The sequence below is a fragment of the Polyodon spathula genome, chromosome 12 (assembly GCF_017654505.1).
Source record: "Polyodon spathula isolate WHYD16114869_AA chromosome 12, ASM1765450v1, whole genome shotgun sequence".
NCBI classification, from domain to species: domain Eukaryota; kingdom Metazoa; phylum Chordata; class Actinopteri; order Acipenseriformes; family Polyodontidae; genus Polyodon; species Polyodon spathula.
The window spans coordinates 11906841-11966480 of NC_054545.1; the positions used below are offsets into that span (position 1 = coordinate 11906841).

Sequence of the window (59640 nt, forward strand, 5' to 3'; positions counted from 1 at the left end):
TTCTTACTGTATAGAAACGACATATCTGAAAGCTCTTTTCGTGCTACAGAGCTGCTTTAAACCTGAGTTTTAAAAAGTCACCAGCTTGTAATGATTGAAACAGAGTGAATTTAAACAAGAAGGAGAATAATACATTGGTAACTCTAATATTTTATGCTCATATGATATACATAATGAACGTAGACAGGTTAAGAGGAACTGTTATATACTGTATCAGACTGATACTAAGTAATTATGTTCATGTTCTATGTTTTCTCCAAGTTGTGTTCCACAGTTGGCCTGTTCCCTTGAGTTACTTGGGTACCAAATGTGCTCACTTTCCTGTTGCCTGGTAAGAAATGGAAAGAAATGAAGACATCCTGTCTTCCCCCACAGAAACTCAATACCAGCACTAAATGAACCATTTCTTCAGCAGATGCATTAGCTTTAAAGTCAATTTGAAAGTTTCCATTTCACTGGACCAGACTGCATTTAGGAATTACAAAGAGACATAACAACAAAGTATCTATGATCCTGTTTAATAAGTGAGATAGCTCTTTCAAAGGCTGACACGGCTTTCAATGTAGGGTTTTTTTAATTTTTTTTTTTCTGTTTTTGCATCCTTAGCTTTGATCACCTGCTGCAAATAATTATTCTAAAAATGTGCACTTCCATGGTCTGGATGGTGAACTCATCCCCACCCCTTCAATGGCTTCTTTTCATTCATTGACCAATCAATGAATCAGTTTCCCCTACTTCCCCTACTGACTGACATGCTTTCAACAAGTAATATGCTTTGACCCAGAATACACTGCGGAGGTCAAATGAAATAGGAAGTGCAAGTGTTACAGATTTCCTGAGATTAAGGCATTGAAATTGAGAAATTTCATAGTACCAGATATCATGTTGTGTTTCTTGTTTTTCAAAATTCTGCTTTTACATGTTTTGAATAAAGTGAATACTTTTAATCTCGTTTACTGATGTACTACTCCTTAAATACAGTATCAACAATGGGTGTAAGCTTTTCGTTCAATATATTAGCCTTTTACAAACTGAAATACACAGTGGTTTTAGTAGTACAATTTTATTTAAAACTAAAAAAAAAGTCAGCATGGTGCAATTAAAATAGTTAAATGCACAATGTATATGTTTAACATATTGATATGCAATGCATATATTGTGCAACAACCTTTAATCACCAAATATACATTAATGGCTTGTTCCAGAAACATGACAACATGTATTTAATTGTGATTGGTAGCACATCAACAACTTGAGTTGTTAAATTTATTTTTATTTATTTTCCTATAAACATATTAATTTTATTCTGTACATGTGATACACAGTCAAGAAGGTAGATTTTTAAATCTTAATCATATTTACATTCATGCATTATTTTCACACTTTATTTGTACATGATATGACACACTGGTATGCACAGATGCTGGGTATATTGTAGGTATATGCAGTTATATGTCATGATGAAAGGTCTGTTCTTGCAAACTCAATACAGTTTATTTTGTAGCAGGAAAACTGGTTAAAAGGTTTTCTTTAATGCTTTAGTGCTATCCACACACAGTTGTAATGATTAATTGATAAGGGGTAGGGTGGTTAGCACAGGCACCGGGGCTGATAAAACATACAGAGTGCCGCTTCTTTTCATGGTATAAACTCTCCTTCATTGTATAAATCCTTCATTGATAGTACAATAGTAGGGTTAATAATAATAAGGGACAAATTAAAATAATAACACTGAAACATAATTAAGGTACATGCTTTAGACTGTATTTTAAAAATCCACTGAATATAATAATCCTATGCTAGGACTTTAGATAACAACCAAAACTAGCCTTACAATGTTTGTAGTCTTCTCTCGTACAGGTGATCTACTATCTAGGAAGATCTTGCTGTATTAAGCTCAGCAGTATAAACACAGAAGGTGGTAAGATGTAGACCACAATATAGTTCAATAAGCAAGGGGACCACATTATTAAATTGGAATAAAGGAATTTGCCTCTTGGTCGGAAATGTGCCACCCTCTTGGGTTGCCAGAAGTGAACCCAGGCTGGGTGATGGAATTCATTGACCCCCCAAAAGAGAGCTACAGCTGCAAGGGGGCAAAAAGGAGGAGGAGGAGGAGGAGGAGGAGGAGGAGGAGGAGGAGGAGGAGGAGGAAAAAACTTCACAACAGATTGAAAGAGGTAAGTCTAAACTTTTAGCGATTGAGGTAAAACCATTGAGGAAAAACAGTGGCCCTCAAAATGGTGTCAGCCATCCGCTTTCTTTTGCACTGCAAGTCCGCCATTACAAAACTACAGCGTCGTAGTACCACGCAGTTCTGAATTGCACACAGGCAGGCCTGCAGGCGCCTGGCCAGCCACAGGGGTCACTGGTGCACAGTGAGCCGTGGATTCTCCAGCCGACCTAACCCTCCCTGCCCAGGCAGCGCTTGGCTAATTGTGTGCCACCTCCTGGGAACTCGGCTGCGGCATAGCCTGGATTGAAGCTGGTGATCTCCAAGCTATAGGGTGCATCATGCACTCTGGGCAGAGTGCCTTTACTGGATGCATCACTCGGGAGCCCCACTCCTACTCTTCTAACCAAAGACGAACACAAAAATATAATTATACACAGAATTTATTAGATGTATTATTCTGATACTGATTTCAAAAATCTAAACTCTGCACAGCACTATGAAGAAAGAACACCTTACTGTTTTTTTTTTTGTAAGATTTAGCAACATTGAACTCATCCAGCACTTGTTTAGTCAGGGGACTCAGACGTGTTCGGACTGAAAGGTGAGTTATTGGAATATGTTTATGTTAAGGGACCTAGAGCACAGCTAAAGTGTTAAAACGTGTCCATTCTTGAGATCAGCACTTTGCTCCACAGAGGCCAATTGTAACTTCAAACTCTTAATCATAAAATCTTTAGTGCTACTAAAAGCTGCAAAGCACATTTATGCACAGGTCCAGAGTAGGGGGTTCACTGCATGCAAGCACAGATACTTACTGTTTTGGCATAATTGATTTTAGTTCATTTAAATGTGATAAAGATGAGATCAACATAAATTAGAAAGAAATAGAATGAAAAAAAAAGATCACTTGCATGGGGCCATTTCCATTACACAAAAGAGAATGTCTGCTTACAAAAGAATGGTAGAAAAGGTCGATGCATCAAGACACTTTTCTTTGCTGAATTCACGATCTGAAGAACAGCCCTCTTTTGGAAATACAAAACAGGTGAAATATTGCATTCCATTCAAACCCTCCATTTGGTGACCCTTTTTTAAAAAAAAACTAAAATCAAAAGACTTTGTTTTGAACCACGAGCATCCTTAGCAGTGAAAGCCTTCACCCAGCTTTTGTCAGACCCCCTGTTCTCATGCAAAGTGATGCTTTTACAGCACAGACCTCTTCAGCAGGATCCCAAGGTTTATTCTTCTTTGTCAAGGGGAGATTTAATTTGGAAAGAGAAGGATAAGCCAGTAATCACATTAAGTACTTGACAGAGTATTTCCTACTTCATATTCCACAGCCTCCTGTCTTCTCTAAGCTTTTCTTTCATTAAAAAAAAGATTCATTATTTATTGTCAATTTTCTCTCATACCCCCTGGAGTTTGCACCCTCAAAGGAGAAGGACCTGATGGGAAATGCAACAGTCTCCAACAGTCACTACTGTTTGTCAGTGTCTTGAAAATAGTTAGCCTAGTTACCAGTGTCACAAAAACTACAAGGTACAGTGTTGACACATTAAACAGTTATATGAACCTGCTTGAAAATGTCTGAGACCCCTACCAGGTAGCTCTGCACTGCTATGAACAACGATAGACCAGGTATAAGGTGACTTACAGAAGACTCTTTGTAAAATCACACAGAAATGACTTGTGCATTCTGGAACTGAGCAAGTGGCTGAGTAAACTAAAGTCATTAAAGGTGAATTTCGTTCTTCTATTTTATCCAGTGTTTTTTTTTTAAAGAGTTTTTGTTTGTTTGTTTGTTTTTATGTGGAAAAAAAAGCCCCTACACTTTCCAGTTATAAACAACCCAACTCTGCTTCAATAACCGGTGTGTTTATTTCTAGTCTTGTAACTTTCAAATGTTTTTTTTTTTCTTTTTTCTCTCATTTTGAAAAGTAAATGCATGTCTACAAATTAGGGACAAACAGCTTTTTAGGATCAGTTTATTTTTTAGAGCTTTTCTATATATTCTGAGATGCTCAGATTGTAACATGGGTGGGGGGGGTGGGGGGGGGGTGGGGGTGGGGTGGAATACAAATCAAACTGAAGGTTTCGTTAACAGAATTCCAGCACATTCTGTTTATTAGGCACCCACACTTCACTGACAGAACTCACAAGAGCATTTTAGCAGGTTGTGGTAATGTAATAAATGTTGCTATGTTTAACAAATATTTTGGTAGGTTATATATTTAATCAACTGACACTCACATTAACCAATAAAATATCCTTCTCCTGAGGCAAAGCCGGAGCAGAAGGGGTGACAATGGCCATGCATTTCATGTTCAGAGATACAGACAAGGCAGCAAGCTTTTCAGAGAGGCAGGCTTCTGAATATGACCATAATCCCTGTATTTCAGGAAGCTGACGACAGCAGAGCAATGAAATAAAATAAATACAAAACAAATGGAAGCCATAAAAAAAAAGGCTCACAACCGTGAAAATGCAGGTGGAACCTAGATTAGGTGGATATTTAATTTACGTGTATGTTGTAAAATACATTGAAAATATCAACAGTCTTCTGTCAGGGGAAAAATATAGCAAAGCAAATGAAATAAACTGTGGAGTTTAAAAACAGCACCTTTTTTTAAATTTGATTAACTTCTATAAACAATACTGGTGACCAAAAAAAAGTAAACCATAGCTATTTCGAATTGCATAGTCAGGGGACTGGAAAAGTCTGTTCCCAGTTTTTAAAGGCATGCAGTTTTTTTTTTTTGGTTTACAAAATCAGAACCAACCATCTATCCCTCTTCATCCACGTTGTTGGTTTAATATTTCGGGGCGGGGGGTTAATGACCAGGTCTGACAACAGTGAACTGGTCAGACAGTGTCTTGATTTTAGGCTCAAATGGGCTGCCCCTTCTCTTGTATTTCATGCCAAATAACACTGCCATGCTGCAGCATCAAAAGAAAAAAAAAACAATAAAAGGCAGAGGAATCTAAAAAGTTGTTGCATTCAACAAAGACTGCATGCAGTTTTTTTATTTACATTTTTTTTTTTCAAATGTCTATGCAAAGTTGTTTTTTATTTTTTACCGTGACCGTGATTGACAGGTTCATCCTTGCTTCTGACAAACATCAAGACTTCAGAGCAAGGCTGCCTCCCTGCTCTGAATATCTTATATGCGTGCGCTATTGAAAAGGAGGTCCTAAGACCAAAAGCTTGCTATCAATCTAGCTGTCTTTCTTCCATTTTCCAGCGAAGCCATGGCACACAAGCACGGTTTGGGTGTGCATTCAAAGTTCAGCTCTGCTGTCGTATGTTGGGAGGAGCTGTGTTTTGGAGGGAGGGGGGAGGTGTCGACCGTCTGTCTGTCCTTCCTCTTCATCCTGGATCCTATACGACCGTATTGTTAGCATCCACCGTTTTCTTGTTTCGGGAGGCCATTGCATATTCACTTCGGCTTGTCCCATTCTCTTCCTTTCGCAGTGGTTTCCTGAAGTAGAAGAAAGATAAGGGGAATTATTCACCCAACAGTGGCTACGATAATTAATTGAAATAATATATGTATTCACAAATTAGACATTAATTAATAATGGTAGAAGACTGAAGACTGGGATGCCACATCACATGACTAACATACTCTTGGACCAGTTTTAGGGGAACTTTCTTGAGCCAGAAAGTCATGGTTATACTGAAAGTACTTTAACAGCATGCATTCTGGGACATGCCATACTACTTGCTTCTTTATATACAAAACACAAAACACAAAGCTTCATGTAAGCAGTCTGATAACTAAAAGTGTCCATCTTCATCCATACCAAGTCTCAGCTCCACGGTATTTAGGTCTACGTGCTTTTCATGTGGAAGACCTGTTATAAGACTTAAGAATGCCAGAAAACACCCGACAGGTGCTGCTATTGTGGATCAGTACTGGTTCAGTAGGACCGCAGATAGTTTTGCCCATGCTGCCCGCTATAGTGTTCTCTGAGGATCCAGCTGTTCTGCTGATTGCCTGACTGCCCAGCTATCACATTGTGTTCACATCTGCTGGTACTGACAGACTATGGGCAATAAGCTCCCCTGTGTAAACCTCAGAGTTGCCAGAGGCAATCCCAAAGAAGATTATGTTCTCACAGATGCCTAGTTGGTAGCAAACACATTACAGCAAATCTACACTCAGACAAATGGTAGCTCTTATATGTTTATTAATACATGTCTTGCCAGGATATCAATTGAAACAATGGATGCAAGTACTTGACCAGAAAGTACTTGCACTGTATTTCCTCTAGCCAAAAGCATTGAAAAGGTCAAATGTTTTTACAGCGTTTTTTTTTTTTTTTTATATTAACAGATATCTTTTCAGACTGTTGACAGTAAAAGACTGGAGACGAGATCCATTTTATTCTGTGATGAATCTGAGCAACAGCTTTCCTTCTTTCACGCCATTAGTCTCTCCATATCCCCCAAGTCAAACAGTGGTCATCACCTTGGAAACAAGGTAAAATCTCTCTTGTGAATTATATTGGTAAAATAATACGGCAGTAGTACAGGTACTGATATGATGATGTACTATCCATAATGCACAATCTCACCTCAGGTTAGATTAGTGTTTAAAGATATATGACTCAACAGAGAGCCTGAAGTAACGCCCAGTACCATAAATTAAAACTAAAGGCCCATTCAACAGTGATAAATGAAGTTAACATCAGCTGCTAGTGTTATTGATCTTTTTTTAAATATCACTGTTGACTTTAAACAACACTGGTTTGACATCGTTTACTACAATTGTGCACTTCCCACTATATTGAAGAGAACTATCCTGTAGCTTGAACATCATCACGTAATGAACGAGTGCACAAATAAAAGGCAGCTAGAGATCGTACGCTGTTGAACCCAATCTTCAATACATTTACATAGCCTTCTACTCTTCAAAGTAGGCCACTTTGGACATTATAGTCGAACACAGTGATGTGTGGCAGGATGATTTCCTAATATAAATATATTATGCAGCCGGGTTAAAATCCTGTTTAAAGGAGCTTCTGATGTTGCATGGCATTTTACTTTCACATTTAAGGGCCTTAAAGAGCAACTTGTTATGAGTTTGAAATATCCCAGACATCGGAACTAAGGCATTATTCTTGTGTTTAAACCCATTTTGTATATAAAATTTAATCAGATCCTGGTGACTTTTTAGTTAAATGCACCCCTCAATAGTTTTCAGACAAGCCTTAAAGAGCAACTTGTTATGAGTTTGAAATATCCCAGACATCTGAACTAACGCATTATTCTTGTTGTTTAAACCCATATTGTATATACAATTTAATCACATCCTAGTGAACTTTTAGTTAAATGCACACATCAATAGTTTTTAGACATGCCTTCTCTCTAGGTACAGTTGGTACACTATAGTGTAACAATTAACCTGTCCCATTGCAGCTCTGTGTGTAAAGAATACTACATTTGTTCTATGTGTTATGTCTTATTTGTATTTCTTATTCACACCATAGCTCTCTAAGCTTTACAAAGGTTGTTTTAGCTGTATTGCCTGTTAGACAAATAATATGAATCCTCTGGCTACTGCTTATGTGGTTAGAAATGATACTGTGACTCTAATATGAGAATGGGGCCACCCTTTGTGGAGCTGCATCTCATGCCCAACAGCACTGACATTTTAGGGGTCTGTGGAAGAACCAAGGGTTGAATACACATTTCCAGATTTGAACGCCTTTATTTAATATTCATAAACATTTCAATACTGATATATTAAGTGCCACTGGCATTTTAAATGTCACCTTTTACATGGGCAGAGAATAGTGTTCTTCTGCTGTTTCTGCAATACTCTGCTTTATGTCATAGCACAGCAATTAGTTTCCATGTGACTGAATACTGTGCCTCAGGAGCCAGAGCAGTAGCAGAAGCCATGGAGCGATGCATACTCTAATTCACAGCAATGCCCAACACACTGGGGCAGTAAACAGTACAAAAAAGAAAGACTTTGTATTAACTGGTTAGAAAATTTATCTAAGATTTTTGCTGACCATCAAGGATGTGTCTGTAAAATACCACCACGACAAGCATTAGTGTGGAATTACCTTCAAATGAGCAATGTTATCATTTTAAATATAATCACTGTAGTGCTGTTTTATTTTTTTCAAATGCATCTGAAAATAACAGTTCAAATATTCTGTTGTTTACAACATTTTTCTTCTTCAGTTGCACGCTGCCATTTCTAATGGGAATGACGCAAATGAAAGTTTTATTTTTTGTTTTTGCTAATCCTGGTTGGGCTTTTAAAAACAAACAGAAACAGCATGGGAAAACTAATATAGATTGGACGCTTTCCTAGGTGCTTGTACAGTAAATGACTCCATACAACTGATATGTTACTTGCATACCTCATATTGGTTTCAATTTCCAAATATCCACATTTTGCGACCTGTAAATCCCCCAAGGAACATGATATTGTTGAGGGTAATAGATTAAAAGTGGGGCCTCACTTGGAATGTACTTCCTCCCTGTCATACTCCTTGACAGGTTGTTTTGTATGTATGGGAGGATATATTAAAACACTTTACTGTCATTAGCTACTTCAGTACCACACCACAGTACTCTGTACAATGTATTGCAGTAGCTCTGCTGTTTCATTTCATTAATGCATAGATGTAACCAGTCATTTCAAGTCAATATTCTTAGCAATTAAAACTATTATTACACTAGACTGTATAGTTAATAATATTCCTACTAGCATGAATAGCCATACAACTATCCCTGTGCTTATTCAAAATCCAGTCCGCTGTGGCTTTAACTCATAAAGCCTTGAAACCCAGAGTGGTCTATGATAAGGTAACTGAATTCAGAAGCTGCTCTGTTTTTCTAGTTACCAGCTATAGAAATATACAACACAGGCTTGTGTCTTTATCTTTGCTAGCACCAGTGCCTTACCACCTGCTGTGATACGGTGTGATTTTATACTGCTGGCAAAAGACAGTAAGTGTTCAATAGATGGCCATGGTTCTTCTGAACATAAAGACATTTTGGCTCATTCAGCATTTGGTTATGAACATGGTACTTTGTTTGACCTTCTTACGCTGACCACCCCTGGCCCACTAAGGTGTGGCTTAAATAAAAAAAAAAAAAAATTGATTCTAGTGACTTTTTAAAACTCAGAAGTTTAAAGCGCCACCCGTTGGCTCAGAAGAGATCTCAGAATCATATTTAAACTCATATTAGAAACCTCAGAGCCTTCACCTACAAATCAGGAAGCTCTATTCTAGAGCTCTACAACATAGTATAGAAAGACGTACACAAAATTTAAATGTTAGTTTTCAGTGCAAGCAAATCAGTTGTAACTTCCTACTGATTCCTCATCTAACCTATAGCTATGGCCAAAAGTCACCCTATAGACTTAACTGATTTTGCTTCATAAAGTCGAAAGAAACCTGCTGAATAATGTTATGTTAACATATTGAATAACATACCGCTTAGAAGTCTTCGATACACTTAACGAAAAACTGACAAAATGGAAAAGCGTGACATTTCAAATAAAATGAAATAGTGCTCTGCTAGTATGGCTTCCGGTAGACTTTTGTAATATCGTTTTGTAGTTACTTTGATTACATGATATAAAATGTAAGACCAAACTTTTGTCCATAACTGTAGTCCTCTTTATTGATTGAATAAATCTGTGACAAAACATCAAAGCGCATTATCTATAACCTTCCTTTTATTAACAGCCGCTAGTATCTCCTCCTGGCATCTTCTTATCAGCAGCAGCCAGGAACAAGTCGAATTAGCTTGGCACCAGGAAAGGGCAGAGTAATGCTTCAGAACATTTGAAAGCACCCCACGGAATGCCAATAACTGCAGATGGTCCATGACACGTTAGGTTCAGAATGTGCTACACTACCCAGATCACAAACTGTGTTTTCGACATTTCTGCTATTTCGTTGGCATGTTCAGGTACTGTCCTCCTATGTTAGCCCATAGTTCCATAAAACAAAGAAATAATGCTGGTCATAATGTTGACTTTGTGTTTTTTTTTTTTTTAATCTTTACATCCCTTTAATTTGAAATACAATGGCAAAGAAGCAACAGTACATCTAGATACAGTATAGATCCATAACGTAGAACAGAGAAATGGCACAGGTGCTGTATTTTGTTTTCCTATCTATCCCTGCCCCCTCTACATACTGCACTTTGGAAGTGAGGTGCACAGCTTTTACATTGTGGTAAATGAACATTAATATTCTTGACAACGTTACTTACAAAAAGAAAGCAAAATGAATCAAGCTATTTATTTGTTTTATGCTTGTATTGTGGGTACAGTTCTTCTCTATTTCTGTCTTTTTAACCTGGCCATAAAATTTAAATTAAAGCCAATGGGCTTGACATCTGTATAGTTTATTATTTCACTGAGAGAGAAAAAAAATAACCTGATTAAATTACATCCCATGGAAATATGAACATTAATAAAATAAAAGCATCTTGCCTCTTAAATGCCATGCAGTCAAACCTCTTTGACAGTGGGGTAATTTTTATATGAAGTGGAGATTTAATGAGAACGGGGAAGGGAATGCTAGTCGGGGGAGGGGTTATATTTAGTAAAAAAAAAAAAAAAAAAAAAAAAGTAGACTTGTTTTTAATATGCTGCTTTTCTCATTTCATCTGTCAGACGGCTCCAGAATTGTAATGATTGCAGAACAAAGCGGGAGAAACAATTTATTGCAACAAGGCCAATTCATTTAATCAGTAATACTGTCGCCAAAGCGGAGCCCTTCAGAAGCATATGCTGAGGCTGGCAGTGAATGATGGAGCCGGGTCAGATGCTGTCTTTTCAAGAGCCGGTCTGGGGATAGTAGGAGCCATTCACTGCACATGACTGCCTCCCTTAGCAGATGCTCTATTATCCAAATTGGAAACGCGGTTCAAGCAGCAGAGAAACATTCAGGAGCTGTTAAATGCTTGAGTACAGGAAAGTTAGGAAAGGATACTAGTACAGGGGCTGATGCTAGACTGCTGCTGTTGCGAGGACAAAACAGCAACAAAAAGAAATGTTTGGCTGATGTATTCTTCATGTGGTATTTCATCTTAAATAGTTTTTTTTCCCTCAATTTCCTTATGTCAGGGGAACTGAGGGGTGTAAACAGACAGTCATACAGAGATGGAAAAAGATGAGGACCTGAATGATTTCAGATCAGAGAAATATGCTGAAACAATGACTCCATCCACAAAGCTTCAACTCATGAGTCATTTAAAGGTTTTTTTGATGAATAAAATAGTTTTATATTTATTTAACAGAATACAGAACAGTTTCATGAATAACCTTATATAACTAATTATGACTTTAAATAGTCATTCACAGTTATTGTTTCCATGAAGGTAAAACAAAATAAAAAAGTTATGGGTGATATATAGTCAGATGGTTTTCAATCAAGTTACTGCTCAATAAAAATAAAATCAGCAATCTAGATGAGACATCCAGCTTGAATTCAAGCTCACATTGGATCTGTTGAGTGATGATTAAACTACTTTCATGCAGGTTTTTCTTTTTAGTACAACAAACACCTACTAAATAAACCTTTGAACAACTAGGTGGAAGCTACAGGACCTCGAGCAGTAACAAGATGCTGCATCTCAATTGTGTTACCATTGGGAAATTAGGCTGAACCATTCCAGTTTAATACATGATGCCTTATCTATGTCATATTCCCCTTTGATTCAAGAAAGATCTTAAATAATATATTATAAATGGGGATGGCAGGTGGTGAGTGGCTACATTCTGCCTAACATGCAAAATCCACCCAAAAAATTAGTTCATAATTACAGATTTACAAATACCCCATTGTTTTTCTTCTGTGTCCAACAAGCCAGGTTTTAGACGTTATTGATGCCCTGCTTGTCTGCTTATCCTCTTAGATGCCCCTGTTATACTCAAGCCAGTCTTTCATCTGGGCAGAAACAACAAACAAATTGAATCTTATTGCACGAAGCAGCAAATCCTCTGCCTTTACCGCCGAACCTGCTGCACAATTAACAGGTTTCAATGATGTTTCGATGAAGAACCCAAGCTGGGGCTGTGTTTTGTGCGCTTTTCAAAAACATACACCAACAAATGAAGAACCCTATTATTAAGGATCTCACTTTAATGTATATAAAGGTCCAAGCAGGAAGAACCCCACTGCTTCTAATCTTGCTCACTTTTTATTTATTTTTTTAACAGTGGGTTAGATTTATAATAAATAGTTTTCTGCTTTCCTCTGGGGGATTTCACCAGTAATATAATAAACCTCATAAGTACCATCAGGCTTTTAGCTCTGTTAAGAGCTGAAGGGATCCCTCAGTCTGAGGACATCATTAAAGAGACATTAAAAATTAATTTAGATAAGCAGATTCAGGCCTAAAATATTGTTGGATAAATGACTTCTTGTTTTGGTTCTGCTTTAAGAGACCATCTCCTTGACAGGCCCTGATAGGGATTGAAAACTCAAAAAAGTCAAAATTTGTACTACCCCTTTACAAGTACCCTTTACTGATGGTACCACAGTTGCAATAAAAGGCATACTAGACCAATTGACTAATTAATTTTTCCACCCATTTATTTAATCTGCTGATTTAGGACAGAATACCAAACAGTAATTCTTAAAATGTTTAAAGTCTATTCTGTCTATTCTGCAATGTTATTATAAATTATCCAACACAGTTTGCACTATAAATGTTTATGACAATACCATTTACTTCCCATCTCAGCAAAATTATGCGTGCCTTTTAAAATGCTTACAGCATCAAAAACATTAACCCCAAGATATAACTGTAATAACTAACAAGGATAAACTTTATATTAAAGCCAACATAAAAAAATGTCCCAAAGACTTGGTTGAACTTTCTGTCGCTCACTGGAGTTAAAACTAAAACACATGGAGTGATTAGGAACCATGAAGCAGCAATACACAAGCAAATAACCATCCTGGACTGAAGAGCAGGGGGACCTGTCGTAATACTGCTACTGCCAATGAGAGCTAAGACATTTGATATACTAATAGCAGTGTGTAATGGTTCATAAAACTGATATCAGTTTGAAATATATAAAATGCAATGTGACAGAGATTTAAGATCTATTGCCTTCACTTATTTAGAGCCCAAGGGGACCACTCCTCTGAAGGGGAAAGGGGTCAGCCTCCTTGCCCACCCAATTCCTGACCTGCTTGTAAAGTTGTCAACAAATCTTGAAACGTACCTCTTAATCAATAATTTGCAAATGTTTATAACAAACACGATTCAAGGAACTTATGTTGTTACTAGTTTTTTAGACAAAAGACTAACCCAAGTGTCAAGGTGGCAGTATTTGCATGGTAGGTTCCTGCTAGTGCAGTAAGCAGGTAAAACTTGGTTCCTGCAGTCTTTTAAAAACAAGTCAATGTTTTAAATATAGGCTTGCCATAGTTCTAGGAGCTCAGCTCAGCTCGCTACACTAATCCTATTGATTCCTTAACCTTTATAGTGCAGGCTCATCTTCCACTATTTGTTCTGCAATTTTTTCTCTTCCACCTCCCCACCGCTTCCTTTACAACTGTATCTCCCTTCTGGGGGTCGGTGGTCCACCATCACCCGGCCTTGGTGACTTCTGACCGATGTTGGAGGTCGCACCTCAAATGAGGGCAGCTCCTACCGATCCAGAAGAACATAAGAACATAAGAACATAAGAAAGTTTACAAACGAGAGGAGGCCATTCGGCCCATCTTGCTCGTTTGATTGTTAGTAGCTTATTGATCCCCAAATCTCATCAAGCAGCTTCTTGAAGGATCCCAGGGTGTCAGCTTCAACAACATTACTGGGGAGTTGATTCCAGACCCTCACAATTCTCTGTGTAAAAAAGTGCCTCCTATTTTCTGTTCTGAATGCCCCTTTGTCCAAACTCCATTTGTGACCCCTGGTCCTTGTTTCTTTTTTCAGGCTGAAAAAGTCCCTTGGGTCGACACTGTCAATACCTTTTAGAATTTTGAATGCTTGAATTAGGTTGCCACGTAGTCTTCTTTGTTCAAGACTGAACAGATTCAATTCTTTTAGCCTGTCTGCATATGACATGCCTTTTAAGCCCAGAATAATTCTGGTCGCTCTTCTTTGCACTCTTTCTAGAGCAGCAATATCTTTTTTATAGCGAGGTGACCAGAACTGCACACAATATTCAAGATGAGGTCTTACTAGTGCATTGTACAGTTTTAACATTACTTTCCTTGATTTAAATTCAACACTTTTCACAATGTATCCGAGCATCTTGTTAGCCTTTTTTATAGCTTCCCCACATTGTCTAGATGAAGACATTTCTGTGTCAACAAAAATTCCTAGGTCTTTTTCATAGATTCCTTCTCCAATTTCAGTATCTCCCATATGATATTTATAATGTACATTTTTATTTCCTGCGTGCAGTACCTTACACTTTTCTCTATTAAATGTCATTTGCCATGTGTCTGCCCAGTTCTGAATCTTGTCTAGGCGAGATCCTGAGACAAACAGTGAATCATCACACACTACACTTTACATCTTTCAATTGCTGGGTTTTGGTCTTTGAAGTAGCACATTAATTGCAAGAATTTTATTTCCAGGACCTAAATTGAAAATACACAAAGGATTCACCTCACGAACCCAGCAGGAAGAACGTCTCTCAAAAATGTGAGGAGTAGGTAAAATTGTTCATAATTGAAAAAGAATGCATGTACCACATTATGAAGGTTAAATTATGACCCGCAATCTTTAACACAAGTACTGAACCATACAATCATTGTAATTGAAAGGAAGTAGTTTGTTGAATTGTGATGAGATTCCTGTATTGTCTTAACAGGCTTTCTGTTGGTGCACTGTTTATAAAAGCTACTTCCTATATCTTGGCTTCGAAGAAGATTAAATTCTATTAAATTCCACCTCTTCATTAAAATACCTAACACACTCTGCAAATACTCCCAGTGGAATTGTTATAATGAAAGTGGAGTATATTTGTCATTGTGATTAATAAACCAAATGAACTAGTAAGTTAACACATGAAAATAAATCCTGTCTATTACTGTCGCAGACATGCAGAAAAATGAGATGACTTACAACACAGATGGTAAAAACACTGCATCGTTGGCACTGCTGTACAATACAAGTCATGCTGATAAATGCAGGACCTCAGTCTCCAGTGCTATAGTATACAGTCTGTCACTACTCTTCTATGGAGATGTGTGATAGCTGGGAAGGAGATCTTATGGGGCCATTGTGTTACACAACTGGGTCTCTATAAAAAAAAGACAGCGTTCCTGAAACGGTTTCTTCCTGGGACCCCCTGTGCAAGGATGTGGGTCTGCTGTGACACCCCTGTGCGATAAAGCCGGCACTATTATATTATAGCATTATAGGATGGTGAACATATAGGTCTGTGGGAATATCCTTCACAATACTCTGCACTCTGAATACACATTTATTGTAAAACATCAGCAATCAGTCTAATCAGGAAGCACCTGACAACCATACACCTACTATGAACCTTCTATTAAAATCTGTCTTGTCTAGTGTGTGTATGTGCCGGAGCTCACTTAAATTGACTTTCCTTTTAAGTGTGGAACACTAATAAGCCTTAAGGTGTCTTATCATATCAAACACACAGCCTCCCCATAAGCAGAACTTGCTACTGTTTCAAGGAACAAGCAGGGGTGAACATGGTGATAAAAAGTTCAGATGCTATTGGTGCCGAGGGTTTTGCTCAAACAGTGTTTCTTATTGATTTTAACCACTGTCTCCTCCTCAGCTATCACAGTCTGATTCAGTTTATGTCTTTGTTTATTTCCCTGCCTGTCTGCCTGCCAGCCTGCCAGTGGGGAAGTATAGCGTATCCTGCCGCCTCCTGTTAACAACTATGACAGGGATGATGCCTCAACCCAAGACTGCTGTTCTTTTACAGGCTTGCTTTCATCTCTTGGGTGACATGCTCCAGTAAAACAGGACCATCTTGGCTCTATTACCTCAGAGCTCGAGGGGAAATCATAAAGGACCATTCAAACTTACATAACTTTATAGGGAGCTATTCCCTGGTATGTTAGCAACTAGTAACACACACATGGTTTGTTCTAAAGTGTTAATTCACACAGACTCCATAAGAGGAAGCCTGCCCTAAGCTTGGGGCCTATCTGATGCTAAACAGTCTTGTGCCATTTTTTTATGTTTGTTTGTTTGTTTGAGATAGTACTTTCATGTTATTCTTGAGGTGCGATTTTAAAGCATTTTTCGCTTATAATACCAGCAGAAACTGAACAGTGCTTACCATCTGTCAAAGCTCAATTTCTTTTAAAATAAATACAATCAATTCAAAATGACGAGTAAATAAAAAGTGGAAGTGATATTATATTTGTGGTCTGAATGGACAAAGCAATGGAAGGCATGCAAGCAAAATGATAGCCCATGAAGTCATGAGTAAACTGCTCCTTCAACCCCGAGGAGGGAGTTCTTGTGCTGGAAATGAAGTTGCACCCCAAGCTTCTCTTGCTGTGTCACCAAGACCTCCATGTGAAAAAGGCATCACTTTAATTGTGTGCTCTCCTGGTAAAACAATTTGCTATACATACATTTAAAAAAAACAGTAACACGCACAGTACTTCCACAGACAAGCTCTTCTTGCAAAATGTTAGATTTTTTAACAGGCACACATACAGTATGTCAGTGTTACCTAACAGTCCAAGTATAGCTTATTATACAGCAATATGCAAAATAAGAGGCAATGCCATATTTTATTGACCATTCCAAGTACAGTTAATTCTCAAAATTACACCATATTGCATTAAAATGTAAACCTGTTTCCAATTGGCTAAAAAGAGGTAATTATCTATCAATTCCAGGTCAACTGTTGTAACGGAACAAAAAAGATGTTATGCTACTGTAGATAAGACGACATGATTGTGCAGGCCTTGTTTCTTTTTCTCTATCTCCTGGCGAACGCTCCCAAGTAAATGTTGAGAAATATAAACCCCAGTTGATTCATGACCAATAATGTGTGATAAAAATTTTCAAAAGGCTCTACAATATGTTAAAAACATAATGCTTCAATACAGACAACACTGGACACAGCAAAGGTAACATAATGAGTCTATTGTAAACACTGCAGGGTATTCTGTGGCATAACATATAGACTTCTCAACGTCATGGTAACAAGATGTTTTCCAGCGATACATACAGGAAGAGTCATGACCTTGGATAATATATTCCCAGTATTTCCACTGAACAGGTCAGCAGTTTTTATTGAAAAAAATGTTTTTCCTTTATACAGTATACACAAAGTATCATCTTCACCTAGCTATATATAGCATCATAAAGGCACCACTTTCTGAAGCCTGGAACTGGTAAATATATAATGTGTCTCTTTATAAAGTTTTTATAGCATGTGTGCTAAGTGCCCCTAAACTGATTATGTACATTAAACTGGCTAAGAGACAAATGGGGAATGTGGTCAGTCGTCAAATATCTGAGAAAAGGATCTGAGATCCTGTCTTCCCACAGACTTGTATTTAGTATATTGTTTCCAGCCACCTGAGAGCAGAAGGAAGCTTTTATATTCACCTGTGTTGCTGCAGAATAAAACATACTGACATGTTAATACTTTGAACAAAGCCCATTGTGTCATATAAGTATCCATCACACCCATTGGAAAAAAAAGTACACAGCTAAACTCACAAAAATGTAATAGTACTCTTGTTATATAGAACAAACAATATTATGTATCTGTGTTAGGAGGTAGATCAGATATTCTGAAAGGCAAGACATCTATACTAATGCTAACAAAAAGGCATGGAAAATAATTTTAGGTGACAGCACACTCTCCATCCAAATCAGTTCTGCATCAGTGAAGGCAAAGCATCTCTGCTCCTCTTTTCTTTCCTAGGTTATAATGTAATGTGTAGCTCAGCGATACCAACAATGCACAACATTAGAAATGAATCCAAATTACACAAGAGGAGTCAGTGAAACCAGAGTAACCAATACAATAGCATCATATCTACTTTTCAATCTCTGAAAAAGCGCCAGATGTTACTGTGTATTAATATCAAACAGGATACACCAAAACTGCACATGCAAAGCTGCAGTTCCATCTCGGTGTCCTGGTGACAGAGATAAAAAACTCAAGCCTTCATTCTGTTACATGAACCACTCTGTGGAATAATTACTGTCTTTGTATTATTGATATGTTTTTTTTGTTGTTGTTATTAGCACAGGCCTGTGTTTATGAAAGTGTGTCAACAGCCTTTCCTCCATTATGGTAAACCTTCCAAATGGCAATTAACCAAGGCTCAAGAAGAAACGCACAGTAAACCCAGAGTTATTTGGTAGAGACAGTAGTTAAGATTTGGGGCTGAAGGGCAGCACTTTAAGGAGCCATAATGAACCACTGGTTGCTTATCACTCTCTTGGGCTGTCCACATCCCTGGATTATCGTTTGCTACACAACAGTGATTGGAATTCTCTGTAGTAATAGTATATAACACACTGCTAAGAAATGCACTTCAATTTCTCCTACCTTTTTATTGCCTTGTAGCAGATGATGACCATCACCAGGAGAAAGACTAGCGTAGCACATCCCACTGTCCCGACTACAACTACCTCCTTCCACCAGGGCTTTAACACGGGGACCGTTGATTCAGCTTCTGTAAAGAGAGAGAATAAAAGACAGTTTATTGTGAGAATATTCACAGATTATTTCAACAGATCCCTTGTTATACAGACACCTGGTTCACAAGGACATCCTTCTACAGCAAAAGACAGAATGCAGTATTATCGTTGGTCCTTTTCTAAAAGTCTACAGTATATTTTCACAGACCAGTTCCTCATGCTTTAACATGCTTACACTATAAATTTACTCTGTTTTCTTTTTATAGTTTCCAGTTGTTCACTGCCAAACGTAAGCAATGGATGATACCAAGCATGTTAGTTTCCCTTTTTCTTTATGTAAGTTGTTACTGCATATTTGTAAACTTGGAAGTCCTAATACTAACCTCAACCTAATCAATATTAACAGATAAACTATAGATAAGTGCCTTATTAATTGTTCTGCAAAATCCATTATTGCCTGGTTAATATAAAGCATGACACCATTAGATCATAAAATATTAACAAGATGTTATATCACATTTAATTCATGAAATGACATTGGGGTTTTCTTTACAGTATGTACCCTAAACTATTCTTAACAGTGCATCATTGATCATCTTTTGTTTCTAACTAAAGCATAACATTCCCAGAGCGTTTGGTTTCAGTTTCTTATTGAAGTACTTTCTTCATACTGTGTGTCTGGCTCTTCTTACTGACAGCCATTCCCTGAAAATGTTTTCTGCTCATCCTGACTTTCTAAACAACCAATCATCTCATTTCTTTCACGTTGTATTTGATCTGGTCATTGTGCTGTCAGAGCGCTATGTTGGGTGTTCTGTTCCATGTCCTTTTGTGCTGATTATTGATTATTGACACTCTGCTCGCTGGTGTCTCTAATAGCATTCTCAACAAACTGCAATATATATCTGTGGCTAGAATTTTGTATAGGTCACGCTCTAGGGATCACACTACACCTGTATTGGAGACCTTGCACTGGCTGCCTGTTAGGTGTCGAGTGGATTTTAAAATCATTCTCCTGACCTACAAGGCTCTCCATTGGCTAGCTCAGATTTATTTGTCAGACCTTTTAACCTTTTACACACCCACTTGCAACCTCCGCTCCACCAATCTATATATAAATTATAAAAAAACAAAACAAAAAAGCATGGTACATACAGACAGTATTTACATAAAATCTGATAAAAAATATACATTACTACACATGTCCGACAGTGTCTGTATATGCAATAATGAAGAAACTGGTCAGCCAAGGAAATATTTACATGTGGTCAGCATTGGTTTCAGCTGGACAAGTAAAAGGTTACCAGGTTATACTGCACAATTATTCCATGTATGCAATGCTTTTGATATTAAAGTGTACAGTTCCATCTGTGTGACAGGTTTCAATGTAATGAGCAGAGCAGTGGCTGGGTCAGCTCAGGTGCAACAGCCTACTCAGAGTTAAAGCAGAGCTTTGAACACAACTAAAAACTGTGTCTTATTCAATAGTGATGCCAGTTTAATCTGTAGTACAACCTCATTGCTATAATTACACATTTAGCAGTACAAAAAGATGGTTTAGGAGTATATTACATGGTTTCGGTGGGGTTGACGCTGTTGCAGCATGATTAATGAATGGCTATCTGCTCTCTGACTGGCATTGTATACATTATTACATATTATAAATAAACAGTGAAGTAAACTCTATAGGATTCAGCATCATATTAAATTTTATATAACACACTCAAATTATTATTTTAAATTAAGTAAAACAAAATTTAAAAATGGTGTCCACCTAGAAAAGCAGTAGAATGTCAATCTAGAATGACCTCCTCCAACCCAGTTATTGGCTATTCAGCAAATACCCAGGGGGATACAAACATACTGTACTGATCTCCAAATGAATAAATAAAAATGCATTAATAGTAAATGTAACCTTTGTCATCAGTTACATTCCAATTATGCTACAGATTCCAAATGAGGTGCTAGACTGCACTGTGTTGATAGTTTCACCCTTGTAAACATGTCCTTGGGGGCCTCCCTTCCTGATCCCAAACCAGCACTATTAACTGGTGACATAAATTATTCAAAAATTCTATGTGGATATCAGATTCCTTCTGAAGCTATGAAAGATCATATAGCACTGTTTTTACTGATTAGTGAAGGCAATCCATGAGTTCCATAATGCCTAGTGATCCACAAGTTAGCTTTGAGGGATAGCAGAAGAGTTGTAATGCAGTTTGGACTACAGTTGTTTTAATGGTACATTCAAGTTAACTGATTGTCAAATACAGATTTAACTTCCTCAAATAAACCATAATACTCCTGTGGCAGAGCAAAGCTCTGCCCTTTTTAAATTGGCAGGGATGGGGTTAATTTCCCCTACCTGCCTGGGTTTAGTATGTTCAGGTGGCTGGGGTTGATTAGTTGCTTAAATGATTAACTTAATTAACGATCAATCAGCGCCCAGCCACCTGACATAAAAGGAGGCCTCTGCGTCTCATTTAGGAGGAGGGAGCTGAGGAAGCAGGTTGGTGTTTTTGTGTGATTTTTTTTTTTTTTTTTTTTTTTTTTTTTTTTTTTTTTTTTTTTTTTTTTTAATTTTGCTAAAACCAGTGAAGGCATTGCCCAGCCTGGAAACCTTTATTTTGTACATTTTGCTTTTTTTGTCTTTCTTTTTGTGTTTAAATTGTTTTATTTTGCCCTTGTGCACTTTTATTTTGTGTTTATTTATAATAAAATTAGTATTTTTTTTGAACTGCAGACTGTCTCTGGGCCTCTATCCACTCACCAGCCTGCCACACTCCCTTATATATATATGATATATATCTATAATATGCTAGTATATGTGTGTGTATATATATATATATATTATATTATATATATGGATATTGTATGTATAATATATATATATAGAACACACACATACACATATATATATATATCTTATATATATAGTATATATATATATATATATGTGTGTGTGTGTGTGTGTGTGTGTGTGTGTGTGTGTGTATATATATATATATATATATATATATATATATATATATATATATATATATACACACACACACACACAAAATATATTATATAAAGAATGTCATTGATAAGTTTCGCATGTTCAAAGTGCAATAATTATAAGACTACAAGCAGTTAATGGTAACAATTCAACTTAATGAACAGCCATGAACACAATACATAGACCTGACAGATATCGAGGGGCATGTTTGTCAGGATCCTACTATAAAGTACCTGTAGTATAAGTGCAAGAATGAAATGAACATGCCAGTACCACAATCACAGCAAAAAATATTAGATTACAAATAGTGCTGGCAAATGTTAGTTCTTGGAAAAAAAAAAAAAAAAATAAAAAACATTTTAAGTGTCCTCTGTCTTTGGCCAGTTTGACACCGAAACATGAATTTTGTGCATACTACCACAACATGTTCATTAATTATTAATTTACAGCTCTCAAGAGACAACACAAATTATGCATGAAAAGCCATCCTATGAATAATAAAACAGGAATGCAGGGGTCCAGTTTGAAGTATGTATGGAGTGATTCCAGTTTGAAGTGTGCATGGAGCTATTTCAGGAGGAGGTCGGAAATCAAGTGTAGATTACTGTTTTGTTCACCTCTGTAACAAATAAATGAGCTGTCGAGGGAGAGACAATGATGTGGTTTTAAACTTTACTCTAGAGTAATATGATCAGCCCCTGGTTTGTTGTTGAATTAATGCCCAATTTATGGCATAATAATATTTCCTGAGCATCCCCTTCCCTAGTTTTTCAGATTAATAATATCAAAGTCATCTAGGGATAGGCAACCTTGGCACTTTCAATATATTCCACTGCTGGATTGTTCCAACCAGATCCTTCATTATTTAATTGACCTAGAAGGTCAACACAATAATGAAGGATCTGGTTGGAAAAAGTCCTGCAATAGAATGCATGGGAAGTGCCAAGTTTGCCTACCCCTGAACTATATTAAACAACTTTTGTAACCGCTTCAGAGTACAAATTTCACTGTCGCTTTTTAGTCCCTGCACCGTAGAAGCTCTGTACATTTGTTTACACTTATTTGCGTCCAAGGTGTTATGGACGTTGCAGGATCCTGAATCAACTACAGGTTTCTCAAGCAACAATAATTGACAATGGTGTGCCATTTATTTATTTGTCATTGTGTTCCTTTACCCCCTTTTCAATGACCAAATCATTATAAAAAGAAAAGACAATAAAAAAGGAACTTAATTCAAATAGCAACAAAAAAAAATATTCATGCAAGCAATTACACACATGTGCAGTAGTTATGAAATTACGGCATGCTCTCGGGGTGTTGTGAGGCATGAACTGAAGCCAACAGTAGTTTGGGCTGGTATAGCTGAAAGGTCACATGAGAAGTTACTTACTCTCAAGTAATAACAGGAAAATATACAGTACTCAAAGAAAGATATGGACTGTGACACATGACAGATAACCCTTCTGAATAACCTTCACAGAGGACTGAACATTTTATGATGCCTGCAATTTGGAAGACCAGAGTTGCAGTGATAAGAGCGACTCAAAATCACATGGTGAAACTGGTTTGCAGTTACTGCTGAGGCTTTAAGGGCCCACATCCACTCTACTCGTTCTCCCCAGATCTTTCTCTGTGGCATACTTTCCTCCTCTACATCTTTTTCAACACTGAAAGCCAGCCAGCTTAGCAGATATCATCAAAGCTCTGATACTGAGCAAATCTTCAGATTGCGTTTGCCGGTAGTTTAATTTCATACATCCGACCAAGGCTCCGGCAGCAGGCTTATCTGGCCTTATCACTGCGTGAGTGGGAGGGAGGGAAGTACAGCCCACCACCAGATGTGATCCCGTTTCAGCTGCTTCACAGCACAATCAGATAAGTATTCCCTCAAACTGTTCTGAACAGGTCCTATCTGGGTGCAAAGGGTCTGAGAGGCAGCAGGACAATTAAAGCTAACAAAGCAGGACAGATCCCAGTGCTTTGGGGTTTATTCAATTAGACACTAATCAACTGCAGACCTAGAGACTCGCCATGTGAAATATGGAAGGAGACGAATCTGATGTTTTTGTTTTAAACCAAAATTATAATGGGCATACCGAGAGGATACAAAAAATTTACCTGATTTAATCCCACTGGCTATTTGATTAAAGATAACCGCCCGAGTCAATTACATTCCGAGCTTTTAACTTTGCAATTTAATGCCTGTTGGGCTTTGAGTAAGAGTATTTACTAAAAGGGCCGCAAATAAACTTTTAACAAATACAAGTTTGAGGGGCTAGGTGACACAGCAGGGCTGATTCACTAGCTTCTCATGCCAAATTAGTTGCTATAGCAGCCCACAATTGGCAAAACAAAACTACTGTAGACACATGTTTCCAGTTTCTGTTTCAGGACTTAATGGCAGGAGGTGTGCATGTCAGGGCTGAGGTGCTCTGTCAGGGACCAGAGTAGACAGCTTTCGTCTGGTGTGCTGCTGCAAAGTCCATATACAGAAACCTCACCCAAAGAATGCATGAGTTTCTAGACAATTAAAACCATCAGCCTGTGAAATGGAATACATAGGAACATGATTGTGGTGAAATAATTACGGTAATGTAATTTATTCTAAACACAACAACATTTTGCCCAGCACGCCTGTTTAACAGCACTATCTATCATTGTTTCTTTCATAATTAGGGCAAAAGTAGTGACGGTGACACCCAAAGAAGACTGCAAAGTTAGACAGACTATCAGAACAAGAGCTGTCTGTAAGTGCTGTCAACTGATCCTGTAGAAAACAAGGAGAGCTTTTTTTAGGACTGATAGATACCTGACAGTAATTATTAGGATTAATTGAAGGGTATCAAACAGACAATTAGCAAGTGCTGGGATATCTAGGGGCATGTGAACAGGGTGGTAAACATTTGAAAGCTTCACACCTTTTATTTCTGGCCCCTAATCCATTTGTTTTGTAGTTTAATAGAAAGATCACTGTAAACTATAGCAATACTGTAGCCAACAGCTTACTTGTTCCAGAATTGCTGAACCACAGTAAAATGTCTATAACCCTGCTACACACTAATTTACTTGTGACCTAAGCCAGATTTTACCCCAGGTGAAACCCAGTACCATAGGTCTCAGGAAGTTATTTTAAGGCTTGCTCCTTTTCGACATTTATTTTTCAGGGGCTCACAAAATACTGTATTAAATCACACCTTTTAGAGTAGCTCATTTAGTTTTAAGCTGGTACTGGTTCTTTATTGAAACATCGTGGAACCTGTATGAAACCCAAAGGGGTTTGCTACTTAATGCAATCATTTCCAATTCTGCTTCTGACCAGCCGCTGACCAAATGCATAGTAACACCTGTTCTTAAAAGCCTGGCCAGTCTGTATTGTAGCCCTACAAGGCTCTTACAGTAAATGCACTGTAACTGCACATGAAGTTCTAGCGTGCAATAATAAACATATGTCCAGCTAAACAACAGTCCACTCACAGTCTGCAGTGATGTGTAGCAAAGCATGCACTTTGACTGCAGTGAAAACACCCTTGGTAAAGGCATATGCTGCTTGACCAACACTAACAAAAGTTGTAGGAAGGGGAATAGTTATGGACAAAGAGCTAACTACAATGTATACGTTTGTCAACATTATGAAAACAGCTGTATTAACAAATCATCTTAGCTCCAAAGCCACACTGCCAAACAGCCAATGAGAATAACTGACGTTGGCTTGTAATGCAATCGCACTCTATTTTACCAATAACTGTCTTTTTACTAATTGCATTCCATTAATATTGACGGATGGATTGACAAAGACAGAAAACATTAAATAGTTGCGATCAATCTCTAGCTTGTAAGCCTGAAAAAAACCTCTCTTTAGCATTTTGTTAAAACCATACCCAGACACAAGACTTCAGGAAGGGCGACAGTCTAAATAAGTGTTTAAAAAAAGCCATGAATGCGGTGAGCTATGAGGCTTCTAAGCTTTGTTTTCCAGGTCAGGTGCACGGTAATGAAATACAGAATACAGAGATAGGAAACATGCTTGGTCTGCAGATCTAAAGTAAAAATGAGGGCAACACAGTTTTTAAATACAAATGCATTACTATTTAGTTTCTTAAGGAAACCCATTGATATGAAAGTGCTTTATTCATGCAATGGCCTATATTTGAGATATAAACCATTTGATACAATAGCGTGCTTTGCTAATGAAAGTTCCCCTGAACATAACCCAAGACACTGTACTTTGCATATTTGTTTAAAATGTGTTGTTTGCCTCCTAAACTGAACTTAATTTTACCATCACTCAAACTTTCAAAGTATTTTTAATAGAGTTTTATTTTTTAACATAATGTTAAACTATAACTCAACAAGCAATGCATCAGCATTATTTATTTTTAGAAAAATGTATTTAGAATAGAATTGATATAATAAGACCCAAATGAAACCTAGTGATCTGGCCCTCCGATGAGCCCAGGAGGAGACTAGCCTGTCTGGGCCCAGCCTCTGGGCTTCAGTAGCTTAGCAACATCTGTTGCTTAGGGTAGGCGATTACCTTGACAGCAGGAACTGAGCTCGTCTGTTGATTTGCTGTCAAATATTTTCGAATGCATTTGGTAAAATCTGATGAATTTGGATTTACATGGAGGGGAACAGTTTCTCCAAGTGCCAACGGTGATTTTACTTGAATATCTGAAAGAAAAGTTTGTACTGGCTTGACAATAAAGACAGGAACCTGCTGTGTTGTGTAACAAGGTGTCCTTCAAAGCAGCCAGATCTGAACTATGAGCTGTGAACAGAACAGAAGCGCACATGTTGTTTTTGTTTTTCCAACTTCAGATGAGAGATTTCCCCCTGGACGGGATGAAGAGTACAATAATAGCCTGGTGGTGTGTGAACGCATACAATGATGTAATTCACTGTAGTGCTGCTCTGCAATGACTGCATTGTTATGCTAGCTACGAGGGCGGACTACCACTGAATTCACACAGCTGGAAATATTCTGTAGCAATATTATGTAGAAAGTGTGTAGATGCGTGTGTGTGTGCATGGTAGTGAGTTGTGTGCGTGTTAGTGAGTGTGTGTTAGTCCACTGACTTAAATGCCATTCAAATACTGCTGAAAATAGCCAAGTTAGAAATCTAAGAATAAGATTTTTGTCTGTTTTACCTTGATGCTATTTTATGAAGAGCAGAAAATAATAATGCACATGTCTGCCTTGGGATCTTTCAGCTACTGACCTCAACAAGCTATTAGTAGTGGTAGTAGTTAACAATACAATCCCATCAATTGCACCTGCTTTGCACACTCATACTTTTGGTCTTAAACGTGCAGTTCTGAAAGATACACATATTATAGCAAACCTGTATTGTCAAAATGTAAAATACAATTGAGTAACCATTAATTCTGCACTGTGAGTAACCATTTGGGGCTTCTACCTTTAATGGTATTAAAAAATTAAAACATGAGCTGTGGTAGTGCACTGAACTGAAAAATAAACTGATGACCAAACAATAAACGAGAGCCTGGCACTGAAGACGTTCGTGGAGAATGTGAGATGCAGCTAAACAGTTCTCTATGTAGCCAGACGCTAATCAAGGGTTATCAAGGACACCCTTGAAATGAGATGTATATCTCCACAGTTCTATCCAGGTTAAATAAATACATTTCATTCAAAGTCTGTTTGTTGTCACTCGGGTGAGGTTGCATGCATTGCTGACTCCTCAATCAGGCCTCTGGTGATGAAAATGCAGCTCAGATAAATTACTGATTTACAAAATGATAGGTTGTGGTTAATTCATTATTAATGAGGGTTCAAAAAACCAAAGTGTACAGAGTGATCCTGAGTCTGTGCTGAGATTCAAACCCATGATCTCCTCGGCTCATTGTCCAAAAAACATTATGCTTTAAGACTAATATAGGATTTTCCACTTCAGCAGTACCAACTAGAGCTAGTCAATGTAATAATTACTGATTACGATCCAAAGATCCTCTTGAAGCCAAGTTCTCAACAATTAAACATTAATGAGCCTAAAACTCATCCTTGTGTTTTGTGCAAATTATCCCACCCCAAAACAATATTCTCTTTTTCTTAAGAATCCTTATGTAGAAAAATGCACAGAGTGGTAATATTACTGGGCATACTAGAATTGAATCATTAATGTTCAGCAAAAATGTGATTTAAATGGATTTGTGAAACCATATAGCAATGTATTAAACTTCCTAATAGTACAAATATTGCATTTAAAAGTTGTAGTTCTCCAAACAGGGGTCAGTTGATCCACAGCAGAAGTGTAGAACCAGTTAACACAGCATGGATTGTTACATGGATTCTATGAGTAATTCACAGTAGTTGGAACCTTTTTAGAGGTAATTTCAATCAAGCTTTGTTTATATTCTATCAAGTGAAAGAATCACTTGTTTTGTTTTTGAGGCAGGAATCTAGGTTCTACTTCTTCTGTATCAGATTGTGTCTCTTCTAGAAAGGTCTGAAAGGAAAATGGAAGCCTGAGAGGACTACGGGTAAGATACAAAAAATAAACCCTAACGAGTAATACTGGACATTGAAATTCATTTGTGACATTTTTAATTCATACATAAAGTAGCCTATCATGATGGTGAAAAACTAGTGTCCAGCAACTTAGAGATCTCTACAACACAATTTTAAATCAATTCTACATACATTCCAATTGTTTGCTTAGCTACCAGGTCCACTTTTAAAAAAATAAAAATAAATAATAATTAGTTTGTACTTTATAAAAGTTACTGGTAGAAAATTAATGTCTTAAGGCCTAACAAAGTTTAAGATCTTGGCTCACATTTAAAGCTGATGGCTCAATGATGGCCAATCAATTATCTCTCCCAGCAGTACCTTTAAAGAACAATTTTGTCCAGAATTCTAACAGCTTCAAATCAAGAGACTGCTCATTACCTATTTTCTATTTTAAGGCCCAAAAAGGCACTCCATTTTCTAACACGACAAAACCTTCCGCCATTACATATTGTTTTAATGCTAAACAACATGGATGTGGCAACCAACCTCCCTCATGAAAAGGTATCATAAGCTATCACAATATTAATCAGATAAAAAAAGCATTCAAATTTTGTTGTCTTGTCCAAGGCTTTTGACAAACTAGATTATTTAGAAGTTATCTAGGTTAGAATAGCCTAGCCACCATGGCACGATTATTATTGTAAAGATTTGGTTTACAGATTCTGTCTGTATATCAAATGTGGCTTAAATGCAAAAAATCTCACTGATCAGTGCAGTCTGTTTTATAATGGAAATAAAAATCTGCTAAAAACAGTGTTTGAAAGCAGTTATGGAGTTAACAGCCCCCCTCCTGTCAATGGTCACACAGTGATTCACACAGTAAGCTCTGCACGGGAGATTTGCTTCTAAGAACTCTGTGTGATAAAAATGAGATTTCATTCTCAGTTTCTGTTTTTAAGTGAAGTGTGAGTTCGATGATACCGATGTTTTTTTTTTTTAATTCCTGAATATGAAACACATAGAAGCCTACTTTGACCAACTGTTGAGGACTGCCATTTATATAATCAAACAAATACAACTGTATACACTGTCAAAAATATTTAAGAAAATATAAGAACATTGAACTCACTTGGGAGCCAAATAATGAAACAAGTAAGTTTACATTTCGTAACTTAAGTTAGTTTACTTTTCTTACACTTTTTAAAGACTGCTGAATATATTTTACATTGCTTTTTGGAAGTTACTATATTAAGACAGAGCTTGACCCTTTTAGGCTATTCACATAATTAGGTTTAAAAGACACAAATGCTAATGTAAACCAATGGCTGACAATGAATCACAACCATTTGACTTCAAACCAAGACAGGAGCCCTTGTGGCATTCATTAGCCTGCCATCTGTTACAGAACCAAATGTAATTAACTCATTTCCCTTTTAATTAAGGGACCCTCAAGGGGGTAATCCTACCCCTGAGTCCAAAAGGGAACATTTAAGGAGATTTCTGCAGCAGTTCCATACTACCCAAGGTCAAGACACACATCAGAGCAAAGATCCTGCTCTTCACAGCTTTATTGCTACATTGTTCAACAATACAAGTATATATTTGTTCCAGTTGTGACTTTAAACATGTATTGAATTTGCATGCTGTAAAACGCACATGAAACCCTGTATAACATGGTAAAGGCTGTTAATTCAGAATTAGAGCTATTATTATGCTGAATGACATATAATCAACAGTATATGTACAGAATGGTATAGAATAAGAAATAGTCATGACATGTTTCATTCCAACCTGATAAGCAATTCCCCGGTTATATGCAAAAAATGAAGTGTGACATACAAACAGGCATCCGTATCAGTGTGACCGTACTGTACCGTACTATGTGGGAGTGTCTCCACTATATCTCCTGTGCATCCAGTACAAGTCCCCTCTCCAAACACCCACATTTACCCCATTATAACAATAGATTCCAAAAGGATGGGTGTCATAGCCTCACATTCCCAAGATGAATTGTAAAAAGTGAGGTTCTACATATATAGCTTTTCACCTGTGTGAAGTGCAAAAGTGCTTTTGTTAGATAAAGGGCCATTTTGGGTTTGGTACAACATTTCACTCACTGTAGAGTGCTCCAAACAGTCAAATGGTCACACAAGTGGAACACAGGATGGAGTTTTATAGTTCATATCATGGGAAAATTCACTTTATTTTGCTTTAATGTTTCAGGGGTGAAATCCAGCCCTTATTGACAGCCACACTTTCCAATATTTTTCATGATCTCAGGCCGTGTGGTAATGGCACATCACCAGCCCTGCCTTCTCTTATCTAAAGGGTATCTGAGCAGAAAATCAGACCAGACACCTCCCTGATACTCCCTCCCCACACTCACCCATCACAACTAGGCCCCGATTGGCACAAGGAGCAGTAGCACTTACTTGCAAAAGCCAGCACCCTTGGGGGAGGAGGCGGTGGGGGAGGAGGAGGTAGAGGAGGGTAGGGTCTACATTGGCAGATCAGCTGGCAGCTATCGGTGACCTTCTCAGCTATGGTCCTCTGGCATGTTTTCTGGAGTTCACCCTGAGTAAACTGATGGGGAAGAAAAATAAAAGAAGAAATGAATAGCAATCTACAGTACGGGGCTATATTGAAAGCAATGTGTTGTACAATAAAGTAAGCACATCATGCATAGCTCAATTATAGATTATTCATACAAATGAAGCTACTGATGAATGCACTAGATGAAATGTGTGATAACTTGACTCTTATGTAAAAATTACACACTTGACATAACAGTGAAAGAAGTACTGTATAAGAGGTGAGGACTAAACTAGCACGTATGTAAAGTGTAGGACTGCTACAGCAGCAGAGACGAGAGAAGCAATGATGGAAGGCAATATAAAGCCCAATAAGGGCGAGACACACCTCAAATCCCCGTTTCACAAAACTTAACAATGTGAATCAGGGTGTGTGCAATAGTGTGAGTTAAACATTTATCTCTTAGCGTACTGTGAGTACGTCTCTCAGGGTGCAATATCTCTACAATACATTTTAGATCTCCAAAAGACCAGAAATGTTAAGTTATTTTTATATTATAATACCAAACATTCTTCATAAAAGGATGCAGTGCATTTAATCAGCAGGTATGCCAAAGTGCTTTACAATACTAAACTGCTGACAAGATAAAGTGTTAATAGGCTTCAGGGAGGTTCAGTAGCAGACATTCCACCACCCACACCGGACCTTACGAGGTGCAGCTTACAACCTTATCAAAGGACTAAAAAAGGCTAATCTTATGCGATATAAAAGAATGAGAAGGATTATCATTTTGTGGCAGCTGAACCATATTGGTTCTGCCTGGTAAAAGCATAGCATAGATCTGTGATTCATGATCCTGATTATTTAAACTAGACTGAATAACAAGATAAATAAACACTGAAGTATCACGCATACAATTTTACTGAGGTACTCCATGGTAAAGGAATAGCAAAGAGTAGTAAAGCAGAGTAACAGCAATGTGTATTACAGACCTGCTGGCACAATGGCTGTGTATGCACTGTACAGGGCTTGGACAAGCCTTTTGTGTAGATGTGCTCAGTCATGAGTCAAGGCAGTATTTGATAAAAGGGGGGTGGATACATGTGTCTCTATACCCAAAACTACACAAATTACTTTATTGGGGCGTAACGATTCATCGACCAAAAGCACCCCATGGCTCTTCGTAGTTGTTCACCAAGTGGTTCTTGAATAAAGAATAAGTGTGTTTTATAGTTGGTAGGGTGAATACATACTCCCCTTAACATATCATTTTTGACTTTTAACAAAACAAGATAATTTGATGTTATTATGCATCATAAAAGTATCCCATCAGGACCATAAGATTTATCGTGATGCACATCGTATAACGACCTACAATATTGTGGACGTGTAGCATATATATATATATATATATATATATATATATATATAGAATATATATAAGGTATTTTTTCTTTTACAAAAAATGAATTTTTTGAATGTTTCCATACTTATTAACTTAAAAATGATATATAGCTATATGTCTATATACACTATGTATTATATATACAGATACATACATATGTAGATACATATTGTATCGTGACATTATTGTGTCGTTATACCTCTATTACTTTGCTGTTTTTATACCCCCATCTTCCTTGAAGGAATTAGAGTCAGTGATCACTGAGGAATTATCATGTACCCTTAGAGATCTTTCTAAACATCTTGCAGACTTCCTGAATCCTTATCATCCTGGCTGCCTATGGTAGCTCCACATCCTTTTTTAAATTGCTATGACTACTCCAACTAAAATAATCAACCAACCCTGTATTTAAGAAAAGATTTTCTGCTCTACATAATTTATAGAGACTTTTGGGAATACACTGTGTAATATTCCATGGTTTCACATAAACTGCAAAGACGATTCCCTATAGAAACTGCACGTGGTAAACTAGAACACACAATAACCTGTAATTGACTTTTCAGGTACAGACTATGCTATTATTGGATGGAATTGTTCTGTATGCTTTCTGTATTTTTTCAGTCCTGCATTTAGGCACTAAACTGCACACTGCTACCTGAGAAATGGGGGCTTATTAAAACTGAGGTTCTCCATCAGCTCTATGGGTATTTTCCATCAGGGTAACAAAACCCTTTTATTCTTTTTTTTTGTTGTTTGTTTGCTTCCCTGCGATATAGCAAAGCCATTTGGTGGCACTCGGAACTTCCTGCCGCTGCGGGTCACAGCAAAAATATACTTGCTTAGTTCATAGTGACAGAGCGACAAGAAACCTTTTGTGTGCCTGCAGTTCCAACTCCCTTTAGGGAATGTAAACAAACTGGAACACCAGCAAGGTCTGGTTTATAAGGAGACAGTTATCTGTAAATATCTTGGTATGAAAACTGCTTTTTTTCCCAGATACAGGGGTCAAGTCAACTGATCTAAATTGTGGCAAATATAAAAACCGCCAATGTTTAAATATTTGAAATGTTTAAAAATTAAAAGTTTAAATAAAAAAGTAAATGGCTTTTACAGGCTTTCTATGCTCTTACAGGCTCATTTTGTAGTCACACAATGGATAGATCAATGACTGTTGTGATCAATTAAATAGATCCACTGTCTATGCCTCCCTTAGTTAGACTTTTACATTGTTGATCAATATGTATTTTGTGTACATGTGTTAACCCTGGAAGTATTACAGCCATGTATTGACTGTGGGAGAGCTTAGTGTGCTTGTTGATGCTATTGATCTCCTAACCTAAATATGAACATGGCTGTTGAGGATTCAGCTCTTAACCCTGTGATACACTGTGACAACTGAACCAGACCAGTGGTGTTCAACTTCAGTTCCTGGTTGGCAGAGTTGCCAAGCCTTGGTCAAAATTCTCAGATGCGATGAAGACTATCATTTACAGACGATGGAAAGAAATGCACAAAATGGTGTTTAAATCATGGTCAAAAAAGACACTAGAATGTTAAAATGACTAGGAATGGTTTCTAAATACTGGACTGCATTCCCAGCAAATCTTTACATTATTTTGTATATAATTCAATATTTTGCCCACATCAAATGTATTAAGTTTATAGTTTTCCAGTGTCCTACAATCCTGCTGAATATTACTTGATTCTTCTAGTTCTGCAAACTCTAAATCATTTTGTTGACAGTTCAGTTTGTTTACATTGAAACCCGGTTTTGGTAGCAAAGCAGGTTGTTGCCACAAAGCGTGTCATATCAGCAACAAGTTTCAAGGGTTGAAGAAGTTGAGAATGTAAATGACATGGACTGTCATCAAGGTCTGCTTTCTGATATGATAGAGTGCACAAAAGGTGGAATGTAGCAAACAGAAAAGAGTTTATTACATTTTAGTATAAAAGTGAACATGATCACTGGACACATGCAACTTAAAATTATAATATATTATGCAATACTATTTATTATACTCTTGTGTACACCAAACCCGAATACACTGTATGTCAATCTGACAGCAATAGGGTAGCATTTCTTGCTATGAGTTAAGATCTATTGATGTACTATGCTATACTAGAAATGAAAATTTAAGTCTGAATAATTCATTGTAATAAATGCAAGTGCAGATAGGCTTGTGTGTGTGTGTGTGTGTGTGTGTGTGTGTGTGTGTGTGTGTGTGTGTGTGTGTGTGTGTGTGTGTGTGTGTATGTGTGTGTACAGTGAATGTAGGACTGCACAGTAATACAAAATGTTCCCATTACTAGATACATAGTAGATTAACTACCACATTGTTTTGGTTAGATTTGTAACCTACCTGAAATAACAGTAAAAATGATGTTAGAAAGACATGACCCAGAAAGAAAGGCCAAGAACTAAAACTGAGCGGCAGGAGATCTCGGACCAGCATTCCTCCTTCGCTCTTCTACCTGCGTGACCAGAGAAGCGAACACATACAATTCGGTAGATTTCCAGAATTTAAACCAATCTTCTGATTTCGGCGACAAAATGTGTTTCAGACGTTTCCAGCAATTGTTTTTGCAACATCCATGTCTTTCAATCCTCGTTATTGGTGGCATGGGAGAGCTTGGCACAACATCCGCCCAGCTTTGACTGGTCCCGTCACTTAGATTACTTGGAAGTTGGAACACAGCGCACCAATTGTTAATACAGCAGGGCAGCAGCTAAGCTGTGCAAAGTCTTCCGCTGTAACGGGTATGCAAATCAAAAGAAAGTTCTATGTTGATTAAAAACCGATGGAGGTGATTTAGAGTACATAAGGAATATGTTTTACATCAAGCTTTCTCCATCTACATCACTGATGTGTATAGATATGATACCAACAGGATATAAGCACTTATCCCACTCCAAAAGTTCCCAGAAATGCGTGGGATTTAAACTAGAACTGAAATACCTCAGGTTTCCCAAGCATGATCATAAATTCCTTTTGACTGTTTCCTCTTTTTAAGGGCAGTGCTAACTGATGTGACCGCTCTTTAATAAACAGCTGGATTTGACAACACTGTACCCCCTGTCTTCTGTACACTTGCAAAAACACAGGTAGATTAAGCCTTGTAGCTCGGCGTTAAATGTTAGTTCTGTCCGCACTTGAGTGCATGTTGGCAAATTAATCCTTTACAGGCGTCTGTGTTTCGTTGACGAAAAAAAAGACAAAAAACAATAATCTCAGACAACAGAAACGTGTAAAAGAATCTGCCGGTCGAGGAATACGTGTAAAACAAATACCGAAGCAGAAGTGTCAGTTTCCATCGTGCTGCCACCGTTCTGCAAGAAACGTTTGGTAGGTCACATCATCACTCCATCACTGTGCTCAGAAGGAGACAGAGTGAGAGATAAGCTAGACCAAGCGAGGGAGCTAAACCCATGCTGTATAGCAAAAAAAAAGTATTTGAGAGAGAGCGAGAGAGAGAGAGAGAGAGAGAGAGAGAGAGAGAGAGAGAGAGAGAGAGAGAGAGAGAGAGATGGTTTGTAGTAAGCAAACTGCAGAGGTTTTTTTACACAACATCTGGCGTGTCCACTGAGAATTGGAATTTTTTTTTTTTTGAGTGGTTTGCTTAAAATAAATGTCAATATAAAACATGTTTATTTATTTATTTGTTTAATAAAACAATACAATTACTGTTCAAAGTGCACTGACACATGAAACATTTCCCGAAATAAATATGTCCCCTGCGCGCTCTCTTAAATCAGCCATCTTTTTAAGTCTTATTTTCTAGCCTACTTTACTGCCTTCTGAGCAATATCAGTTGATTGAATATCGTAAGACTAACTTAACGACTCTCTACGTCTCGGTAAATTGATGGATCACCACCCGTGGAATTCCTGACACACCTTGAAAGGACTTTTCAACGTCTTGTCCCTAATGAATGGAAGGCAGGGATTGATTGGTGACCGCGGACAGTTGTATAATCATTATTATAACTCTAATACTATAATATTATAATTAATATAATATAATATTATTATTAATAATATATTAATTGCCCCATACAGTAATAACAGTATAGCTTAGTACATAAGTGATTTACGAGTGGACTTGTGTAATTTGCAATGAACATTATGGGGATATTTAGTGAACCAGACATAAACCTTGTGTGCTATCCTAATCCATGATTCCAAAATATGCAGACTGAAAACTATTCACATCTACAGCTGATAATAAACTATGCAGTTAAATACATGCAGCTTATGTTTTGCGTATATACTGAACAGCAAAAGCAGCATACCATTTAATTGCATGCAGTTATTATTGCATAATAAAAAATAGAACACACATTAATGCAAAGGAAAAAAAAATATTGAATTTGATTTAACAGGAAAAACCCTAACCCTTAAATTGCTGAAAGCTAATTAATATTTCCATGCATTCTGCAAAATTAATTGGGCTATGGGGAGCTAAATCATTTCTGTATCTAATAATAATAATAATAATAATAATAATAATAATAATAATAATAATAATAATAATAATAAATAAAAATCATTCTGCAGGTCCATTAAAATCTCTCATAAGACTGCACTGTCATTGGCAGCAGGTGACACACAGTACCTAGTATACACGTTATTTACCTACTCAACCAAAAGTAAATGGTGGGCGCAAACAAGATTATGGTTCATCAAACTCAAGATTATGTGTTCCGATTGAGTCCTGTCAGCAGCAGATATCAATGCAGTTTAAACTGGGGCTCTGACACACACTTCACTCCCACCCATTCACTCTTTAGGAATAGCAGGTCAAGTGTCCACTTGACATACAGGGGCACTTGGCAGGATCAAAAACAACCACACCAACAAAATGCTTAGGGTACAATGTGTGTGGTTTCATTTTTAAGCTAAACAGAACACCAGATTGCATTATTGCAAGACATGCCCATTGTGTCATAATAAATGCATGTGATTTGAGGCAGGTTCATATCCCTGTCATGTGACCAGTTCTTCTCTTGCACTATGCAAATAGTCATGCTCTGTTTGAATAGAAAAAAAAGACTTTTTAAAATGTGCACTACTGTACTTCGATTGACAGCTGCACTTTGTCGTTTTCTCTCTCATTTAGTCTAGGGAGCAGTTATATCTGAATAGCTTCATTTATATCACAAAGTAACATGTTCATTAACCCCCAGATTCACATATGAGATAAGTTTAATGTTTCCAAGAAATCAATGAAGCAGATAGCACACAGGAAATTGAGTGTTTTGGGAACAAAAACCAAGCATCCCTGGGGTAAATGTGGTGAGCTTTATGTATATCAAATATAAATCTCCCCAAACAGAGTCTGTGAAGGATTTGTAATGGAAGATTTATTTTTAGACTGAATGATGATTATGAACACATAGCACGCACATTTCAAGGGTATACAGGGCTCCTTTAATTACCTGTGCCCACTGGTGGTGAACCAGTAGACACCACAATTAAAACAGTGACACTGAGCCACCAGGGGTGATGACAAAGATGATTTCCTGCAGGAAAAAAAAAATCTCCTTCGCTCTCTGTGATTTCTAAACTGTAATTGTCAAAACAGCTGAGCAGTTGCTTCACAACTGATTGTCACTGAGGTCTGATGTCATACTTCTACAGAATACTGAGAATGTGTTCCCCAAGCACTCCATTGTTTTCATGACAGCGCTAATACCCTTAATGAAGCTTTTTATCTCACTGCATCAGTGTTCCTGAACAAAAGTTAATGCATTGATCTGTATGGAAAAGGTTCAAGGAATACACAGCACAAGTTTAAAGGGCAGTCATATTTTGGCGGCTTATTTGATTAGCATTGTCATATTGAGGCAAATTTCAAGGACCATTTAAAAGTGACTGAAAGTCATTTCCCTTTAATGGCAGTTTGGAGAATATGCATAATGAATAGTAGCCTTGCACTTATAACATGTGCCAAACAAATACAGCATATCCAATTTATCCTTCCTGTGCTATATCTCCAGGGCATCTATGAGTGGGCTGCCAAGTAATATTATTTAATATTGTTTGTGTTATCAGACTATTAAAACCAAACTGCCAAGGTTAGAAAAATATATTGATAGGATTCTCAGACCAAGTTTAAGGCAGAAAATAGAAAATGCAGAAGGTGCTGTTACATCAAGACGCAGACCAACTACTGGGTAAAACATTTTATTATTATTACATTGACAGCTGGATATAATATATAGAATAATAGATGGCAGGCAGCACATTATTATTAGAATAACCTATGGGCAAGAATATATTCACACAATAATCTCATTTTAAGTTGGTTTTGGGTAGTAAATAAATCTATATATATATATAATATTTTTAACATGTATGTTATTTTATATATTCTATTTTTTTTTTAAATACACAAAACATCTGTTTTTCCCATTGAACTCAAACACAACTTTGTGAGATTTATGTCATTGGTATTAACCATCCCTGGTTGAATGACCATGTCTTTTTAAGGGTATTTTTGTAGCACTGAGATCTATATTATATATATATATATATAATATATATATATATATTATATATATATATCTATATATATATATATATATATCTTATATAAGGCTTGGTTGTCATTTACAGTAAATCACTGATATAAAAACGTGCTCCTCGTTCTTTCTTTGCACATTATTAAAATGAGTTTCAGATGTATTATCCAAACTGTGTCCTGATGGCATCTCTGCTTTTGGTTTCAATAGGGGACACAATGAATTGCATCATCTGTACACAGTTTCCCATGTGAGACAGAGTCAGGGAGAATGTTTCTGTCTCTAAAAAATCCATACAGTTTGGTGATGATGTTACAGACAAGACTGCCTTGTTCGATTATTTAAAGCCATGCCACCAGAGATCACCCCCTCAGTATTCAAAATCTCACCTTGGCTAATTGCTGTTTCCTTTACCTAAACAATTAGGTTTAAGTGGGATTATGGAACTATCATGTTTCTCAGCCCGGTAATGTCATGGCATGCATCGTGGCTCATTAGCTCAGAAGGGAAAACAGGAGTGTCTAGTGGTTTGTACTTAAATGTATTTAAATAAACTATTAATCCAAAGAGAGGATTTTCACAGACAGTAAGGGCTGGCACATGGCTTTATTGTGAGGAAATATCATCAAGGGGTTATTCCATGTCAAGTCAACCAGCACTGACCACCTAATGTTTCTGTTAAATTACAGTTAAAATGGTAAAAGTTACATGGTAAAATTGTTTCTGCTTACAATATGAACATTTGAACACTGCGGCATCGCACACTGTTATAATATGCAGACAATTTGTAGTCTTGATTACATTTTAAGACAGGGGACCTGACTGAAGACCCACACCAAATGAATCAACTGAAATTGGCACAGACTGTGAAAATTTTAAATTTACAATAGAGCCGACATCAAGGTAGTAAGCGTTACATTTGAAATAGAGTAAACTAAAAAAAAATAATAAAAAAAAAACAGCAGCGTTCATGCAAATTAATAAATCCCCTTGCCCTGAAACATTGTTTTGTCAGGAATCAGGTTTGTTTGAGAGAAAATGCATCTGGATGTGAAACCATCTTGTAGACCTGCAAGGGGGCCCTGGACCCAAGATTATAGTAGCTTACAGAATAATTACTGTACATGCATTGTTACTGTAATATCTGGTAGGTCCAAAAGCTCACTAGGAGGCTGTTAGCTTTGTTTCAAACCATCAGGCAGCAATTGCTTTAAATACTTCACCATTAACTGGTAAGCGTGCAGAGCTTAGCATTTATAATGCAGTTGTCTAGGTACAAACCTCACCATCTAACTCCCCTCTTAACATTCTGTTAACTGTTATTACCATGGCATCATCACCTGCTGGCTGCTTAAAATAGATTACTTCATAATAACATGCATTGCATGTTGGTAGAATGGCTGATTAGTTATTTGCAGAGTAGCATTATCATTCATTAACACCATAACACTAAGCAGCCTTCCTGCTTTTGCAAACAGTCAACAAATTGATCATCATTAACCACTTCAGTGCTGGAAAAAAAATAAGAACATCCAACCTGATAATGATTACTAAAAAACGGAAATAGTTTTTCCAGATAGCAGCCTAGTTTAATCAATCAGCAGTGCCATCCAATAAGCACCTCATCATCTGACCTGCTTATGGTAGCATCGATCAGCACTCCACCATGTTTGCCTGTTCTCCTGTCCTTGTTTTATGCTGGGAAGGGAGCAAGCAATAAGGTCATTTTGTCAAAATGTACTGTACAACACACACAAAAAAAATAGTGATGGTTGATGGTTTTGAGGTGGCAGGTAGGCCTTCACTTCCCACAACCACCATGCAACAATTCTCTCTTCCACTGTGTTTTTCTGTGATACTGAACTAGTATCCTATACAGTACAAAAAAAATCCCTAATCAGCCTTTCAAGAGTTTTAGAGCATTGTGGGCCCATTTATTCCATATCTGCTAATTTACTGTTAACAGTAACAGAAATGCATTAATGTATTTGGCACTCGAGTCAGAAAATCTATCTATTAGGTCTCTTCTTCAGGCAAATCCTCAGTTTAAATATAAATAATCATGTCTCAATGTGTAAAAAGTCTCTGCTGATCAGTCTTCTTTAGCTCACTGGTAAAGTCTTGTTATTAAATAACCATTACTAATCCAAATAATAATTGTACTACCATATGTAGAATGGTTGGGCATACAAATAACTGATTAATTTAATTAGTTTTACAAATAGCATCCCAGACATGTGTGCTGTAATATATGAAACCTTGATATCAGCCACATTGGGTAAGATAGACTTTGACAATGACGGTTACAAAAGAGGTACCCATATCCAAGGATATACCAATAACTGATGTTTCTCCCTTTTAACTCTGCATTCCCAATAAGTCTAAATGAAAATGTTCTTCATTATTTCCTATGGGATTCTTCTTAAAATCTATGGTCACTGTGCGAGTAATGTATGGTATAATCCCCATCAGTTTTAATTAAGGGTCACTAAATCAAACAGTTTTAATTAAAAGTTCCTGTAATTTACAAATCATCAAATTCTGAGTAATTATTTAAATCATTTGAGTTTCCTGTTAAATTTTATTTGTCAATTCTGACTCCTAAATCTTTGAGCAAATACTTTTATACATAGATGTTGAACAGCAAATTGCAACTCTGTTATTTCTGTCCATTTATGTAATTGCATCCCTATGAGTGTACTTTTCCTTGATGGAAATTCATGAGGCAAGTCTGTATAATATGTTTATATTGTAGAAGTATAAATATGTTGAACTTTGTTTTTACCCTTAAGAAAAATAAATACAATTCTGAAATATGCTTTGGTGTAATACAAACATGTTCTAAACATAACCAGAGGTGAAAATGCATCCTCATTCATTCAACACAGTTCCCTCATTTCAAGAAAATACTATATTTTATACACTGCCTGTAATTTATTATTTTAGAATATATTTAGAATATATCAGTTTAACAAATGCATTGTATAATTATTTAAATAATATTATATTTAGTATTTTAGATGCTAGGTGTTGTTTTTATAATATTTGCTTGTACTGTACATTGTGCCAAACGCACAATAAAGATATATCTAGTTCCTCATTCATTCAGCTCAGGTGGCAGGGTGTCAAACCACAGCAAAGGACCTCTCAGTTTAAACAGGAATGCCTTCTCCCTGTGATTCCAGGTTCACAGCAGCTCTGCAAATCACTGAGCCATGAACATCACTCCAGGAGATTCCAACAAACTCACAAACACTCCGGATGGGACCACATATTTCAGAGGGAAGTGCCAGAGCTGTGCCTCTGATTCCTGCCAAGAGCAGATGTGCCTCTCCAGTAATCAAAGGTACAGTTATTAACGAGGTGCATTGTAGAGAGTCTGTCGAGCATATTTCAATCACCTTAGGCAATTTTATTAGATCATCCTTTATTAAAGTCAACCGCCCAGAGCTGTTCTTTAGAGGCCTTAGAGGCACAGTCAACTTTGAACTAGATATTATCAGACACCCTTACTCTGTATCACAATGCCCATTCACAGAACTCATCACAGCATCTCAGTACTGAAACACATACAAAGGAGGAAACCTTTGCAGAACCCAGCCCCCTTCAGAATTTTTTTTTTTTCTGCCCCCTTCTAGTAAACAGTACTGAATTTAAAAAATACATTTTCCTAAAACAACTTATTGTAAAATGAAAGCAGTGTAAAATGTTGCATTTTAAATGAAAACAGTGTACAATGTTTCATTTAAAATGAAAGCAGGCTCCACCCAGGCAGTTGCTTTGTGCTCTAATTCAGTAGTTTATTAGTACAAGTCAAATAAACAATTAAGGACCATGCTAAAAAAACCCCAAAATAATAAAAACCTATCTCTCTGTCCTGAATTCCAGTCTACCCCTCGCTCTCACTCAGATAGACTCTGTCACTCATATAACTACTCAGGCATGCACTCCTATTTATCTCTTCACATTAAACCACACCCTCCATCCACCTTCACCAAGCCCGGTGCCATTCAGACCCCAGTGTCCCGCTAGAATTCTAGGGGTACAGATGCATGTCCAAGATTGAACCCGGACAGACTGGCAACCAACACTGCCCTCCCCTGCTAGCTAGTGGTGTGGCACAGAAACATAAAAGACAAACCAACAGGACAGTCAATAAGTCCTGCAACAATGGAAATTGGTGGGTCATCACAATATTGTATTGAGCGTGTTGTAGGTTCTTCCAGGATGCAGTGCAGCTGGGACAGCGGCAAAGGTGCAACATTTAAATAAGTGACGAATCTTTAATAAAGTTGTAATATACAGTATATATTTTAAGATGGATACATGTTATTACAATCACTATTCATAACTGTATTAACATCAATACATAGGTTAAAACTCACCTCCACTGCACTTTCAAATGAAGGAGGGCTGGGCGGTAAAGTTGCTGAGCTACAATAGCCCTGAAACGACACTTGCTCTGTGGACGTGGATTGGTCAGATTTAACAGGGCTGGTCAGATTAAACGTGATCCCTGTGTAGTTGATTGAGTCAACCATCCTGGATGCCCACTGAGTCTCCCATTTAACCGCAGAGCTTTTGTGATTGCCAGGAAGTCAGAAAAAAGTATTTTCCAGTCAGGGTTTGAAAATGATACATCTGATTTTAAACACTTGACTCACAGCAGTCCAGCCATGTGAGATAACAAGGCAAAACATTAAACATGTTGGGTTGTTTAAAACAAACCTAACTAAGACATTTTCTTTTTGGCAATAGTGACAAACACGTTGGGATTGGAGGGTGTTTATAGGTTAAAAGACATCTTTTTTTTTGTAATATCGTTATGTGGTCTAAAAGAAGCATTGGACATAATTTAAAACTTTGTATTCCAAAAACATGTTTGAATAATTAAAAAAAAAGTAGCAAAACCTTCCATTTGAAACCAAATGCAGCAATACAAACCTGTATTTAAGTTCCCATTTTTTGCAGCTATGAATTATTTATAATTATTTACTCCTCTTGAGTCTGTCTCTGTTTTGACAGTGATGTTGGCTTAAGTTGAAAAAAGCCGATTCAAACACAGTACCTATACCATTATAAACGAGACCACTTTTTGAAAGATTAAGAATTCTAATGTTTGCACAATGCAGGGAATTTGCTTGTGTTTGTTCACCTGTCTTCACAAGCAGCTGCAATAATTCAGTTTGGTTAGAATTGTCTGGTAATGAATAATGTTTCACTAAGTCAAAATAGCTAATTTACAAAACAGAAGCTGATATGACTTAGCTGAGACAACAAAGTTGAGGTTTGAGATCCATGAGCTCCTCTCTCTTTACACTATAAAAAACCTCCACTAGAAACAAGAATATATCCCACATATGAACTAGCATGTAAGTTCACCTACCTTGTTGTTCCTGGTGAGGATATATGCATACCTAGAAAGAGAACAATTATTAAATAGAATCAGTCTTCAAGTGTACAGCACCTGGCTAACCGGCCTGCATTATCAACACAATGGAGACTGTGTCTTTCGATAATCACGATCAATGAGCATATACCCTTTTAATGAAATATTTAGTAAATGAGGAATTCAGGGCATACAGTTTCATTCATCTGCACTGATCTTCTGAAAGTGCTTTTATTATAACTACATGCATGTGGCTCATTCAGTTTATTTTCCGACAATAAGTACATTTTACTGTGTTAAATAAGCAGGATAAAAAAACAAAAAAAAACAAAACACCAACAAAAAACTACAGTGCATACTGCCAGAAATAAAATACAGTTGATCTGCATCTAATACCTTTTCTCCCTGGATTGAGGCTGAGCCTTAAAACTGAGGTAATCTAATGAAATCATGATGTATGAGTCAGTGTACATTAAGGCAGGTTTGATTGATAGTTCATCCAATTGAGCCCTGGCCATTAGCAAAGCGCTCGACAGAGATCAGCTTCTTCTGGCCCTCGATCCAAGGCTATAAGACACAATATGCAAGTGCATATAAACTTAAATAGACCCAGGGAGACCATAACCCACCTTGATATATAGCTGACAGAATTGTTAACTCCTGGCTTAAAAAATGCCCCTTCAGTGACTCCATTTTAGGACCCCCTCGTAATTCTGAGGATTAAGTCCCTCTCTATAATAAACTACTTGTGAGAGTAATTTAAAGAGCAGTCCAAACCCTTTTATAGAACAGAAAATACAAACAGGTCCTCTCTTCTGTAATTGTCTTTCAGATGAAAAGCGATGCTTAGACAGTAAATCGTCCAAGAGGAGCCTGTCAAACTGAAGACATGTGACACAAGGCAATAAAAAAAGCTACATTCAGACTTTTAACAAAGCCATCTGGCGCATTTAATCACATTAAAATGAATGTATTTTCCAAAAATAAGTATGTTTTGATTACTTATAAAATAATATATATATTTCTATATATATAATATATATATATATCTATCTATATTTTCTATCTTATGATATATATATATATATATATATATATATATATATAAATAGGACCACAGCAATTCAAGTCAGATTAATTTTTTTGATCTAAACAGTGGCTACTACCCATGCCCTATTTGTAACTGATTCAGAAATGTTGTCTTAGCCAAACCATTATATACATAGCAATACTGTAGCTTGGTTGCCCATAAGTTACAGAAATATTTTCAATTTGTAACATTGCATAAGTCATCAATACTTAATATTCAAAGACTTAATAATCAAACTTCAATGTTTTGGAATAGACGACACAAGTCTGATATCAACAGTCAGCATAACAAACATATCACTTTCATTTATGTTCCTTGTATAATAACAAAAAGATTCATGTAGTTTGAAAAACAAACTGAGAATTGGGAAATGAGTGGCTGTCCAATATTAAAACTGCTCTCGAACACAATATAAAGTTCCACAGAAAGACGGATTAGGAATCTTCTTCTGCTGCCTTTTGCCTGAAATCTGCTACTGTTTCCATAGGAAACAGCTGTAGGAGCAGTTCTGCAAACTCAGGTCAGCATCAACTCTTAACTTTTAAAAGCATCTCAATTTATATATAGCCATTGAATTGGTTTTGCTTTGTCCTTTCAAAAGATGAACTTATTGCAGCTTGCTGTAAGCACCTTGGCCTGAATGATTAAATTAATTCTGTAGTGCTGCTACAATATCTCTTGGATGGCCATTGTAAAATTGAATAGTTTGGGTGTCTTTGGAAGCATTATATTTTAAGGGAGAATTATTTCAATTACATTTCTGAAAAACTGTCAAACCTAGTTTGTCCTTCAGCCTCTAATAGTCTCAATTCAGACACACATGACATGTGTATTGTTTCTGAGACTGTCAACATATAGAGATCTATGCATATTTCTATGGATATCTATGGATATCTATGGAAAAATTCCTTTTGAACATATGGGACATTTATATGAATGTTTATATAGACTATAGGCTATATAACACACTTCAAAAGATTTAGAGTGATTATCATAGAGCACACTTGCTTTCTTTCAATTGCCTTATGGATGCACACTTACAATGAATCCAGATTTTGAGGAATTTGTCCAAAATATTCTACTTCATAGAAAGGCCCTATAGTACCGTATACAAAAAATTCTGTTTGAAAATAAGTGAGAAATGTATGCATTAGAGACCCTTCTGGGTTCTGGTAAAAAAAAAGTAGGGATACTCAGCTAGAGAATCACCAACCTGTCAAGGGAATGAACCCAACATATATTAATAATATACCTGTAACATGATTCAGTCCTATACCTGTGCACTGATGAATATTTGTTCTCTAGTATATGCAACACGTCTGTTTCCAATTGTTAAGAGCTAACACCAAGCAAATATGTATTAAGATTTTTTTTTTTTTTTTTTTTTTAAAGAGCAAGTAGTTTTCCTTACTATGTCATAATGTTTACAATCATTCTAGGATATGTTGCTCTAGTATTGAATTATCATGTTTCTCTAAATCTCCCTTTACCTGGCTTGTAGCTGGCTTTGAGCTAGGTTGGTAAGAGTTAAAAGGTTATATTGTTATATGACTTAAATGGAATGGGGAAGGCTAATCAGTGCACCCTAATTGTATAGGAATATCCAATATTGTAATAATAAAAAAAACATAAGAAGATAAAATATAAAACATGAATAAATGAGGATCGCAAATATGGATCGCAAATCTATGCTTAGTGTTTGGTATTCTGATATGCATATGACACACATGTTGTGCAACATTCTCTGTAAACAAGTACAGTCAGCTTGGATATTGCCAATGACAATATGTTGCTTCAAGCAGTTGCATGATCCATTTCCCAGCTGCTATGGATGCATATTCATTCTCCATGGGTCACCAGCGCTGCTTCACCGAATTGATTTGGGAGGTGCTACCAATCACAAATCCTCCATTTCAAGGGCACTGCTGTATATCTGTCTGCATCAATTGAAGAGAGCTTGTGATTAATAGCCAGCAGGTGCCCTCACACCTCAAAAAGGCCAGCTATGTTTAAATCTCTCTTCCAGCTCAAAATGGAGAAACTGAAATTCATCTGAAATTAATAGTTGCTTCACAGTTCTTAAACTATACTTTCCCCTAAACAACCCATGTGGAGGTTCTCGTATAGAATGGCCACCTTTGATTCTGTGGAGAAACGATTTACCGAAACCCTGCTCTGATTGGATAAAACAAGCTGTTGAAGTATGTCCCACCCACATATGGAACAATAGGATGAATGGGATGATGCCGCCTCACCTCCTTGCTCCTTCCTCCAATTCTAATCTGGAGCATGTATTTGAAAGAAATGAACATTTATCCTTAGATATATGGATTAAGACCCGTTAAACACATTATCTATGGTGCCTTTTTATAAGAGGACTATAACAAGGCTTGCACTGTATATGAAAATCCAATTTGGTCCCCATCTCTGCTTAAAACCGTATATCAGCAAAAGCATAGTTTGAATTAGCTTTGGAGCAGCTTAGTTCTGGAGAGACTTTCAATGTAATAGTGCAGGCGTGCAGGCTCAGCCTGCAGGTGCAAACACTGACCTTTTACACAAGCTCAGCTACTGTACCCTTCACTTACTCATAGAGTACTTGAATAATGTAACTCTCCTACATGACAGATAGAGCAGAAACTGCCTCATACAAGCATTCGGGAGAGCCTGAATAAACTTCACAAAAGACAGGCCTCAAAAAGGATACTGGGTCTGGTCTTCATTTTACATATATAGTATTCTGTTTCACAATTTGCATTTTTGAACTAATGAATAGGTTTGCTTTGTGCTATGGGAAGGCATCACGGAATTGACAGCTATAAACATAGCCGCTATTTTAATTATAATAGGACCTTTGAGTCTCTGCTATATATTAATATGTAAAACGACATAGTATATACTAGGAAAGGCCATATTTTTAAGACATAAGTACTAATGTAAACTTTATGTCAATTTGCAAAAAATGTATTCTTTTTACTTGCAAGTGTAGTAAACCCTTGACTATGTTTATATATATAAACCAAATCATACCGTGTTGACACGGAATCGGTGTTTACAGCTACAACTAATTAAATGTTCAAAACTGACCTAAAATAAATCAAATCTATGCATTTTACTATGGATTATTTATTACAGTGAGCAACGGGTTGTTCAACATTGAGAGAGTGAAGATAAAATGTATATGACATAAAACAAGTGGTCTACTTGGTGTATGTACTTCAATTACAAATCATATGCTGCCTCTTCATTCCATGAGAGCACTTTATAAGCCAGGTCAATAACAGTGCACAGCATACAGCCTTCATCTCAGATGATTGCATAAGAGAAAATCCTTATTTTTATACAAGAAATTTGACTACATTGGGTGACCACAGAATCATCTTTTACATGATTTTGGCATTTAAACTTCACACGGCAACTGTATATGTAATCCTATCTGTCATGATGATCTCTCTCCTGCCCCCCCCCCCCCCCCCCCCCCCGCAGTATCATTTTCACTCATCCCATTTTCTGTTTCAAATAGAAATGTCAAGAATTCATTGGAGCCAAAAACATTGAAGCACTGATTCCTTTATTTCCATTACAGGTCAAGGCGCAAATCAGATGCATTTAGAAACCTCTCACTTTCAGCTCCTGTAAGTAAAAATCGTCAATGTAAATGCAGTGGATGGAGAATTTCTTGAGGATGGCTTTAAATGGACAAAGTTTGACATGCCCTGTATGGATTATGAATGCGCCATCAGTAATAGTATGAGTAAGAGGCCTACTTGTACAGGAGCATATACCAGTAGGAGTTTAGTAGAATGTAACGACATGAGTTGATTTATACAGTAGTTGATTAAATAAATACATATGTTAAACTCAAAAACATATTTTTGTACTGCAAACATAAGGGTCTGAACTGGCTAAGGTTATTTATGTTCTCAGTTGGGCCCAAACTTTTTGAATATACAATGTGCACTCAAATCTGCTTTTGAAGAACATGTCTCCAGTTTAACTTCTCTTCACCATAATTTCTTTACAGATATTTTACAAACTTCCAGTGGCAATGCAGGATCTCACAGATGGTTAGCAAAGTTCGCTCCAGCTTTGAAATGAATGTATCAATAAAAGAAAAGCAAAAGACAGAGGTGTGGAGGTTTGTCGTGAACCAATCAGGATCTGTTCTGTGGAGCTGCAAGTTTGTGGGCTGAGGATGTTGCTATCATTCACAGGGAGAGACTCATTTTCCTAGCCGATGTACCATAAAACCAAAGTTATGGATGACAGAAATAAGAACCAGTAAGCCAAATCAGTGTATTAACTAATAACACTTCTATGTGTTTTTGGCTCCATTTCATATCAAATAGGGATGCGAGTTTCAATGCTGAGTGGAGGAAGTGTTTATAAAGCAATATCTTCAAATCTCAGTGTCAGGGCAGTGGGAGTTCATTACATTTCCTTTGAGATTTAACAGCTCTCTTGAGACCAGGCACTAGAATGGAAGTCATAAAACATCATTCAAATGGTAATGTACTCAGAGAGAATGATGGTGGGCTACACATCTACGAGAAGGGTGGGGGGTTAGCTAGATGAATTGTACCAAAGCAATTCCATACCCCATAAAAATTATTTTTTGCAAACTGACCCCCATTCCCCAAAGCCCATTTTACCCTTACCTGCTGGCTGGGTGTGTGATATACTGATTTATTGAACAAAACCACTATGATAAGCCTAAGGAATCATTATAGCCAACCAGGTTCCAAGTAGAGGCTCCAGTCTGAGCTAACCAGGCTTTACTTTGAACCGATAACATATTTCAAGCAACTTCAGCAGCCCAGTCCAAAATACAGTTTTTTTTTTTTTTTTTTTTTTTTTTTAGGGATAATAACAGTATTTATATTTTCCAAAGTGGTCATTACCTCAAGGCAATTGACCTTTTGTAACTAACTGTCACCAAAGTAAATTATGTAGCAGGTAATTCAGAAAATTATCCACAGGTTGTATATGCTGTTGCTAAATACGGGCATTATCTCATTAATGACTGTTAGTAAATGATTATTTTTAAAATTAAAATCAAACTGGGATAGTTTTGCCTTTAAGAAGTATTTGGTCGGCAGGTATTAAACAAATCAAAACAGACCTATTTATAAATGTGTTGAATTCAAAACTAGAAAAGCTGCCCTTCCCTCACCTTTCCAACTGAGTACCAATCCGCTGTTAATTAACTTGCTTATTGAATGTTTGAGAAGTCGATTGGAAGCAAGTTTGTCACTCACCAAGGACACTAGCATTTCTATTGAAGTACCACTGTACAGAGTCTAAAAACTGAGCGCCTTTACTAGATGCACCACTCGGGGTCCCTGATCACAGCAGGTTCTATATAAATCATACTTCCAGATTGTTACTGATTGATATTCAATAATTGTGTAAACAAGGTAATCCGAGGGACTGCATTGTTTTGCTTCAAATTTCTTCAAGGCAGTTACTTGGAAAATACAAGCATCGGCAAACCACTTATATAGATGATTAAATATTAAATCATAATTTACAGTAATACATAGCAATGGATCTGATCTATTAGAACACATTTTGAAATGTTTACTCGTGTTGCCTTTAAAATATGTGTTGGAAAGGCCGCCCCCTTTAAAAAAAAAATGTAATAAATAAAGGGTGTATGGGTGTAGAGATATAGAATATAGAGATCAGACTTTATATAGGATAGGGTATTAACACTGAACTCAAACATTTGCATTAAAGCTTATTTGTGATCATCCAACCTTTGTATGGGAACAACCATCTAGGTTCTTACAAAATAGCCTACAAACGTGACAAATATGTGCTTTACCCCTTGCTAGCCCTTGGCAGATTTTGCCAGTTGACTTAATCTTTTTCCAAGCCAAAAATGAAAGTGTATGTCTGTGCATGTTTGCACTTTTTTATCACTATAAATAACCAGTTCAACAGGCTTGACATTGAAATTGCCCTAGAAGGTTTTAACTTTCTCCCTTTGAAAAAAAATACTAACCGCAAATAGCTTTTGCTATCACCTAAGTTACGCAGCTGAAATGGGCATTCATGCGGCATACTTATAGCTGGTCCTTTATATCGTTTCTGAACGAAGTCAAATTAAAAACCATACTGGCTTCCCAGGAGCATAACTCAATGGACATAAGTCTGAAACTTCATTGCATCTGAGAGACAAGTATAGTTGTTTTATCTCCAGAGTCCTTCAGTGTAGAGCCAACTGTTTCAAGAACTACAGCAAGGAAAATCAGCAAAATGTTAGAGAGAGGCCCAGTTTCCATTGACAACACAGCACTATTTCAACACATTGGTGTTTTTATTTAACTTCTTTAGATAAAAAGAGATGGTGCTCCTCCACTGAGGAAAACTGGAAGATACGGTATCCTTTCAGCAGTGTTACCAAGTCTGCTTATTATACAGCTTTATATGTGTCGTGGGCTCCCTCCTCCTCAAGAGCGCTCTCTTTACAGTCTTTGTAACTAAAACCCAGAAGGCTTAGAGACAGAACTCTTAAAAAGAAATGCAACACATGTAAACCCTTATGAAAGTTAACATTACACATTGTTTTGAAGCTTTTCCATGCTTTTCCTATGGTTATACTATGCACAGTATTTAATATAGTTTATTAGGTTTGCCATGCTTGTTTAATGTGCTTCCCTAAACCTCTCTGGGCTTAACAATGCTTAACTATGCTTTAACATGCCTACAGTTTTATTAAACTTTACTATGCATTTAATATGGTCAACTTTCATAAGGGAGATCATGTCTCTATAAAAAAAAAAAAAAGAAAAGAAACGCTGTAAGTAAAGAAAACATTTAAAAATCCAATAAAACCAATACTTCATTTTTTTTTCCTAACTGCAAAATATCTACAGCTTGCATTTTGGTTTCATTTGTTTTCGGATACAGGTTACAGTAACTGTTTGCTTGAGGAATCAGGATAAAGTTTAGCGATTGGCATTTATTTTACCAGTACGATCAGGATTAACATTCATATTAACACTTGTTTTTTTACCCACCAGAAACCAGTGTCATGTAATGTTATGTCAATTATAACTTTTGTTTGTTTTTTGTGCCACACCTTTTCTATTCTATCGACATGCCATTCTACCATTCACCTTCCCTGCTTTGCTGCAGAATTCGAATACATTTACAAGTGAACTGAACTGCACATTAAAAATAAACCAACTGCAGAAGCTCCTATGTACCTTTTAGAAAGTTAATTAATTGATTGCTTATCATACAGTCAATTATAAATGCTGAGGTATGGCCATAAAAAAGGAGGTGAGGTAGACACACATTTCAGCTGATGCCTTTAGGTAGTTCTTACAGTTTCAACTCAGGATTTCATAATTACAGAAAGTCATTAAAGGGTTGTCAGTGATGTGTGCTTAATAGAGATGGTTGTGATTATCTGAGTGAACAAGATGCAATAAGTAGTTATTTGGCAACCACTATACAGCAGTTTAACCCCTATACTGCTCCACAGGTGTCAAATGAAATGACCAAAAACCAATGTAGCTGTGCATGTAAGCAGAGTGTTAGTCAATCCGTTTCCTGGTCAAGTCCTGGGCATGAAGAACTATCCTATGGGAGCAATTATATGATATGCCTGGCCATGCATTATTGGATCGATTTCTGGAGATGACTGAGATCCTAAATCACTGGTAGCCTTGTGCTGAGTTTGCTCAAATTCAGCATTGGAAAGTACATTCAGTCTGAACACTATCTGTCTTGTTCTTTATAGGACTCACTAGCCATGAATGCTTTTTCTCTCCTTAAACATCAACAGTTAGTCTGGCTGATAAACACATACCAGGTTTAGAATCTGCAGGCTGCTGTAATTGTATCTATAGAAATCTTTTGGTGTAGCTTTGGGATTGGATTTTATTTGTGATGTTTAAAAGAGACACATTACTTACTACTTCACAAGAATATAAATATTGACATGTCTCATGGTTCATCTCCTAATATTGTCACTGCTTTATTGTTTTACTACTAATTCATATGACAAAAGAGCCTGCAATGTTATAGCACAAGGTAAAAATGTTCAGATATTTTCATTCCCAGGGTGTCCAATAATCTGGCATATTAAAAAATCTGGACACTTGCACACACTCTAGATGGTGAATGTGATAACTGCTAAGATGAAATCTGCACCATACCGTCAGCCTCTTATAGACCTTATGGATTGTAGTTGGGTAAAATCAATTGCTTTTTTACAATACATGATTATAAGGACTCCCACTACTATTTATAGTAAAAGGGGATTATAAAGGGCATCTCCTAGGAAACTCATGAAAATAAGGGTTTACCTTAACATGCAATTTGGCAATTTGGTCTAGGACTAATAAGAACTATTAGGTTTGCTCTGACACAAACGAGCAGTTTAATGGCTACTATCTGGTTTACCTGATTCTGAGAGCTCCACTGAGGACACAAGGGTCCATTAAAAAGATGACTGAAACAAAAAATTACACAGAAAGTGAATCTAAAACTCAAGAATACAGTTAAGACGATTGGTTAAGATAAATCTGATATTTTCAACCTATACCAAAGAGACCAGTTTTGTATGTTAGCACCCAGAGGCTGGACGCAGACTGCACCTGACACAACATCATAAACCAGAGTCTTTACCTTCACAAGCAGGTTTAGAGCTTTTAATCTGATCTCATTGACAGGGGTCAGAATCCATAACAGCAGTGCATCACACAACACATTCTTAAAATCTGCTGACTACTCTACTGGGAATCATTAGCTTAAAGTCAGGCCAAATTCTGTCCACTGTTAAATCTACATTTCTCTGGAGTCTTTACGCCTTGAAAACAGCAGGCATTGTTTTTCAAGAAATAAAGCAGATCCTTTACCCAGTATTGCTGATTTAATTGTGACTTCTAACTTCATTTGGAAAGAGGAGTCAGCTATTAGTGTGGCAAGCTCATTTTGTTGTTGTCTTTTTTTAGGCTTTTGTGAACCTCTGACACACACCAGCTCTCCATTTTGAAAAATAAATGGATGCAGGAGCTGTACACTTTCATTTTCTTCACAGCCAGCCATCACCTGTCTTGCAAGGGAAGTCTCTGTTCCTGAGTGCATATGGAAGCTTTTGCAATTGATTTGCTCCTGACAAATTAAATTAAGTTAATTCAAATAGACAGGTGGGGAATAGGAAAGGTAAGATGTAGGGGACATTTGTTCATGGGCTTTAGCAGACTTTAAATGTCAAGAGCTAGCCCTGCAGAAGCCAGCTAAAAAAAACAGGAACCCTATAAAAATCAGTTTGTCAATTAAAACCATTGTAAGAAACATGCAATTTGAAATCCATTCAGGACCCTACAGGCTTGTATTATTAATTAACTTTTATGTTTAAAGTCTGTAAAACAAATTGCTTTCTGTTCTAGGCTCATAGGAAAGTGGGAAAAATAAACAGCAAGATGTCACAACACTTGCCCTTTGCTTTGGATGCTGCGGAGCTGATGAATCCCTGAGACAATTGTGCATTTCATCTCTTTCAATAGCTTCGGCTGAGGAATGATAACATTTCCCACAGGTTCCCCTTCTTAACCGACACACATTCTTCTCCTGTTTTTTTTTTTTTTTTTTTCTCTTTTTGCTAACTGGCGTTAACCACAGCCTTCAATCCTCAATCCATTATTTATAACGGCCCTTTTCACTTTCCTCTTTTTGTTCATTTACTTATTTTATCTCTTATTTGGCTGTTGGCATTTACAAATCGAAAATTAATCAGTAATAGTTTTTGTAATGTTCCTCAAGATCGGTCTATACTTTGTGATATCATGGGGATAATCTTGACAGGTTTTTGGCCTGTTGAAGTGGATAATAGTTCTGGCATGCCTCTACGCAACATGTCACCTAAAGAGCAACTTAGTATAGGTCTAATATCACATTAATTAATTAATTAATTAATTAATTAATTAAATTAATTAATTAATTAATTAATATATCTTAATTAATGTATTTTTGTTGCTTAGAATCAATTTGATATGTGGTCTAGCCATTGGCTTGTCCTCCTGCAACAAGTTCACATCTAGTGGATGTAAGAAGAAATGCATTTATTTCATGTGGTATGTCATGTGGGGGGTAGGAGAACGGTTCTGCTGTAGTGTACCAGCTGTCCTTGGAGACAAGGGGAATAACAAGTTTTAAAAAGCTGTTAAGTTGTTGGCCATAAAATGGGAAGAAGTAAAGATAGACATGATAGAGGATACCTGATTGCAACCAGTGAAACAAGTATAACAGTGTGTTTTATAAGACGTGGCACTGCTAACAGGTCTATATGTAGTCACTTATGGGGGTAAGGTGGTGGCAGAGGACTGTGACAAATAAGCAACACCTCCCCCGCCCCCTCACTAATTCTGTAGCATCCAAAATAAGAGGAATGAACCGTTTCAGTAAATGTAACCAAGCATGAGTAGGTCACATAAACACACCCACACAAAACTTAATGAGATTAAAATCAACTTGCAGTCTGGTGCAATTTTCAGATGTGCCAGCTAATCACATCTAATTTTAATTAGCTCTAATGTAATTAGTAAATTGCAGAGCGCAGCTTTGAAACATACACCACCACCCCACCCTAAAACAATGCACAGAAAATCACAGCTGCACAGAAGCTTGCTTCAGGGGTTTCATCCTTTGATTATACAATCCATGTAATTGCTGGTTTTTAAACTAAAAGTCTGGTAAATGAAAAGACGTTCTTTTTTATTGTAATCTATTGCCGTTAAAAAAAAAATCTGCATAACAATAAGCTAATAAATATCCCCAAAAGCTTTAAATAATTATTTAAAACTTAATTATTTTTTAATGACAAGTGGTACCGCTAGGATAAATAAAACTATCCCGGTCTCTCTTTGTATTAGTGCTGGCACTATTGAGATGTACCTGTGCTGGTCCTGTGGGCAACTAAACTAAACTAATCATTATTATTGGAAGTATGTGTATCTCATACATAAACCTACATAGCTAATTAAAGTGCAGGGCAGATAAGATTTGATTTCCTGCCATACAAATGTAAAATGAGGAATAATCTATTTTGTGTAAGGAGTATCACTGGTATGACTGAAGGTACTTGTTTAGGTTGTAGCTAATTATTAAAATAATGAGTTTTCAATGTATCGATTACTTTTCTTCTTCATTAGAGATATTAATATAGATATATACAAATGTATGACTTCTGTCTCTGGGTTTGGTCATTGATAGCTGAATTGTTTAGCCATATGCATGGATTAGCATCGTCAAAAGCTTGTTAACGGACAACAAAACAAACCAAAAACAATCTAAGGAGCACCAGACTTTCCAAATTAAGGGAGAGATTAGCATGGGCAATTGTCTCATAGCCTTTGCCGCTCCATTTAGCAATTACAAAAAATGACTTCCCTCTCGCTCATCCTCTTTTATTTCAGGTAAATGCAGTTAACAAGATTTTCTATCCCATCCCGGTTTCCAGTCAGAGGCCTGAGCCTTCTCAATTAGTTATGCCCTGAAGCAGATGCAGAGGCTTTAAAATCCTGTCATTCAGACTGGAATATTTTTTTTGGCCTCCCCCTCCAGAACTGGAGTCGAACCCATGTGCTGTTTACCTCCTCACAAAAGGCTTAACCAAGCGAGCAGGTTGTATATGTGAGCCAAAAAGAGGCAAAGACCAAATAAACTGAAGGGAACATAAAATGTACGTCAGGCTTCATGATCATTAAGAATGAGCAGATAAAAAAAAATCAATATTCTCCTGACACATTGATTATATGAAATTAACTCTGGTGCATAAATGTTTCTTAAGTCCAGGCCTTCATTTTGTAAGGCCGCTAAATCCTGGAATGTAGAAGTAAATCTTCTTGTCAACCCTGGCTGTGGCTGGACACAAGTATTGCTTATTGATAGGTACATAGACTTGAGAGAGTGAGATACAGGGGAATCTCTGAGGTCAGCAGATATCAATAAAGGCTTTTAAAAGGTGCGGTGCTACTGAGTGCTCTGTACAGGGTTTTATTCAAGGTCATTGCTATTTAAAAATATGAATAGTATATTTTACATGTTCTTTTAAGCACCTATAAAGTTTTAAGTGTTTATAGATTACACCTAGTTACTCCACGGGTCACCCTTCTAACCATTTCACATGTATTTACTGGGGCTCACTATACAACTCATGGACATGAAGAATGTAGATAGAAACATACATATTGGTCAAGAAATACATTAGAGCTTTTGGAACACGTTGATCAAATAGGTCCATTACAAGGTGATAATGGATCTGCATTTTTTTTTTTAACTAGATCAGTACTTGAATACTTGGTAGTAGAATATGTAATTTTCTGGTTCTGTGCTGGCTGTAGTCTCGGTGCATATTATACAGTACATGCGTACAACTGTACATTCTGTATCTAAGACCCTGAGCTCTGTCAATCTGATTTACATGGTATTGATGCTGACCCCATCTGGAACATATGGCAATGAAAACATCATTCTATCTGCAAAATGTAATTGAGTTGGAATTGATAGGGCTTAGTGTGTGTATATATATATATATATATATATATATATATATATATATATATATATATATATAAATAGCGTGGCAAGGCAAAAAAGGCAAGGCCAATATGCCCTTCAGTTCAATACATTTGTAGAGAGCACCAAGACCACTCAACATAAGTCAATGCCATTGTGTAATTGTGCTTAGGATTCATATTTGAAGCTAATTATTGGCCACAGAAAGAAAAAAAAACACAGTTTAACTTAATATAACCATATGTATTTATTCAGAAAATGCTGTTTTTTTTTTTTTTTTTTAATATTGTCAACCAGCAGCCTACAGCTGTGGCCAAAAGTTTTGCATCAACAAGAATTTTAGGATTGAGAACATTTAAATAAATAAATAAACTGTATGAACATAATTTAGATATTTTATTTAACATCATATATTCATGTAAACGACAAAATGATCCTGCAAAAGTCTACCAGAAGCTATAAAAGTAGTACAGTATTCATGTTATATTTCAATTTTTCAATTTTTGTCAGTTTTTTGTGGAAAATTACAAAACAGTATGCAATTCAATGCTAACATAAAATTCGCCTTTATGAAGTAAAATCAGTTCATTCTATATGGTGATGCAAAACTTTTAGCCAGAGCTGTAGATTCTAGCCTGCAAGGACATGCCCCCCTCCATTGAAGCCAGGCATTGGCTTATATCCATGGGGCCATTTTGTTCAATATTAATAGCATATATTCTACTCAATTCAACTAAACTCAGAAATCTCATTCCTGCATGTAACATACAACATGACAAGATGCTGTGTTGCATTTATGAATAACGCTACCAATTTACGAAGCCTAAATCTGGGACATATCATAATTTGCAAATACAGCTTACCCAGTGTTCTTTGAATGAAAACTCTTCCTCGCCCCAGTCAAGGATAGTAAACCTGTTTAATCATATTTTGCGTGCAGAGTTTGCCTAGCTGTCACAGATTCGGATCCAGGCTATTCCACTGCTACATGCAGCTTTTCAAACTTATTTCTGGTGACAAAAGCCTACAGTGACATTTTTGATGGTGTTCACAGAATAACATCTCCCTTATAGCTTCTTATTATCATTTAAACACCAGGTCTAACTCGTTTAACCACTTCAGATGCACAAGGAGTTGAGAAGTTGTTCAAACAGTTTCTTCTTAAAATTCATTTGAGAGTGACCAGAGTTTCACAAGGAAAGTATTGATCTCTTTTCAGGTTTGCTCTGGAACGGGAGAATCAATCAGTTTGAATATCCTAAAGAAGGATATATAGCTAGTTTGAAGTACTACCTGTCTATGAACTGGGCTTCAACATTGTCCTGCTTGCAATACAGCTTTATTTATTTCTATCTCATTAGCTGGTTACTAATTAACACTGTGTGATATTATACTAAAAGAAGGCATGGCACACAGAGGAGATATTTGGTTACAGGAGTTTTGTTATGAGAGGCATAATTCCTCAGATTTTACCATGTGGGTAATTTATCAAGAGCCTGTCAGTTACTTTAAAACAGCACATTTTTTCTCCCTCTTAATTAATCATATTACTAGAAAGCCTGTCAGGAGAAGCACACTTAATACTAAATGACTTGTCAAATGTGTCGTTTCTAATGAAGCTGTACAAGCCAAGCACTGCCAGAGTTCAAACTGTAAATGCTGCTATATACTGTCACGCTGCAATCATATACACTGTCTGGCTAACAGTATATTAAATATCTATTCTAATTCCATACTGGGTGCTCTCTGGTGGTGAGAGAATTGCCTTTAAGGGGCCATCTTACAAATCTCACAAGAAGCAAAAAGCAAACCACCTACATTTAAAAAAAACAAAAACACACACACACACACACACACACACACACACACACACACACACACACACACACACACACACACACAAACGG

General features: G+C 36.8%; 1 protein-coding gene across 1 annotated transcript; it reads right to left on the minus strand.

The window, feature by feature from the left end:
- Positions 1-1090: 1090 nt before the first annotated feature.
- On the minus strand, positions 1091-35595 carry LOC121323799 (proline-rich membrane anchor 1-like). The gene is made up of 4 exons (XM_041265014.1): positions 34559-35595; positions 30694-30844; positions 18697-18823; positions 1091-5655 (listed from the first exon to the last, which is right to left on the minus strand). The coding sequence occupies exons 1-4, from the start codon at positions 34649-34651 to the stop codon at positions 5556-5558; spliced, it is 471 nt and encodes a 156-aa protein (XP_041120948.1). The 5' UTR covers positions 34652-35595; the 3' UTR covers positions 1091-5555.
- Between the last annotated feature and the right edge of the window lie 24045 nt (positions 35596-59640).

Bases quoted from the DNA above. Each gene is read 5' to 3' on its own strand.
- LOC121323799 (XM_041265014.1), bottom strand. From the start codon at position 34,651: ATGCTGGTCCGAGATCTCCTGCCGCTCAGTTTTAGTTCTTGGCCTTTC. The intron at 18,824-30,693 runs GTAAGTGCTACT...CTCTCTTTACAG, and splicing joins AAGGGTGCTGGCTTTTGCAA to AAGCTGAATCAACGGTCCCC. The intron at 5,656-18,696 runs GTAGGAGAAATT...CTTCTACTTCAG, and splicing joins TGCTACAAGGCAATAAAAAG to GAAACCACTGCGAAAGGAAG.